The following is a 72089-nucleotide window of genomic DNA, read 5'->3' on the forward strand; positions in this document are numbered from 1 at the left end:
CTAATAGCGTTTCATATTCCGCCTGGTTGTTTGAAGCCGGGAACCCGAACTTGAGGGAGAGCTCAACTTGGGTTCCTTGGTTGCTTTCTATTATCACACCTGCGCCGCTTCCAGTCTTATTTGAAGAACCGTCCACATAGAGATTCCATTCTGTGGGAATTTCCAGGGCATCTGTGAATTCTGCGATGAAGTCGGCCAGGTATTGTGATTTGATGGTCGTCCGAGCTTCATATTGGAGGTCGAACTCGGATAGCTCGACTGCCCATTGTAAAATTCTGCCTACCAGATCTGTTTTCTGCAATATTCCTTTTATGGGCTGGTTGGTTCGAACCCTAATGGTGTGAGCCTGGAAGTACGGGCGAAGTCGTCGAGACGTTAGAATGAGGGTGTAGGTAAACTTTTCTATTTTCCGGTAGTTCAACTCGGATCCCTGTAGCGCTTTACTAATGAAGTAGACGGGTTGTTGCCCACTTTTGTCTTCTCTGACTAGTGCTGAGGCTATTGCCTGGCTTCCTACTGCGAGATATAATATGAGCGGTTCTCCTTCTCGTGGTCGAGATAAGATAGGTGGCCGTCCTAAGAATTCATTGAAGTTTTGGAAGGCTTGTTCACATTCTGTTGTCCATTTGAACTGCTTTCCCTTCCTCAAAGTAGCATAAAAGGGGAGAGATCGTATCGCTGATCCTGCTAAGAACCTGGATAGGGCGGCCAATCTCCCGTTGAGTTGCTGTATTTCTTTGACACAGGTTGGGCTCTTCATGTTGAGTATGGCTTGACATTTATCCGAATTTGCGTCAATTCCTCTTTGCGTGAGCATGAAACCTAAGAATTTGCCTGCTTCTACTGCAAAGGTGCATTTCGCAGGATTGAGTCGCATGTCATGCTTCCTTATAGTGTCGAACACTTGAGCCAGGTCGGACAATAATGTCTCTTCGCTTTGTGTCTTTATTAACATGTCGTCTACATAGACTTCCATGATTTTTCTGATGTGATCTGAGAAGACTTTATTCATTAGCCTTTGATAAGTAGCTCCCGCATTCTTGAGACCGAAAGGCATCACAATGTAGCAGTAATTCACTTTCGGCGTTAAAAACGAAGTCTTTTCTTGATCTGGTGGATACATGGGGATTTGGTTGTATCCCGAGTATGCGTCTATAAACGAGAGGTATCTATATCCGAAGGAAGCGTCTACCAGAGCGTCGATACTTGGGAGTGGGTAAGGATCTTTTGGGCAGGCTTTGTTGAGATCGGTGTAATCGGTGCATATTTGCCACTTCCCACTTGATTTTCTCACCAAGACGACGTTGGCTAGCCATAATGGGTACTTGACTTCTCTTATGAATCCTGCCTCCAGTAATGCTTGTACCTGTTCTTCCACAGCTTGGGATCGCTCTGGCCCATGTTTTCTTCGTCTCTGCTGTACCGGCCGAGATCCTGGATAGACTGCCAACTTGTGGCACATTAGTTTGGGGTCTATGCCTGGCATGTCTGCGGCTTTCCATGCGAAGAGATTGACATTGTCTCGTAAGAATTGTACCAATAATTCTTTTGAGTCTCCTTTCAGGATCGTGCTGATATTCGTTGTTTTGTCTGAGGTGTCTCCGATCTGAACCTTCTCTATCTCACCTTCTGGCTGCGGACGGAGTTTTTCTCGTCTCTGAACTCCGCCAAGCTCAATTGCATGAAACTCTTCTCCTCTGTCTCTTAGGTTTAGACTTTCGTTATGACAGCGACGTGCTATCTTTTGATCTGCTTTTATTGTGGCTATCCCCTCTGTAGTTGGGAATTTCATGCATAGATGTGGAGTCGAGACTATTGCGCCGAGTTGATTTAGTGTTGTCCGACCTATTAGAGCATTGTAGGCTGAACTCACGTCGACCACAATGTAGTCTATTTTGGGTGTCCTGGATTGGTTCTCCTTTCCGAAGGTTGTATGTAGTGATATGTATCCCAGTGGTTGTACTGGGTATCTCCGAGTCCGAACAGATTGTTCGGGTATGCCTTAAGCTCTTTGTCTTCTAGGCCGAGCTTGTCGAAGGCAGCTTTGAATAAGATATCGGCGGAGCTCCCTTGGTCTATTAATGTGCGGTGCAGATTGGCGTTTGCCAGTATGATGGTGATGACCATGGGGTCGTCGTGTCCCGAGATGATACCGGATGCGTCCTCTTTAGTGAATGTGATTGCAGGGATGTCGGGTGCTTCCTCCTTTCCCTCGACATGATATACTTCTTTGAGATATCTTTTGCGAGATGATTTGGAGATTCCTCCCCCTGCAAATCCACCGTGTATCATGTGGACGTGTCTTTCTGGTGTACGAGGCGATCGCGCGGTTCATCCGATATCTTCGTCCCTTCGTCTCTTTCTTTGATCATCATCTCGGGTGGCCAGAAACCGATCTAGTTTTCCTTCCCTCACCAATTTTTCTATGATATTCTTTAAATCGAAGCACTCATTGGTCGAGTGCCCTCGCACTCGATGACATTCACAATACTCATTCCGGTTTCCTCCCCCTCTTTTGCCTTTGAGTGGCCGAGCTGGGGGTATTCTCTCCGTATGGCAGACTTCTTTGTATACGTCGACTAAGGATACCCTGATAGGGGGTGTAATTGTGGTATTTTTTGATTTTCTCCCCTTGTCAATCTTCTTTCCTTTTGGACTCCTTATCTTTATCTCGGTTGGGGACCCCGCATTTGGAGGTTTCTCCCAACCGAGCATTTTCTTCCATGTTGATGTATTTTTCTGCTCGCTCCTGTACTTCATCTAAGGAGGTAGGGTACTTCTTTGATATAGATTAGCTAAAAGGTCCTTCTCGTAGGCCGTTAATGAGTCCCATGATGGCGGCCTCTGTTGGCAAGCTTTGTATGTCCATGCATGTTTTGTTGAATCTTTCCATGTAGTTGCGGAGGCTCTCCCGATCGCCTTGCTTGATCCCCAGTAAACTGGGGGCGTGTTTGGCCTTATCTTTTTGGATAGAGAATATGGCTAGGAATTTTTTGGCCAGGTCGTCAAAGTTTGAGATGGACTTTGGAGGTAAGTTGTCGAACCATCTGATTGCTGTCTTCGTGAGAGTTGTTGGAAAAGCTTTGCAGCGAACGGCATCTGAGGCGTCGGTGAGGTACATTCTGCTTCTGAAATTGCTGAGATGATGGTTGGGATCTGTGGTACCATCATACAAAATCATATCTGGGAGTTTGAAATCTTTTGGAATTTTGGTTTTCATGATTTTCCTGGTGAATGGATCTTGTTCTTTGCGTGAATTTTCCTCAGGAGTGGCCAGAGGAGCTTTTGCTTTGAGATCGGCTTCTAATTGCAATAGTTTGTCTTCCAGTTCTCGACGTCGTCGTACCCCTCTTTGAAGATCCTTCCCAACCTCTCGTTGTTGTTTGGTTTCTTTTTCAAGTTGCTTTAAGCGATCTTGAAGTGCTTCTATTACCCTGGGATTTGATGAGTTTTTGTCCCCGTTGGATTCCGGAGTATCCTTTAGCGTAGTGTCCGCGTTCTTGTGCGGCGTTCTGTTTTCTAGATCTGAATCGTGGTCATTGTCATGGCCGTCCGCCATGGTGTTGGCATGACTTCCAGGTTCCCCGGCAACGGCGCCAATGTTCCGAGGGTTACCTGAAACTGTAGGTCGATCTCTGATGAGATCTTCAGTACTAGTCGGAGATGACGTGTCCGGCTGGCTGGTGGCAGCCGGAGCTGTTGTGTCCGACTTGTTGGACGGGCTACACTTCTGATCCTTGGTCACCGGAGGGTGGGGGGTACCTGCAAGAGACTCCGATGCTTAAGTTAGCATGGGTATTAAATAGGTTTTATGTAGAAACAGAGTATGAGTTATACCTGGGTGCTCCAGTGTATTTATAGTAGATGGGGCTTACCTTTCTGATAAGATAAGTTAGTTATCTTATCTTATCTTTATCTTATTATGGGTGAAGTCAGCTTATCATCAAGGGAATCGCCTTTATCTCTATAGGCTTGGATGGCCTTTGGATTTGGGTCGTGTTCCTCTATTTGGGCCCTCTATTGGGCTCTCTTGTCGGTTTGGCCGATCTCTTTGAGAAGAGGTCGGCTAGTCGGACCTGAAGAGGTCGGTCGCCATGTCGCTAAACATCCCGGGTCGGAAAGCTTGACCCAGGGTATGAACAACTTGGAAGGCATAACATAAAAACATAGAAATTAATAAGAGATAATAAAACCTAAGCAACCAATTGCATGGAATCAATAACAACAAATGAGAAAAGAAGTAATAAACATGAAATACCTCAATTTGCATTAAATAGAAAATCAAATCTAACATGAGAATTCATAAACTAAAGTGGCAACATAAAGTAATCAACAAGGGGAATAAATAAACTAGAAAGCTAGAACAAATAAGAGCATAAGAAAAATTAATTAAATAAAGATAGAAATCTGAAATTGAGAATAGCTAAACCTATGAATCCTAAAACCTAGAGAGAGGAGAGAGCCTCTCCCTCTAGAAAACTACATCTAAAACCTAAAATTATGTGAATCAAAGTTGTATGAATGAATGTATGATTCCCCCACTCTACAGCCTCTAATATGTGTTTTTCGGGCTTGAAACTGGGCCAAAAACAGCCCAGAAATCGCCCCCAGTGATTTCTGATACGTCCAGTACGTGGCTCTGTCACGCGTACGCGTGATGCATGCGTGCGCGTCGCTTAACTGCATGGCAACCATGGTAAATTGTATATCATTTTGAAGCCCCGGATGTAAGCTTTTCAACACAATTGGAACCGCCTCATTTGGACCTCTGTAGCTCAAGTTATGATCGATTTATTACGAAGAGATTAGGCTTGACAGCTCAGCAATTCCTTCAATTTCTTGTATTCCTTCCACTTTTGCATGCTTCCTTTCCATCCTCTAAGCCATTCCTGCCCTATAAACCTTGAAATCACTTAACACACATATCACGGCATCGAATGGTAATAAGAGAGGATTAAAATTAGTAAATTTAGGGCCAAAGAAGCATGTTTTCAATCAAAGCATAGAATTAGGAAAGAAAATGTAAAACATGTGAATTATATGAATAAGTGTGAGTTTAGTGGATAAAATCCACTCAATTTAGCACAAGATAAACCATAAAATAGTGGTTTCTCAATCTCCCCACACTTAAACATTAGCATGTTCTCATGCTAAGCTCAAGAGAAGCTATAAAGGAGTGAAGAGGAATGGTAGAAAGTATGAAATGCAACCTATCTATATGAATGCAACTAAATGCAAAATGCTTTTACCTACTTGGTTAAAAGTAAACAAATCTTTTAAGAAAAAATATGAACTGGATTTCACTAATTCAAATTATAAAAATGAAGTACAAATAGACTTGCAAGAAGAAGATAGCTCATGAAAGCCGGGAACAAAGAATCGAGCATCGAACCCTCACCGGAAGTGTATACACTCTAATTACTCAAGTGTTTAAGGTTTGATTCTCTCAATTCTCTACTAACCTTACTTTCTAAGACTTGCTCTTCTTCTACCAATCAACAAAAATTTAATGCACAAATACACAAATCAAGAGGTCTTTTAAGGGTTGTAATGGGGTCAAGGTCAAGGTAGAATTGTATTTGGTCAAGTGGACTAAAATCTGAATCCTTAATTAACTTAAACTTTCCACCTAACTTAGGACAATCCATGTAATCAAAATGCCAAACCTAACTATCCATTAACCATGTTTTCCACATATTCATGCATCCTAATTCGAGTACAGTACATATGCATTGCTATCACCATTTACTTTGGGGCATTTTGTCCCCTTTTATTATTTGCACTTTTTCTTTTCTTTTTTTTCTCCTTTATTTTTTTTCTTTTTCTTTTTATATATTTTTTTTCTTCTATTTTTCTCAATGCATATGATTAAATTATTGAATGCATGAACATGTCCTAAACATTTCTCTCACATTTTCATAAAGATATATAATACCCAATTCTTAAACCAAATGTTTCCAAACCCAACTTTCCCACACTTAAATCATGAACACTCTCACTAGTCTAAGCTAACCAAGGAATCAAATTAAGGACATTATTATTTTTCGCTTAGAGTTAATGATGTGCTAAAGTGAAGAATAAATGGGGTTAAAAGGCTCAACATTGGTTTACAAAGGATACTGAAAAGGTTAAGACCATATGGGTATGTAAGCTCAGTGAAACAAGGCCTCAATCATACAAGTTCATGCATACATCAAACAATGGAAATATAGAATTAAGCAAAACAAAGATCACAATTTTAAAAAGAACAACAAACACCAAAAATAAAAATATTGATTGATAAAATGCAACCAATCAAATAGGCTCAAAATCTCATAGGTTTTGTGTGTTCGAGCTCTAAACCATGTTCTAAAATAAATTTCTTCAAGCAAGTTTAACAAAAAGTTTGATTCAAATTTGTGAAATGCTCGAAAATAGTGTCTTGAAAAAGAATTTATCACTTCAACCAAGTAGTACCTAAAATATGCATAAAATCTAACAAACATGCAATCAAACATGCAAATGCAACAACTAACTAATTAACCACTGGTGTTGAAAATAAAGTAACTAACCCGTGGAAGTCGGTATCGACCTCCCCACACTTAAAGATTGCACCGTCCTCGGTGCATGCAAAGAGGTGCAAGTGGATGGGTTGCTATAACTGATGCTTTTTCTCAAAAGATTGTGCACAAGAACTCGTTTGTCGTTCCATTTAGAAGTGTTCCGTTTTCCTTCTTGGTGGCCATCCTGAAAGAAGAGGAAAAAGGAAAAAGAATAACCCACGAACAAAGATATGAAAAGAAATAAAATATATGTGGGCGATTTCCAAACAATAAGGTTCTCAACTACATGGTAGCTACAACATGCAAGTAAGGGAACAATGGAAGTACATGGCATGTCAACTAAATCGCAAACAAGTTAAGAAGCACCCAAAATAATGTAAGAAATATGCAACAGTTGAGTAAGAAAATTTTAACACCAGTGATAAAATAAGAAATTAGCAAAGAAGATAAAACCATGAACAAAATTAAAATGCAATGAAGAAAAGTATGCAAATGCAATATGTAAGAGAGAATGAAAGAGAACAAGGATGAGAAGGGAGGAGAAGAAAGTGAGAAAGGAAGAAGAAGGAAAGAGGAAAGAATAAGAAAGGAGAGAAGAAAGAAGTAAAATGGGAAACAGGTCGCGACGCATAAGCGTCGCCCACGCGTACGCGTGGGTGAGCAAAATCACAAATGACGCGTAAGCATCGGTCACGCGTATGCATGACCACTCGTCGTGCTAGACCCACGACTCCAACCTGATTCCCACCCAACTCTCTGTTCAATTATCAAATGACGCCGAATTTTCATTCCATGCATACGCGTCGCTGACGCCTATGCGTGGAGTGGCTTGTGCTCCAAGCATCCCTCCCGCACAGTTCCAGCGTAACTTTCTGTTCAATTCAATAGAGAGCGAAATTCACATCGACGCGTACGTGTGGGTCACGCGTATGTGTCACATCCCTCTTTTTTTTTTTAATGAATCAGAATGAAGGTAAACATGTAGAACTGGAAATGAATACTGATATTAATAAAATAAAACTAATGAACAGGAAAGATCATACCATGGTGGGTTGTCTTCCAGCTAGCACTTTTAGTTATTGTCCTTAAGTTGGACATTTAGTAAGCTCCTTGTCATGGTGGCCTGTGCTTGAACTCATCCAGGAATCTCCACCAATGTTTGCAATTTCAATAGCCTCCGGGATCCCAAACTAGGCGCATAAAGCCTTCAAGCAAGGTAAAGCAAGTGACAAAGCCCCAAGAGTGTTGATTGCTAGAATAAATTCCGGGGTCCCAAACCTTGCTTTTGCACCCGTCTTCTTGTTGATCATCATTTTTCCACTTGGGTGGTGAGCAATTGGAATTCTCACTGAGACATCCAAATAAGCTCCTAGACCCATTCAATTGAGACTTTTACCAACCATTGCACTTAGACCTTGAACATCCAACCATAACGAACCTATGATTGTGACGCCAACCACTAACCATCTCCCTTTTACTCTTAAAACCACAAAGAGATCTGAGTTGTCCATCCGTCTCAAGTAAACCAAATTCAAGTGGAATGAGAAAGCTAAGGGATATGAATTTTACCCACTTGAATGTTGTAAAGGATGATGGTGACTTAGGAAGGGGGACCTCCCCACACTTTGACAAAGCAAGGTCCACTCCCTTGTGCTCTTCTTTAATGATCTCCACCTCTTGACCAGCTTTTTCAACATTAACCTCGTCTTCAAGTTCAATGGGAGAGGATTCAATTGTGGATAGAAATTCATTGATTCTTGAATCCATCTCTGGGTCAACCTTCTCCAAGTTTTCAACCATGACATGCCTTAGAGATTGTACACCCTCCTCAACATCAAATTCAAACGTCTTGGAAGGAGGCTCTATGACTTGAGTTTCCCATGGAGGTTCCGCATCTCCTAAGTCCTCAACCACTTCCTCTTCTTCAATAATTTCTGCTTTCTCCACTTGCTCTAGTACAAAATCTAACTCCTTCTTGATGTCTTCCGCTTCTTGACAACTTTCTTTAAGGGTCTCTGGTACCTCCACCTTTTGGGTCTCCTCTTGCTTCTTTTGAAGTATATATGCATGAATCCGATCCATTAAGTCCCTTAGGTGATCCCTTCTCTTTTGTTCCATGTTAATAGCATAATTGGGCTCATGTGGCTCTTGGATTGATGGATATGGATGTTCTTCCATAAAGGGTGGTGGTGTACTAGAGCTTGAGGGTTGAGTATTCGAGGTAAAGGATTGATCCATGCGGGATATAAAAGCTTGGATAGTAGAGGTTAGACCAGTGAAAGCAGAGGTAAGTGTGGTTTGAAGCTCTATTTGCCCTTGGCGAATAACATCAAGGGTGTTGTCATCCAGTGGAGGTTGGGGTGGATAGGAGGGCTCATTATTTTGGAAAAAGAGTTCATAATAGGAAGGTGGTTCTTCTTGGTAAGGGTATGGAGATGGTGAATATTGAGGTGGTGGTTTTGGGTATGGTTCATATGGTTCGTATGGTGGTTGGTGTGGTGGATAAGGGTTGGGGTCATATGGAAGTGTGGTGCACGAAATTGTGATGTCCAGGTTCAAACATTCCCTGGCAACGTGAGCAACTTGGTACGTGCAATCGTGATTACACTTTGATTTTGTAGAATTCATGGCTCTTTCTTTCCCTGGCAATGGCGCCAAGAACATGGAGCCAATACCATGGTTCACAACTTCGATACAACTAACCAGCAAGTGCACTGGGTCGTCCAAGTAATACCTTACGTGAGTAAGGGTCGAATCCCACGGAGATTGTTGGTATGAAGCAAGCTATGGTCACCTTGCAAATCTTAGTTAGGCGGATATAAAATAATCATGGAGTTTTCGAATAATGAATAATAGAATAGGGATAGAGATACTTATGTAAATCATTGGTAGAAATTTCAGATAAGCGAATGGAGATCCTTTTCGTTCCTCTGAACCTCTGCTTTCCTGCTATCTTCATCCAATCAGTCTCACTCCTTTCCATGGCTGGCTTTATGTGATACATCATCACTGTCAATGGCTACTTTCGGTCATCTCTCGGGAAAATGATCCAATGCCCTGTCACGGCACGGCTAATCGTCTAGAGTCATCACCCTTGCCAATGGCTTCATCTTATCCTCTCAGTGAATAATATGCTCACGCACCCTGTCACGGCACGGCTATTCATCTGTCGGTTCTCGATCATGCTGGAATAGGATTTACTATCCTTTTGCGTCTGTCACTAACACCCTGCAATCGCGAGTTAGGAGCTCGTCACAGTCATTCAATCATTGAATCCTACTCGGAATACCACAGACAAGGTTTAGACTTTCCGGATTCTCTTGAATGCCGCCATCATTCTAGCTTACACCACGAAGATTCCGGTTAAGAGATCTAAGAGATATTCATTCTAGCTTATTTCATGTAGAACGGAAGTGTTTGTCAGGCACGTGTTCATAGGGGAGATGGTGATGAGCGTCACACATAATCATCACCTTCATCACATTCTTGGGTGCAAATGGATATCTTAGAAGCGAAATAAGATGAATTGAATAGAAAACAGTAGTACTTTGCATTAATCTTTGAGGAACAGCAGAGCTCCACACCTTAATCTATGGAGTGTAGAAACTCTACCGTTGAAAATACATAAGTGAAAGGTCCAGGCATGGCCGAGATGGCCAGCCCCCTAAAATGTGATCAATAGTCTCCTAAGATGATCAATGGATTAAAACTGAGACCAAAGATTTTTAATACAATAGTAAAAGGTCCTATTTATAATAAACTAGTCACTAGGGTTTACATGAGTAAGTAATTGATGCATAAATCCACTTCCGGGGCCCACTTGGTGTGTGCTTGGGCTGAGCCTGAGTGTTGCACGTGTAGAGGTCCTTCTTGGAGTTGAACGCCAGCTTTTGTGCCAGTTTGGGCGTTCAACTCTGGTTTTGGCTCCTTTTCTGGCGCTGGACGCCAGATTTGGGTAGAAAGCTGGCGTTGAATTCCAGTTTACGTCATCTATTCTTGGCCAAAGTATGGACTATTATATATTGCTGGAAAGCCCTGGATGTCTACTTTCCAACGCAATTGGAAGCGCGCCATTTCGAGTTCTGTAGCTCCAGAAAATCCACTTTGAGTGCAGGGAGGTCAGAATCCAACAGCATCAGCAGTCCTTCTTCAACCTCTGAATTAGATTTTTGCTCAAGTCCCTCAATTTCAGCCAGAAAATACCTGAAATCACAGAAAAACACACAAACTCATAGTAAAATCCAGAAATATGAATTTAACATAAAAACTAATGAAAACATCCCTAAAAGTAACTAGATCCTACTAAAAACATACTAAAAACAACGTCAAAAAGCGTATAAATTATCCGCTCATCAAAGTGAATGATTGTAGGGGGCTTGTGAGTATTGTGGTTCAGAGTTATGTTGATGAGGGGTTCATAAGCATATGGTGGTGGTTGTTGACATGTACAATAAGGACTACCACATCCACTAGATTGATATGGTGGGGCTTGTTGAATTGGTAACTACAAAGAGGTCCACCATATCCATTGTCTTGATACGCATCTCGGAATGGCTCTTGCTCATAGTACGTTGGTGGAGGTTGATTGTCACAAAAAGATCCACCATAACCATGGTCTTGGGATGCATCGTAGAATGGTACATTGGAGGAGGATGTTGCCGAAAGGGTTGATCAAATCCTTATGGCTCCTCCCATCTTTGATTGTTCCAACCTTGATGCATGCTCCCATTATGGCTTCCATTCCCTACAACATAATTTGAACTAAACTCGTAGCCAAAGGGGGTGAGAATTCATAGCAACAAATAAAAATAAAAACTAATAAAAATAAATGAAAATAAACTCCTAAAACTAGAAACACTAACAAAGAAACGAAAAAGCAAAATTATTCACAATATTCACAATAACCAATAATAAGGCACACGTTTGCAAGTCCCCAGCAATGACGCCATTTTGACGAACGGATTTTTGACGGTCTAGAATTTCACAAATGAAACCTCGTTGCAAGTATAGTTTTTAAACTAACAAAGAATCCTTTCATACAAAAATTTGGTTGTCACAAGTAACAAACCCCTATAAAAATAATAACCGAAGTATTCAAACCTCGGGTCGTCTCTCAAGGAATTGCAGGGAAGTGTACTTATAATTGGTTATGAGATTGTATCTTTTTGGGATTTTGAATAAGAAACAAGAAAAGTAAATTGCAAGAATTGAACTAATAACTAATAAAGCTCTTGGCAAGGTATGAGAATTAGAAGTCCTATCCTAGCTATCCTTATCAATTGTGACATCAATTGTCCATTGCTCCTACTTAGTTAACCTCTAACTATGAAGGAAAGTCAAGTGGATGAATCAATTTGATTTCTCAAGTCCTAGTCAACTCCTAAGGAAATACTAGCTTTAGAGGGATCCAAATCAACTAGCAACTTTCAATTATCAATCAACAAAGGAGTTTGATAACTCAAGAGTCTCCAATTACTCAACCATAGCCAAGAGGAGAAAAGTCTACTCTAGAACCCAACCAAGCATTTTGTCAAACACTTGGAAGGCATAACATAAAAACATAGAAATTAATAAGAGATAATAAAATCTAAGCAACCAATTGCAAGGAATCAATAACAACAAATGAGAAAAGAAGTAATAAACATGAAATACCTCAATTTGCATTAAATAGAAAATCAAATCTAACATGAGAATTCATAAACTAAAGTGGCAACATAAAGTAATCAACAAGGGGAATAAATAAACTAGAAAGCTAGAACAAATAAGAGCATAAGAAAAACTAATTAGACAAAGATAGAAATCTGAAATTGAGAATAGCTAAACCTATGAATCCTAAAACCTAGAGAGAGAAGAGAGCCTCTCCCTCTAGAAAACTACATCTAAAACCTAAAATTATGTGAATCAAAGTTGTATGAATGAATGTATGATTCCTCCACTCTGTAGCCTCTAATATGTGTTTTTCGGGCTTGAAACTGGGTCAAAAACAGCCCATAAATTGCCCATAGTGATTTCTGATACGTCCAGCACGTGGCTCTGTCACGCGTATGCGTCGTCCACGCGTACGTATTGCTTAACTGCATGGAAACTATGACAAATTGCATATCATTCTGAAGCTCCAGGTGTTAGCTTTCCAACGCAACTGGAACCGCCTCATTTGGACCTCTGTAGCTCATGTTATGATCGATTTAGTACGAAGAGGTCAGGCTTGACAGCTCAGCAATTCTTTCAATTTCTTGTATTTCTTCCACTTTTGCATGCTTCCTTTCCATCCTCTAACCCATTCCTGATCTATAAACCTTGAAATCACTTAACACACATATCACGGCATCGAATGGTAATAAGAGAGGATTAAAATTAGTAAATTTAGGGCCAAAGAAGCATGTTTTCAATCAAAGCACAGAATTAGGAAGGAAAATGTAAAACATACGAATTATATGAATAAGTGTGAGTTTAGTGGATAAAATCCACTCAATTTAGCACAAGATAAATCATAAAATAGTGGTTTATCATGCTTCTTTACAAAATCCTTAATTCTCTTATCCTCCAAATACTCTAGCTATTAAAACCAAAAATAATATCAATCACTCAGCAATTATCTCATATTGCAAGCTCAAATTAAATAACTTTCAATTATTTTTTTTAAATAGTATAAAAATTTTTCTAAAGTATAAAAACTAAGCATGCATAATAATTTAAATTGATGTATATATCTTACTGTGTTTCTAAATAAAGTAATACATAAATAAACATGTTCTTCGCCTGGTCTCCCTTGCGGAAGAGAGGGCATTTGGTTCCTCTTCCGAGTTGCTCCCCACTAGTATCATTGGCCATAGTGAATGACCATCCGCCTACATTACCAAATGTACTGCTCATCATCGTTATACTTGGTTGCCACTATCATCTTCTTGGCAACCAATCAGTACGTAGAATAGAACCCAATCATATCGATGTCAGCACCGGCTTGCAGCGTCTCCATGAATTTCTTCATCCCAGACCTCACAATTGTTTCCAAATTATTCACCAGATCTACGTGCACAGAGAAATAAATCATTCATGAGGAGAAAGTTTCTTTGAGTTTTTTTTTTTTTTTTTGTGAAAAACATTGTTGATGGTAGGGGACATTCAAAAGATGAACTGGAGAAGAGAAGACTGAGAACAAAAGAGAAAGTTAATGAAAATTGCGGGGCGAAAAAATAAATCCGGGGACCAATTTGAGCCAAATTCAACTTTTGTCCACATTAGTATACAGCTGGAATGCTAAGCTGGTATTAACAGTGCATATCAGCTCTGTTAAGTTGGCAGTTCACTCAAGGGCAAACGTGGATTTACGTTTCTCAATTTAAAGGTTGTAATTGGTCATTATAAAATCAGAGATTTAATTGATACACGATTTGAATTTTGGGGATCAAATTGGGCATTTACTCGTGTTTCTAATCATTCTTTAAAAGGAATCCACCGAGGCAACGTGATGTCTCTTTATGTATTTCCCTTATTGTTCTTAGTACCTCACCAATATTTCAAATATAACAATTTGGGGTTGTCTCCCTTTATTACAATGTTGACTTATAGGTCGAAAAATTATTTAAACTCAATCTGTCTTATTGAAAAAATTTTTAGATCAAGTTTGAGGACTGTGATCCGTCCGTTATAGCTCGGTAGCAAACCCCTATAAATAAGCATACTAGTAAACAACAAATTTAATTATAAGTAAAGTGACAATTATATCCTAAGGATTTCGATCTCGGACTAATTATCCCTTAAAAAAAATAAAAAGTACCAATCAGGTACTCAATGATATTTTGTTAATAAATATGAATAAGAAATACTAGAGGAGAGAGTCATGAGATGGCATATATATTAGAGAGGCTAAAGAATAAAAGAATATATACCAATCTTATATCAATTACTATTATATACACACATATGATACATATACGTAGTTGATATATATTATTTATTCAATTTTTCTTAAAAAAAATTGAAAAACATAATATTTTCATGTATTATATATAATATTTTAAATAAATTATATTTTGACAAATATTAAATAAAAAATTATATTATATAATAATATTTTTAACAAAAATAGTTAGTTAATAAGTATTAAATATAATAATCTAATTATTTATCAAGTAATATAAAATAAAATATGATTATTTTATATTTTTATGTTGTAGTTTAAAATATTATTTTAATATAATTTTTTAATATTATAAAATAATTTCCATAATAAGTAATTGTACATAATAATTTTTTATGTTTTATATTTTTAATTACGTAAGCTTGATTAGTTTAGGTCTTACTAATATAAGTAAATATATAATGTGATGATAGTAGGCATGTATTTAAAATTATATTATTTATTCAATTTTTTTAAATTAAAATAATAAAAAAGTTAATATTTTCATGTATTATATATAATATTTTAAATAAATTATATTTTTGAATATTTTGATGAAAAATTATATTATATAATAATTTAATTTTTACCAAATGTAGGAAGACTGGAATCTGCGACCTCTTAAATAAGTACGAGGAGACTATGCCATTTGAGTTATAACTCATTGGCATATTACATAATAATATATTTAACAAAATTAGTTAGTTAATAAATTTTAAATATAATAATTTAATTATTTGTGAAGTAGTATAAAATAAAATTTTATTTATTTTATATTTTTATGTTACCGTTTAAAATTTTATTTTAATATAATTTTTTAATATTATAAAAATTTCTTGCATAATAAATAATCATATTAAATAAAGAATACTCATATTTTTATATTTATAAGTTTTTTATTTAATTATTTAAGAATAAAAGATTCTGTTGACATTTAAAGTATTGTGTATTAAAATATTGCCATTTAAAGCATTTATTTATATACTAGGATATTTGATATTTATTAGAGTCCATCAATACTCTTTTTTCATATTAACCTTTGATTTTCATCTAATAAAATCTAATATTATAGTCTATATAAATGTGGCGCAAACCAAGTTGGATTGGTCTAGTGGTTAGCTCACTAGTCCGCTTAAGCAAGTGTTGGGGGTTTGGCCAGCGGCAAACTCTTAAATGAAGCTAGTACCGCGACGGATTAGTCCTTGACCATCCAATAGACACATAATTATTGTGCTCATTTTAGATATACCGTGATGAGTCATAAGCCCTCCACTATGAAATCAAAGTGCTATCTTTTGCTTCTGATTTTCCTCTTCATCATTCATCACCTCCTCTTCACTCTCTCCTTTCTGATTTTTCTTAAGCCTCCGTAAACTTCAAGTAGTTGTCCTTGAACCTCTCTAACATTTCCTCATTCAAACCTCTCCGACCAACCTCAACATTCAGTGAGGCTCTTTTCTCTCCTTGCACAGCGTCCACAATCCTGCCCTCGAAATATGTATTAGTGAAACCCTAAAACCACAATCAAACCATGAAAGTAAGAAACCATTACAATCGATCAATTAATGACAAGATAAGAATAATGATAGGGTTAACCTTTTCAGAATAATACTAAACTTGAATCATGCATCAACCAACATTGAAAAACTCTATTTAATATTATCATATGATTAAGAGAAATTAAACCTTCAAAATTAGGCTAGCATCTCATTAGTTACTTATGATTTATGGCATGGCACTAATACTGATAATATTTCTATAATTTTGAATAACTCTACATCAAAACAAAATCAGATTGAACATCTTCTGCTTAATCATTCGTGGATCATTCCACTAATTAAATTGAGAATTGTTGAGTCGTCCTTTTTCCTCATTATAATAATTGAGCAATGAAGAAATCCAATATTTTTCATTTGCTATACAATAAGTTATTAAAATGGTAATATTCTAATAGATACTACTGTAATGTAATTATTTATCGCAAAAACATTTATTAAAAAATACAAAATGGATTTATCATTTATTCCTAAACAATTACTTAGGCAAAAAAATTTTAAATCTAAGACGTGGACATAAGTATACCTGCAATCCTATTTTGTGCTAAAAATATATTTTGATTTAGGTTTAATTATTCTGTTAGTCTTTATAATTTTATCAATTTATAATTTTTATTTTTTTCTTTTAGTTAGATCTTTACATTATTTTTAATTTTATAATTAGGTCTTTATTAGTATAAAAAATATTTGAGTTGATAGAATATTTTTTCACAAATTAAAAATATTTAATTTATAATTAATAACTTAATTAAATTTTTTACTATATTTTTTTAAAAAATATTTTATTAATTTTAACGTTTTTACATTAAAAGACTAAGGGCACATTTGGAGAGGTTCATAAATAACTTTTTTTAAATTTTAACTTATGAAAAGGTGTAGTATTAATGTCGGGTACAATTTTCAAAACAAAATTACAACTTTTTAAAAAGCTATTTTGGTACTTAAGGAGAAGTTAAAAAAAATAACTTCTCTCATAATAAAAAGTTTTTTATCACTTTTTTCTTAAAATAAATACTTTTAGAACTAAAAAACCAAACACAAAATAACTTACTTATAAGCTACTCTTAATATAAGCATTTATTGTTTAAGTTATTTTTTCAAAAGTAATTTAATTAAGTTATTTACTTCATCTATTCATTTTATTATATCCTAGTTTGTCTAAATATTTTAAAATAGGATAGATCGTCAATTTATCAAATACTTCTGTTACAAACTATTTTATGTGATACAAAAATTATAATTATTGTTTATTTTAAAAGATCATAACTAATTTCTATTTTTCAACCATAAGATATATGAAGTGGGGGTGCAGAGAAATAAAGAAGAGAGAGAGTGCTGAAATTTCACATGGGTGATCTGTATTATTAATCCAAATTTACATATATGGCTCCTTGCTAAAGGTTAAGGGAGAAAATTGCAAGGAGAAATAGGTGAACACATACGAAATCCACATGCATGCCAGAAAAGGAAAGTGTATGTACAAATGCAATATAATGTTAGAGAGAAAAAGCAGAGAAGGGAAAAGGCAAAGGGCATCCCAGAAAGGGAAACCAAAGCAGTTTTTAATCTGTCTGAGACTCTGAGTGAATGATGAAAGCGATCTAACAATTGAGAGCACGATGTATGTGTGCATCATAATTATTGGAATTTCCCATATTATAATTTGTCACCAATGAATGACCCCTCAGTCCTCACTCCAGTCCAATTCTCAGTCGCTGTTGTTACCCATCCCATATATGTGAACATATTTCAAGGGATTATGTTGTGGTCGCAAGATATTAAATTCCAAATTCTAAAATTGGTGGCATGTATTAAAATAATTTTTAAGATAGATTTTATATGTCATAATTGTATTTTAATATTGGCAAAAATGTATTGTGTTAGTTCCTAACTTGTTTTCGATAACGTCTTTTTTATTTAATTGTAATAATGTGATGATGGATTGATAAGTTATACATGACATGCTGTACATAAATGGTACTATATGATATGTCAATATTATTCATTCACGAATTATTTGATGTGTCATTATTATAGGTGCATTAAATTGATTATTGACATTAAACTAAGTTATTCATTTTAATTCCTAAAATGTTCAATATCTTTTGAATGTACTGATTTTTTCTCTTTTTTTTCTCTATAATGTTATTTTAATATAAATGGATTAAGAGTTAAATTAGTCTCTAAAAGATTATTCATTCTTTAAATTTGTCTTTAAAAAATTTTATCAATTAAATTGGCTCTTCAAAAATTATAATTTAATCATTTTTGTCTTACAGTCATTTAATTATTTTTCTCGTAAATGATTGATGATATAGAACATTAAGTCACAACATACATGACACCTAGCATATCTAATTAGACGCTGAATAAATATATTTATGAAAATTTATCAATTTAGTATCGTTAGGTTATAATAGGATTAAGGTTTATATAATTGAAAAAATGGACTACATTGATAGATTTTCATAAACATATTTGTTCAGCGTTCAATTAGATATGATAGGTGTCATATATGCTATCAGTTAATGTTTATATAATCAATCATTGATGGAAATTATTAATTGAGAGAAGGAAAAAAATGATTAATTTATAATTTTTGAAGGACTAATTTGATTAATAAAATTTTTCAAGAACGAATTTAGAAAAAGACCCATTTTTTCAAGAACTAATTTAACCATTAACCCAAATATAAATACCTTTATAAATAATTTTAAATTTTAAATTTTAATTTTTAACAAATCATTTTTTTATCAACTTAATATTGATAAGTTTTGTTATATATAATTATTTATGTTATTTTAACAAAAGAATTACATAATTGATGTAAAAACATATTTTTATTTTAGTCCGAAAAACACGTATTTTATAATAACCAAAAATTTATTTAAACCTTATCTTAATTTTTTATCTTAATAAATAATAATAAAACAACAAAACAATCATTTTTATTCTAATTTCAATAAAATTAGAAAAATTAGCTACAAGTATAATGTATAATGTATAATTATATACAAAGACATAAAACCATTATACTTTTTTAAATAAGTTCTTTAAAAACTAATTCAGTTGGCTAATTTTCTTGAAATTAGCTAATTTTATGAAATGCACATTTTTTTTTACTGAGGTAACATATAATTTATCAATAGCATATAATTCTTTTATTAAAATAACAAACTTAATATTACAAAATTTATCAATATTAACTTATTAAGTTATTGCAAAAAGAAATATATGATTAAATTTGAAAACTTTTAGCATTTTTTAAAATACTTTTATTTAAATAATATTATAAAAAACTAGAAGAAAATTAGTATTTTAAAAGATATTAAAAATTTTGAATTTTATTATTAAAAAAGAGTGGTACAAAGACTAATTTTATTTATGGCATTTAATTTTAGGAATTAAGATGAGACATTTAGTGCTAAATTAAGAACTAATTTTGTACGCCTATAATGATGACATCTGAGATGGCAGGTGAACAAATCATGTTGCACACCTGACACCATAATGATGTGGTCAAATAATAATGTTACACGTGGCACTACCTCTCAATAGGTCGCATGTCACTAATTGATCCATCATAAAATCATTACATATGATTAAATTATGATGTGACACATATCATTAAGAGTTTGTATCATCAAATCATATCAATAAACTATTAACAAAAGATCGATCAAGAACTAACATAATGCATTTTTGTTAACTTCAAATATATAATTGGTAAAATTAGGATCTTCAATATTATTTTAATTCGCAACCAATCTCAGATACAGCTTTTAGGTTCATCTCAAGCGAGATCCAAGAAAATGTCAATATGCACCAAAGCTTTCCGTGCAGCTCGACAAATCCATAGCTAAATATCCTTTTTCTTAGGGTCTAAAACCCATTGAATCATTCAACCCTGGAAACAATATAGTGAATGTCACATTTTGAATGTTTGGTTTCAAAACATTTGTGTCTAAATAAAAAATTATAACTATTATAAGGGTTACCTGAAACGGTAATTTGGGCTGACCGTGAGGTCCAGACTCCTTCTAAAGCAGCATCCGACATATGTTGGTGTCGAGGAGCCATCGTCCTAATTCCTCGTGAGGAGGTGGGGGTGGTACCTGCAAGAGACTCCGATGCTTAAGTTATCAAGGACCTTGAACATATTTTTAGTAGATTGGGACTTGAATATACCTGAAAGATGTCAGTATATTTATAGTAGAATAGATAACCACCTTTTGGAGTAGTTCCACCTTCGTTGGTGGATAACCGTTTTCTTTATCTTAGGAATTTGTTGAGATCTACCTTCTAGATGAGGTAGAGATAGTAGAAGATATCCAGGGAGATAGTTACTTATTCATATAAGTAGGGCTGGACCTCCTTGTCGTACCCGACTTCTTATGAGGTCGGGTAAGTAGCAGAGGCCACCCTTTTTTGGGTGGGCCTTTATCCTTATCAGGCCTAGCTTTATGTTTTTGGGTCAGGGTATGCAAAAGTTCTCCTGCTTAAGTCCGGACTTTTAAAAGGTCAGGCTCGAGCATTTGTGGGTTCAATTTTCTTTGTCGAGTATGCAGCCTTCGAGAAGTCGGGTACTCGACGTCTTTCAAAATTTTTGAAACATTGTATTGTTTAATAACACAACATGGGTTACGCTATATTTTTCTTGAGATTCGTGCGCGTCATTAAAGAGGGGTGCGAGATGTCTTTTTTGTCCCTTTGTGTCTTATAAATACTTTATTTCTTCCCCTTTCTTCCTTTTTCCACTTTCATCATCCGTTTACTTCTTCGTCTTTTCCTTCTTCCATTCTTCGTTTGTGTAACTATTTCTTCTTTTAAGATTTCTTTATCTTGAAGTTCTTGAAGGTCTTGCTCGTGCTCTAGGAGAGGACCATTCGTGTTTCTACAGTTTGACGTGCCCTTCTATTTTTGCGTTTCTTCAAGGTTGGTGCTCTTATCTATTTTTTTTTTCTTTTTCTATATTCTGGTATGTGTGAATGAATGGTAGTTGTAAAATGTTGCTTGTGATTGTTACTCTGACTCTAGGATTTTGTATTATTGAGAATCTGTTTGAAAAAAATTGAAAAGATTTTTATTGTTGCTGTTACTGCTGCTGTGGTCCTGATCGTGGGGTTCTATATTTTTCCCAAATGATGCCATTTTTATATATAAGATGGCTTCATTTTCATGTGTAAGAGGCATCACATGGCTGTTTTTGTGTTCTAGGACGGTTTCGCAAGGTTGACCCGACCTCTTTTGGATTTTGTGAATGCCTGTGCTACTGTTGTTTACGTCTGGAAAGTTAGTGTGAATCTGTGATGTTGACCCGACCTTCTAATTGGTTAGCTTGCTTTGCTCGATTTGAAGTGATTATTTTTTATTTTATTGTGTTGTAGGTATAGTTTGTATGTCTCGTTCAGTAGTTCACAGCATGTCAATTAAGGTTCCGTCCGACTTGAAATGGTAGATTTATCTATTCTTACCCATGCCCCTGTTATTGATAATGAATATGCCGAGGCCTTTCGTAGGCATCATAGGCTATGTTTAAGTCGAGAGGATGAGAGGAACTTTGAGATTATTGTTACCGACCCTAAGGAGAGAGTCTGCTTCCCATGACTTGATAGGTCGGAACGACATTTCATATACGTCTATGATGGTTTTTTCACAAAGTTAGGGGTTACCTTCCCTTTTTCTTGAGTTTGAGTCCAAGGTCCTTAGATTCTCAACATTTTTCCTACCCAACTGCATCCTAATTCTTGGGATTTCTTGAAAATATATCAACTTCTTTGTCGGGAGCCAGATCTCTAACCTCCTCTCAATGTCTTCTTTTGAAGTTTCGGGGAACCCTGGCTCGCATGATCTCTTCAACAAATGGATCTTCACCTCCAAGAGGGTTTTCCTCCCAATCTGTCTGATTACTCCGTCTTCGGAGGTCGGCTTCTAACCTCAAGAGCTTTTCTTCCAGCTCTTTTCATTGTCATACTTCTTTTGTAATTCCCGTTCTGCTTCTGGTTGTCACTCAGCCTCCAGCTCAAACTATTCTAATCGTTCGCGGTGGCCATGAACTAACCCTAATACTTCCGTCAGATGGGGCGGTTCTTCATCTTCAGGCGGGTGGACCTCCGAATGAATCCACCGCGGATGAGAGTTTCCTAATGTTCCTTCGCCGTAGAGGGCATTTGTTTTCTCTCAAGGTGGAGGTAATGCCAGCGTCAAGTCATCGTGGTGGGGCTCTGGCTCTGATTCATACACTGTATAACCGTTTTCATACTAATTGTCTGCCATATGTGGATGTAGATGTCCAAGTCCTCGGCAACGGCGCCAATATTTTGAGGGTTACCTGAAACAATAATTTGGGCCTGAACATGAGGTTTAGACTCCTTCTGAGGCGGCGTCTGACTTGTGCTGGTACCGAGGTGCCACCATCCTAGTTCTTCGTGAGGAGGTGGGGGGGTAGTACCTGCAAAAGTCTCTGATGCTTAAGTTAGCAAGGGCCTTGAATAGATTTTTAGTAGATTGGGACTTGAATATACTTGAGTTGTATCAGTGTATTTATAGTAGAATAGATAACCACCTTTTGGAATAGTTTTACCTTTGTTGGTGGATAATCATTTCCTTTATCTTGGAAATTTGTTGAGATCTACCTTTTAGATATGGTAGAGATAGTAAGAGATATCTAGGGAGGTAGTTACTTATTCAGATAAGTAGGGCTAGACCCCCTTGTTGAGATCTACCCTTAATCTCACTGTTACTAAATCCCTAAGTTGCCATTCTTTCTCTTCATCCTTCTTCCTCTCATCGATGATGTAAAGATTATTGGTTTGGTTGTAGAAGAAGTGATCCCAAAAAAGATCAAATTGGAGCAATTCGCAATCACAAACAAACTTTATTTTTGGATCAGAATGAAGAATTAAGGTACGACCTGAAAACTTCTCAAAGGGAACCCTCACATTATCGCATACCTCCCTCTTGCCATGTACCACTTCCACATCCGACCTTGCAATAACATGGCTATAAAAAACAACAACATACAGACTTATATAATGAACAAAGTTGAAAAACTTATTCCAAGTGATAAAGAATTGATTCCAAAGATAAAGAATCTATTCTCAGATGAACAATTCAAATTATTTATATGATGACTTCTAATGAAGAATTTTTTTATGAAGAATCAATTCTCTCTTTAGCAAAAAGTCTGCAATGGCTAGTTTTATCAAATTGGTTTTCTCCCACCTATCTTACAATGTTTCTAAGATTTGGCATGTCTATAAATAAACTAAATTCATTGAAATTATTTTCAGTAATAAAGCATAATCAAACCTCATTCTATGTTTTCTTGTGATTATATAATAATTTTCACACATTTCAAAAAGATTCTTACAAAATTTGAGAGACATACAAGTTTTGTTCATAGAGATATATTTTTATTCATCTACTATTTCAATAGAGCTATCATTTACTATTTCTCATATCTTGTAGGAGATCAGCTTTGTAGCTTTTCTTGGCTATGAGAATTAAAGTATGACTCTTTAAGTGGTGAAACTTTTTACAAACAAAATTCAAAGATGATACTATGAGGTATCAAAAGTGCACAGGTTATATTTAAAGTTGGGATTGCTTGAAATTCATAGAGTCAGTGTTGCTAAGAGCAATGATACTTGAAATACAAACAGTGAACAATTTTGGGAGGTATATCAAAAGTGGTTAACATTTTAACAGTTTAACAACCACTTTCATTAAGCTTCATTGGTAGTGGATTAATCTTTGGCACAGCTGTCGGAGGACTAGATGTAGGTATAGAGATGTAACCGAACCAGAATAAAATCCATGTTTGTAATCTCTTTATACTTATTTCTCATATATTTGTTTTTATGTTTTAAAGTGACTGGAACATACAACTCCTTATAAGTACTTGGAGTTCAATTGCAAGCTCTTTAAAAGTAATAGTACGAATCTAATAATACAATTATTTCATAGACGCCTCTATTTGTAAGAATTTTATCATTGGTTTCTATATACTCAATTCAACCCCTTCTTAAGTATCTTGTGCTTATTGACTAACACAAACAAAATTTTCAAAAACCAAATCCAACCTCTTTTAAAACAATAGAATTGTAAACTCTAATAAATTCACAACATTATCAATAACTTGTCCACATTATACCCTCAACCTAATTCCATAAAAATGAGTCACGAATAATTGATTTTAAAAAGAAATATATAACAAGGAACCTTATATCTCAAACCTACTACATTACAAGCTTTTTCCTATTCTGTCATTACCTCAAACAATTTTTCTATAGTCCCAGTTTCTTTCTTTCCTATAATGATAATCGTCATTGCCTTTAATTTTCAATGTATGATCTATGAATGCGCACTTCCTTCACTACACGACCCCTGGATGCACTACCCCTCCTCCAACCATGACCCATTGATTCGAGATCTCCTTTAGAGCATGACCCATGAAAGGCCACCCTCATACATCTCCTTCCCTTGCCTCAGAGTGGTATTCTCTAAATGGGAAATTAAAGGTAGCAAAGATGTAGCATGAGAAAATGAGTTGAATCATAATAAAGCATTTTTTTTTCATGAAGTGAACTATGAATGCTTATCAAGTCTTTGGACTTATCTACAATGAGATATGTTATAATATAGTTCAAGATATCATTTTTGCTAGTTGATTTAAAACAACTTTCAAGGTTTAGAATAAAACGTTTGTTATTAGCTTAGATAGAGTTGTTTTAAATAATAAACTTAAATATTCTCAACAAAGCTTCTAAAACACTTTAAATTTATGAGATAAATTCGAAGATCTTTGGAAGACTCCAGATGATGATATACAAGATTTTGAATCATCTAATAGAACTTAAGATAAAAACAGAGATGAACCTCTTAAATTAAGTAAGTAATATCCATGAAATTCAAAGAATTAAGAATTCAGATGATGTACACAGTGATATATAATAGTTTGGATAAAATACCCGCGTCCAGGCCTAAAAAAAACTTGAGAGTGCTATTATTAAAATAAATATACAAAGGATATTATTTTTTCAAGTAGTCTCAGGTCTATGAAGTAACTCAGATTGGATACCTCACCAACTTAAGAACTTTAGATATTCTCCTAACTTTCGCATGCAAGACTCAGCCTCACTCCTCACCAATTTAAGAACCCTATATATTATTGCCTCAAGCCCTATCAACCTAAGAAGTGACTTAAATTCGATATGCCACTAATCTAAAATACTTAAATATTCTCCTAACATTGTCGGAGAAGACCCAAATTAGATTGCAGCCTAACCTAAGAATATTAGATATTCTTGTCTCAAGTTTTCTCAGGGCAAGCGAGTCTAGTCTCAGAGTGGATGCCTCATCAATCTAAGAACTTTATATATTTTCTAAGCTTCTTAGGAAAGACTATGATTAGACCACAACCTAACCTAAAAACGTTAGATATTATTTCCTTAAGTTTTTTTAGGAGTAGATATCACTATTGGATCAAGTTCTAATGAAATCTTTTAAATACAAAGACTCAAAAGGTTATATAGGGAGTTTAAAAATGCTCAAACTTAATAACTTAAATTGAGAACTCATCTTGGTTTTGAGATAGTTCAAAGATGTTATTTAAGAAACCAAACATATCTTAGATATACAAAAGAACTATTGGGCATAAGAACACACATAATATGTAAGAGTACTGAAAAATTTTCATACTCAACAATTTTATATCAAGGATCCTATTCTGCTTCTAAGATATAGCCTAGTGATGCTTACTAATTGATATAAGGCTTCCCATAATACATGAATATAATTTAAATTCAGATGTACAATAAAATATGGATTATAAAATATGTTCTCTTGTTCTCCATAAGTGAGTAACTTATGAGGTGAAGATGTGGAGGAGAGATTCTGATAGCAAATATTTCAATATATTAGATCTTCTCAAATCTTTATCTTTTTTAGGAGGTTCTATGGTTTTGTTTAAATAGTTTTGGAGTTACAAAAGACTCATTGGAAACCCTTTCTAGTCACTATCCTCATATTCTTTAAGTGTTAATGAAGGAGAATATACTTTTTGTTTTTGTCGGTGACTTTTGCCATATATGGAAGCTTGATGTGAGAATTATTGTTAATCTAAAATTTTACAAAAATATGGAATCTCGTTGCAAGTATAGTCTAGACCAACAATTAACTCTCAATCAAAGTTTAATTCAAGAATTGTCACAATTAACACAAAATAACCAGGAGTTCTAAATCCTGGGTCGTTCTCCCTAGGAATTGCAAGAAAATGTTCAATTATTGGCTATGAGGGATTGGGGATTGTGATAGCAAGATGCAAGAAAATTAAAAGGCAAGAAATTAAACAAGCATACAAGGAATTAAATGGAAAGCAATTAAAGCAATGAAAATAGAAATTAAATGGCAAAAAGAACACTTGGCAAGGATTGGGAATTAAGGATTTCTATCCTAGTCATGGACCAAAAATATGGTAATTGCATAGAATTAATCCCAATTAGTCTATGCTAACATCGAGTATAAGTCAAAAGGACATAATTGATCTCAATCCATAAGTCCTAGTCAACTCACTAATTAACTTAGTGAAAGACTAGCGTCAATGGAAACCAAACCAACTAACAATCCTAACACAATAAGGAATGGACATCCATAACTCAAGTTCACCTAATTACCCAATTCCAAGTTAAGAATGTGAAAAACTATACAAAAGCTAAAAGAGATATTTTATCAAACACCTAGCATGCATAAAAGGAAAAATATCATAAATTGCAATAAAAATAAAATCTATACTACCAATTGCAATAAAATGATAATAACAACTCAAATAGCATCAAAGAAACATAAAACATTAAAATTGCATTAATAAAACCAAAATTGACAAGAGTATTCATAAACTAAAAATGAAAAAATTGAGAAAATGACAAAAGAAATTAAGAAGATCAAGACAAAAAAGCATAGAAACATAAATGAAACTACATTAAAACAAGAATTAAAATCTAAAATTAAAAAGAAACTAAGACAAAAATTCTAAATTCTAGAGAGAAGGGGGAGCTTCTCTCTCTAGAAAAACTAAGCTAAAACATGTAAAAACCTAAACCTAATTGCTCCCCCCTTCATCCCTCTTCAATTTGGCTTGAAATAGTTTCAGAAATGAGTTGGATTGGGCTCTGGAAGCCCAAAAATCACTGCCAGTGAGTTGCAATTAATGAGGTCACGTGCCAAGACTTGTGCGTACGCACAGAAGTGTGCTTACGCACACTTGCTGATTTTCTTCTTGTGCTTACGCACAAGTGTGTGTGTACGCACACCCAAACACCATTTCCACTACAAATATATGCATATCATTTTGAAACCCCGGATGTTAGCTTTCTAATGCCACTGGAATCGCCTCATTTGGACCTATGTAACTCAAGTTATGATCAATTTAATGCGAAGAGGTCATGATTGACAACTTTGCAAATCCTTCATTTCTTGAATTCTTTCACTTTGCATGCTTTCCTTCCACTTTTTCAAGTCATTATTGCCTTGAGAAACTTTAAATCACTCAAACAAACATATCAAGGCATCGAATGGGAGAAAAGTGAATTAAAATTGGCAATTTTAAGCATAAAAAACATATTTTCACACTAAGCACAATTAAGAAAGAATTCACAAAGCATGCTATTTCAATGAATAAAGACAAGAAAAGTCAATAAAATCTACCTAATTAAAGCAAATAAATACCATGAAATATGGATTCATCAAAGCTTCACAGAGTACTTATTGCTTCCCTAAATGATTTGGCTTGTTACTTCACATTTAAAGCTTTATATATATATATATATATATATATATATATATATATATATATATATATATATATGGCGCTTTTAACAATTTTGTATTTGAAAATTGAACAATGTGCTTTTGAAGAGTGATGTGTTGCTTTTGAGGTAGCTTACCTATTTTTAAAGTAGTATTGTTTATTCAGCTTAGCTTTTAAGGTTATAGTCTTTATTATTTGAATTTTTCCAAATTCAAAAGACATCTAATTTGTTTATATTACTTGAGAAAAAAGTTACTTAATATATTTTTTACTCTTGGGGTCGGAATGAACTTAAACATTCTTTGAGTTCCAGTGCTTACTGCAGCCAAAGTCTCCTCAAATGGTCCTCCACTAACTCTTGCAGTTGGTTGTTGTGGTGTTGGAACATGTTATTATTTGCCAACAGCCTTCCTCCTAATTGGTTGCATTGGTCTCAAGGTACTGTTGGCTGGCCTTGCTGAAACTTGGGCTGGAGGTTTGAATAGTACTTGACCTTACCTTGCAGAGACTGTAGAAACAGGTACAAATGGGACTTTTGGAGTAGATTGTTGGGTCACATTTGGAGTTGTGCTAGCCTGTAAATGAATATGCAATTGCTTGAGATGTACAGTTGGTAAGGTCAAGATAAGTTCTACAAAATTTCTCAAATAAATATGAATTTTCATAATTTGCCTCAATAGAATGCTGGCCAGCGGGGTTCTGATCAGAATGGTTCTGCTTAGTTTATACAGCTACATTTTGCTCTTCACCCTAAAACACCATGTTATGTTAATGCCATAAATGAAATGTGACACTAAAGTCCTCAAATAAAGTAAAAAAATACAACTTGGTCCTTTAAAAATGTGAAAATAGACAACTAAATCCTTTAATTTGTTATCGGGAGGACAGAAACATCCTTCAAGTTGTGAAGTACCTCTGCCTGGGGGGCTGATTGTGGCAGTGGTAGAACCAAAAGTCAAAGGCTTTTATTGTATTCTTCTTTGGTTTCTTCGTCTTTAGTTTTCAATTTGGATTCGATGGCAAACCCTTGCATATCTTATAGTTGTGTCCCCTCTGACCACACTTGCTACATGTCACATAGAAACTCCTCTTCAAATTTTTACCTTCAATTACAGCTTCTACTGGGTCTTTCTGCCTATTATGGACCTTTGGACAACTAATTAGCCTCTTAATGGTTGGTGGGTGCATGCCTAGTTTGATCAGTCCTTATCCATAACTCTTCACTGGTTACTGGCTGGATGAAGTGTTCATAAGTCTTCTTCAGAGATTTCATACATAACCATGGATGCACATAATCTTCAAGGTTATCATATCTTTTTTTAATTGCAGCTACGACATGAGTGCACGACATTCCTTTTTCATGAAAACCCCAACAACAAAGTAAAAATAATTCAAGTAAGGATAACACCAAATACAATGTCAAGTAATGATAATACCAACAAAAAAGCAAAGACAAATTCAACTAAGGATAATACCAAAATACAATTTCCATTAATGATAACACCAATAACAAAGAAAATATAAATCCACACTGACCGGTTAGTTGCCACCTGTTACAAGTGCATGTATGCTTGATCAGATCCACATCAAATTTAGAGTCTTTGTAGGTGACCTCAAAATGCTTGCACTTGTTATCACTAATTCACTCTACAGTCCATTTGTTGCTTGGTATGACAAGCCGCTTCAACCTCTTTTCTTGAATTGGTGAAAGCTATCCATAATGACACTCTATTAGTCTCTTGTGTTGAACCATACGCCTCATGAGATAATATTGCAATTCCTCGCACATTATGAGTATAGGCTTGCACCTGTACTTAACAATTTTCGCATTGAAAGACTTGCACATGTTGTTAGTTAGGTTGTCAACTTTCATACCACAGCTGAAGTAGGCTCTCACCCATATTGCAGGATTAAATTTCATCAGGTATGAGTAGGCATCCTTATTAACTTCTTTCAGCTTATCCATGGTTGCCTTAAACTCAGGGATAGTACACCTTGCATAATTCCACACAATTTTTCTAATGTATAAGTTCTTGAATCAGTTGATAAAATTCTTCCACATGTGCATGACACAATTTCAAACTGGTGCATTCGGCATTATGTCTTTCAATGCGGGCAATAGACCCTAACAAATCATTCATTTGATTAATTGAATCAGAAAGTGGCATGATCAAATTTCATGAATTAAATGAAATTAACTACAAAAATTGAGGTACAAACCTTTCGTTGGTCAGACATAAATTTTCAATCATGATGTTGCACATCTCCAATATCCTCTTGTAGAATGGTAAGAACCACTTTCATGACTCCTTCGATTCAGATCTTGCAACCGCAAAGACAATCACATAAAACTAGTTGTTAGCATCTTGTGCCACAGCAGACAGTAATTGGCCCCCATGATAAGGTTAGAGAAATGCTCCATCCAAATGAATTAAGGGTCTTCATCCACTCTTAAATCCAAGCTTGGAGGCATCGAAACATATATACATTTTGTCAAAGGTAGGGGTGACTGTGGCATGGGAATAACATCTAGCAAGGTAGTAGACCTTGGATTGCTTCTATGTATCTCCATCAAGTAGTCTCTCAACTTCACATATTGTTCTACCTCATTGTCCATAATTCTATCTTTTTCTTCCCTTACAGCTCTATAAACCATCTTAGGGTGTACAATAAGATCAAAATCTTCTCTTTAAAAATCAATAGCTTCATGTGTGGCCATGTGGGGATGGTTGGTCATCCTTTTCTCCACCTTCTTGTTGATCCAGTGTTGGTTAGCTGCATTACTTCATAGGTCTTTTGAATATGTATGCTCATTCCTATATGTTTTCACCTGAAAGCACTACAGCTGTTTATTGTATGAGAGATGGGCACTCCAAGGACAATCTTCACCCTTGTAGCCAACTCTAATTCTTTCTTTGTCATTTTTTATCCAGACCAACTCCCTCTCCTCAGCAATAAACAAATCCTTCACAGCCTCTTGAACCTCTCAATTGTAGCAAATTTTGTGTTAAACTCAAATCTCCCTTCTCTGAAGTCATACTATTCATTAAACTCATGCCAATGTTGTTTGTTCCCTTCATCTTCCGATGAGACAGGGGTATGCAGATCCTCAAATTCATACTCATACACAATGTCCTCATCTTCTGTGTCTATATCACTGACATACTCTGCAATTAGTGGCCTCGTGTTGGGCTCCCTGGCAAGCCTAACTCTATTGGGCTATCTTGTAGGCTCACTTGTGTTGGGTTATTTAGCAGGCCCATTCATCTTTGATAAACCTTTTTCAGTTGAGCCCACCCTTCTTGCTTTAAACCTCTCCCTTTTAGACACATGTGTGGCTTTTTTTTTTTTTTTTTTTTTTGCTTTTCCTGGGGTTCAATGTGTTTCTTCGACAATGGAGACACTTGTTTTCTCTTCCCTTTGGCAGCTCTAATACTAATGCTCCTATTATCGATCATCTTCACCACTCTCACTCCCGCTTTCATAACTGGGAAGTGGTGGTTTATACAGCTTATCTTTCGCACTGTCATCACTATCATGATCAATAGATGAGTCATCTAACATCTCCAACTCATTTGGATCCACTTCTTCCTCAACCTCATCATATTTCTCACAAGCACCATCTGCAATCTTAGGATCATCAACAGTGATAAAACAAAATTGTAAAACTCATCAGTGTCTTTGTTCTTCAACTTAGCCTATCGCATTTGGTTGATCCCCGCATCCCCCCTTAGTACATGCAGCCCTGACTCTATATCCTTGCTTTTCGGATCATACCAGTAATCCTCCTTATATGATTGATATCCCAGTCCTTTGCACAGCGTGATTAAATATCCAAAATTGACAAAATTCAAGTCCATGGGTAAAAACTTCTCAACTTGACCATGAAGATAGATTAACTCACCGGTAGATGTCCTTGAAAAGTAGTTCCCATGATGAAACACAGGAACACAAAATACATTATCCATCTACAACATTTTTCAATATACAACACAACACAAAACCATACATTATTAACAATGATCCAAAACCTCACTAAATATTATCCTAAACCTCACTAACCCCACACAATTAATTAGCCACTATCCTCACTTACAGTCCCGATAAATCTTATCTTAGGAGTTAGGACATGTATAACAAATAAAAGGCAGAAGTACAAGTTTCAATAACAATGTACTTACTACTCTCCATGGCGGACGCAGCTACAACAACGAAACTTCACTGGAACTGCTTCACAAAACACCAATGGCGATATGACGAAGATGAAGCGTTCTATTTTTTGGAAGAAAACATCAGTGCTAGGAATTTCTGTAATTGTCTATGACTGATATGGGCATTCTTGGCATATCTAATATGAAGCGTTGAACAATGTTTTTTTGAAATGTCGTCATTTTAGTGCATAAAGACTAATATGTCCAATAACTTTCTATAACAGACCACGTCAGTCTCGTTAATAACATCTTGGTGACACGTACACACATTCTACACAAATGCCACCTAATCTGAATCCGTAACGTTTGGCCAAGCAGATTGAACGGAAAAATCCATATGTCGGACATTTTAAATGGTTAGAGATTGTTTTGTATTTTTTAATTCTGAGAAAATAAAATGTCTACAAATAAAAAGTTCAGAGACCTATTTATTCTTTTCCCTAAAATATATTTATGAGGAGCACTCATGTGCTATAAGGCTAAAAATTTTTATTATGGAAGAGAAATGTGTGCAATTCAATTCTATTGGTAGTGCATGTGTTTTTATTTTGGTATGGAAATCAGTAATTGGTAGGTTCCATTATTTTATAAGTTGATTTTTTAAATTTTTTTAATATCAAATCAGAAGATCCGATTTGTTTATTGTGATTTTTGTTTTTTAAAATTTCATCAATTGGAGGGTTCGATTTTCGTTTCTAACAAATTAAATATTCCAATTTTTATTCCCAAAAAAAATCAGAGAATCCAATTTTCACATTTTAAATAAAAAAATTTTACATTTAAAAATAACACCTTTATAATCCATAATTCTACAAAACATCATCTCCACCCACCAAATATAAAAAATAATTTGCGGTGCTATAACCCTTGCAATAAATTAAGACCATTATTTAATTTACAATTTGCAGCCTACTTTTCTTCGCCTAAAAATATCTAGTATGACGCTCGTGATGATGAAAGCTTGCATGCTATTTTATTTACTATTGAACCAAGTGCAACATCCAAAAAAACACACATGCCATTATATGATTATTTAAATTGATGTTTATGTTATCAAAGTGTATTATCATTATCATTGCAGCGAACAAGATAACAAAGTTTATCAACAAAATAATGAATCTGATTCATTAACGAGTCAGACGCTGTTCCCTGCTAAACTCACAAGTCTAGAATCATTGAACCCAACCTAACCAATCCATTAGCTAATTACTCCCTCCAACAAAGAAGTACATAATCACACATTATATATGAATATATTATATATAATAAACAATTCAGTCATGCAATTTGAAAATAAATAAGTACATAACAAAAATCTTTATTTAAGAAACTTTATAATAAAATCTATCATATTTCATGTTTTGAAAAAAAAGATAAATAGATAAAGTTTCTGTTATAATAAAAGAAATCATTGAATAAATAGTTAGCGTTGTGACTCAAAATAAACCTATATTTTTTAGGAATTTTTTTGAAATAAAATAAAAAAAATATTTTTTAAAAAAATACACATCTTTATCTTTTAGAATTTAAAACTCTTTTTTTAAAGATTTTGAGAGAAGTTCGTCCAAACTCTCGGCAAACTTTAGTATTTTGGACGAAGTTCACTTAGCTTCGAGACGAATTTTATTTTTTAGACTGGGGTTCACTTCATTTTTCGATGAATTTTATCACATTCGTCCACCTAAAAAAATTAAACATATATTATAAATAATAAGATAATAATTTTTGTAAAATAAAAGCGTCATTTATTTTCATAAGATATCTATGAAAAAAAGTTTCTCACTTCTATGTGTATTATTGATCATTCCCATATACTATAAAATTTTTTACACCGTATTCTCAATTTTTTAATTTTCTATTATATTTATTCTTATTCTTTCATTTTACACTATATTTAAATATTTATTATATTACAAAATTATTAATAAGTATAATAAAATAGCTACTCACTAATATTGGTACATTAATATATTAATTAAATTTAAAATAAATAATATTTGTTAGATCATAAAGATATCAATGAGTATAGTAAAAAATATTAATAAATATTATTAATATTAATATTAATGAATAAGTATTTTATTGTACTCTGTTAATATTTTTTATAGTGTAATAAATATTTAAATATGGTATAAAATAAAAAAATAAGGATAAACATAATGAAAAAAGAATAAAAAATGGTTGAGAGTACGTGTAAAAAATTTTATAATATATATAAATAATCAACAATACACTTAAAAATGAGAAAATTTTATTATAGATATCCATAAAGATATAAGACACTTTTATTTAAAAAAAAGGTATTATTTTATTATTTATAACGTGTGTGTAATTATTTTTAGGCAGGAATATAGTAAAGTTTGCCGAAAGGTTAGTAAAGTTCGTCGACAGGGGCTAGGCGTCCAAGAAGTTGAAGTTGGCTGAAGACTTGAGCGAACTTCTCCCAAAATAAAATAAGAAAAAAGGACAAATAGGTCTCTGACTATTTGTCCCGCAGACATTTTCGTCTCTGACCATTGAAAAATACTTTTAAGTCCCTGACCTTCACAAAACTTGGACGGATCAGTCCTTAACGGAGACATTTGGACGGATCAGTCCCTGACGGAGGCATTTGGACGGAGGGACTAATCCGTCCAAGTTTTGTGAAGGTCAGGGACTTAAAAGTATTTTTCAATGGTCAGAGACGAAAATATCCGCGGGACAAAAAATCAGGGACCTATTTGTCCTTTTCTCATAAAAATAAAAATGGATTCTGAAAAATAAAGAAAAATTAATTTTTTTTGGAATTAAAAGTTCTTTTTATTTGATTTCAAAAAAAATTCCATATTTTTTAAAAGGTAATAATATTATTATAATTAACAATGGTACCCCAAAATATTAAAGGTGACTAAATTATATATTTTTTTAAATTTTAAATGTTTATAAAATACTAATATTTTAATAATTTTAAGTATGGATTTTATTTAATATATTTCCGAGATAATTTTACAGTTAATGCAAATTTTCGGTCGATTCTCCTCAACAAGAAGAAGTTGATTTGAGAGCTTGTCAGGCCACTCTTATAGGTTATAAGATGTTCGTCTCTCTTTTTTAAAACATGTATTTGCGATAAGAAGATCAAAGGTTGAGGAAAAGTCCAAAATAGTTTTACCCTCGGCATTGATCACCCCGAAATCATGGCCTCTGTGAATACTCCCATATCCAGTCACTTCTCTCCCAATGTAACACCCTACCATACAGAGACTTATGCTTAAGTCATAATTCAGAGATGGCAAGGTATTACGACCTCTAAAATAAAAATTTAGTACGTATAGTAGTATGAATGATTGATTATAACTAGAAGCCTTGTAGAAAAAAGGGGTAAACAAAAACCGCAACTTGAAAGCGCAACACTCCGATCACTAACACAACGAGCAAAGGATAAGCTAACGCAAGATCATATATATAAAGAGTATCAAAAACAGGAATATCAAGACTCAAAATCCGGCTGCGAAGGTAACCGGTTCGAGCATAGCAATATATACATATAATAAAATAAGGAAAACCCCAAGGAAAACCCAAAGGGACACAAATACCGAAAACCTAATCTCCAAAATCCCCTCTAGAAGGAGTCATCACAGTTTGTATTATTTAATGGAGATAAAAGTATCTAAACAAGATATATAAATCAAGATAGAGTCCCGAGAACAAGAATCTTCGCTAATCCAGAAGTCCCCAGCATGCCTCAACGAGAAGCCTCGCGTCCTGCATCTGAAAACCACAAAATCCGCATGGGTGAGAACCAGAGGTCCCCAGTACGGTAACAGCTTCCACATATATAATACATAATAATAGAGGAAAGCCGAAGGCAATCCTAGAACTTCCTCCAGAAAATATCAAAGCTTATAAACAAGCTAAACCGTAAGCGGCAACTAACTAAAGATCCTTCAGTCTAACTAATACTTCCCTTTCTACTTCCTTCAGACCTCCCAACAACCAGCAGGAGTATAATATAGCAAACACAGTTATATCAGACAAGAGATTTACAAATAGGAACAAATAAGGCATTTAGGCAATTAGCAAGTAATATGCAGTCAAATAGGCAATCTCAAACAATTCATGTAGTATGCTTATGATGCATGCCTGTCCCTAGTGGCTGATGATATCATCTGTCGGTTATAGAGCCAACCCGACAAGTCCTGGTAGCTAGCCATTGGACTGTCCCTCTGTCGTGCATCCCCAACTCGAGTTATACTCATCATAAACTTGATCATAATCATGATCCATATCCATCACCCTCACTGGTGAATATTTATCCATCACCATCACTGGTGAATATTTATGGGGGCGAGCTCATCCGGGCCTTTCACAGTGCCCGGCCACACTTACGACATAGGGTCAAAAGAGCTTCGAGTCTCAACCTGGAGCACATGGTGGCTAGCCATTGCTACTACCCAGGGAAACCCTCATCTCCAATGGTGGAAGTGCAAACCTTCACAATTCAATCAACATCATATATGCATTTATACTTGGCCATAAACATGGCTCCGCCGTAACACGGCAATAATCTAGCCATCCGGCTCACGGTTAAATCCATAACCAGCCAATTCATTAACAATTACGGCCCTTCGGCCCATGGCACAACAAGCACTTCCACCGCCATTCTCCGCATCTCACATAATCATCTTTGATCCTCAATGATCATTCATTTTTCCCTTGCTTCACTCGCAAGTTACCACATTCACTAGCCCTTTTTCTCATGCTAGGCATATCATAATGATTTAAGACATAAGTGGTGAGATCGGAGGCTTAGAAGTATGAAATTTGGCTTTTAAAACTCAAAAATCAACTTTGGGATGAAAACAGGTCCACGCGTACGCGCACGCGTGGATGGCGCTTTCTCGAAGAACGGCGCGTACGCACCAAGTGCGCCTACGCGCGAGGGGTCATTCTGCTAAAAATTTTCTAAGTTAAAAGCTGCAGAATTTACAGATTCAAACCCCAATCTTCCGACGGACATAACTTCCTCATTTTAAACCGTTTTTCACCCGTTCTTCGAACGGCATGGACATCCCGGATCCAATTTCATTTCTAAACAGATTTGGCACAAATCAGAGATCCGTAGTCCAAGTTATGTCCCGTCAAAGTATGCCCAAAAACCATGTTTTCATACAAAACCACAAGGTGCCATTTTCAAAACAAGCCACTTTCAACTCTTTTCAAAATCAATCAAACATGCCAATTTCAACCCTTCTCTTTGAAATCATTCAAAATGTACCAAAATCAACAACAAGCCATCCTCAACTCACACATTGACACTTTACCAAGGTTTCCAAAACCACATCCAACCATTTTAACACTTCTCAATCAAATGGCTAAAGGACAACACAATATCATGTCATACATCCTTCCTCATCCCAATTTCCAATAATACCATTTCCAATTAACCATCATTATACATAATCAACATCATACTCACCATCAACATGGTACCACCCATCAATTCAACCTCAATCATCCATCAAGCATGTATCACAACATGCATTTCTCATATTTCACACAATCAAGGCATCAATATTCATAATCACATATATGAACACATCATATATTTCAACCATTCAACAACACCAACAATTCAATGCCTATCTTAGGGCCTCTAGCCTAAGTATTTCCTACCACATTACATATTAGATACGGGAAACTAAAACCATACCTTAGCCGATTCCCCAAGCTCAACCGGAGCACTTCCAAATCACTTGTCCACAAGCTCTCAAGGTATCAACACCTCCAAGAACAGATTTTATCACACAAAACCCTCTTTCAAGCTTTCCAAAATCACCAATCAAGCTCCAATGTTCACATATACACAACCTAAGCCACAATCATCATACCCATACACAACATCTCAATACCCAAACATCATAGAACAACAAATTATACTAGGGTTGAGAATCTTACCACACCCAAGGTCCAAGGAGACAAGATTAACCTTCTCCTTCAAGAGAGTTGGGTCCTATAACATCAAAGAACCCAAAATCTCAACATTTTTGCTCATGAAACTCGAAATCAAGGGCTGGAATTTCGAACAGTAAAAAGTGGCTTACCTCAAGATTGATTGTATGGGTTTTGTAGAGCTCTCCGCGGTGAACGCGTGGCCGCAAACGGAGCGGCAATCGGAGCTCTAGATCAAAAGTTATGGTGGTTTGAAGATCAAGTGAGAGAAGGAAGTTGAGAGAGTGTTCTTCCCCCTTCCATCTCAATTTTCAGCGTGTTTTGGTGTTGTGTGAGGAGAGAGAGTGCTGAAAACTAGGGTTTTGGTTTAGTTATGTTGGGCCAAGGGCCCACTTTGGGTCCGGTTGGTCCGGTTTGGCCCGTTCGGTCCAATCTTGGTCCGATTTCTATAAAATTGGTACCGAAATTCTCGTCTCAATTTCCTCTATCACATTTAGCCATAAAAATAACATTTTTGGCTTTCTAGAATAAATTCTCATTTATGGGTTAATTAACCATTAATTAACCGGGTCTTACATTCTACCCACCTAATTGGGAATTTTGCCCACAAAATTCAAATTCAATTACCTGAGAATAAGTGCGGATAATCCGTTCGTATCTCTGACTCAAGTTCCCAAGTGTGTTCTTCAACACCGCCTCGACTCCAAGCCACTTTGACTAATGAAACCTCTTTTCCACGCAATCGTTTGATACTAGTATCGTCAATTCTAACTGGAGCCACTGGAAGCGTCAAATCTTCTCTTAACTGAACTGATTCAGGTTCTAACACATGGCTAGCATCAGGAGTGTACTTCCGAAGCTGTGACACGTGAAACACATCGTGCAGGTTCGAAAGATGAGGTGGTAGAGCCACCCGATACGCCATCGGCCCAATCCTCTCCAGGATCTGAAATGGACCAATGTATCGAGGATTCAACTTCTTTGCTTTAATCGCTCTACCTACTCCTGTGGTCGGAGTAACCTTCAGGAAAACATGATCTCCTTCCTCAAATTCCAAGGGCTTCCGCCTCTGATCGGCGTAACTCTTTTGGCGACTCTGCGCCGTAAGCATCCTGTCTCGGATTTTCTTGACTTGTTCAGTGGTTTCAGCTATCATTTCTGGCCCCAACAAGCCTTTCTCTCCAGCTTCATACCAACATAGTGGAGATTGACATTTCCTCCCATACAATGCCTCATACGGAGCCATTCCGATGCTCGCATGGTAACTATTATTGTATGCAAACTCCACTAACGGCATATACCGATCCCAACTCGTCGGTTGGTCCAAAACACAAGCTCTCAACATATCCTCTAGTGTTTGGATCGTCCTCTCAGATTGACCATCTGTTTGAGGATGGTAAGCTGTACTCAAGCTTAATCGGGTTCCAAAAGCTTTCTGAAATGCACCCCAGAACCTCGAAGTGAAACGAGGATCTCTATCAGAGATTATAGTAGCAGGTACACCATGGAGTCTCACAATCTCCTTTATGTATAACCGAGCTAGCTCCTCAAGGGTGTAAGTCATCCGAATGGGCAAAAAGTGAGCTGACTTCGTCAGTCGGTCCACAATCACCCAGATAGCATCAAAACCAGTCCTAGTCCTTGGCAATCCCGACACAAAGTCCATTGCAATACTTTCCCACTTCCATTGCGGAACCTCTAAAGGTTGCAACATCCCGGAAGGTCTTTGATGTTCAATCTTTACCTTTTGACAAGTTAAGCACTTTGAAACATATTCCGCCACATCATTCTTCATACCCGGCCACCAAAACATCACCTTTAAATCATGGTACATCTTAGTACTTCCCAGGTGAATGGAGAATCCACTTTTGTGTGCCTCCCTTAAGATATCTTGTCTCAAAGTACCAACATCCGGCACAATGATCCTACCCTTGAATCTCCATAACCCATCTTTTTCTTCCGACACTCTCCACTGTTTTCCTTGCTCGATAGCCGGTAACACCTTCCATAATGCTTCATCATTTTCATGAGCCTTTAGGAGTTCGGACTTAAAGTCACTTGAGATTTCTAATCGGCTCAAACACAAGTTTCCAGATACTTCTCGAGCACCAATTTTTAGACTCTCGAATCCCTTGAGCAACTTCTCCTCTTGAAGCATCATCCAAGACGCATATAACGACTTCCGACTTAACGCATCCGCCACTATATTCGCTTTTCCCGGATGGTAATTCAACTCAAAGTCGTAGTCCTTCAATAATTCCATCCACCTCCTTTGCCTCATATTAAGCTCTTTCTGATCAAAGAGGTATTTCAAACTCTTGTGATCGGAAAAGACTTGGAACTTAACCCCATAGAGATAATGCCTCCACACCTTCAAGGCAATACGACCGCAGCGAGTTCCAGATCGTGCGTAGGGTAACTAACTTCATGAGGTCTCAACTGTCGTGAGGCATACGCCACCACATTATGATGCTGCATCAGCACGCACCCTAGACCCTTCAACGATGCATCACAGTACACCTCAAAAGGCTCGTTCGGCTCAGGTAACACTAACACAGGTGCAGTGGTCAACTTTTTCTTCAATGCCTGAAAGCTCTCCTCGCACTCAGGAGTCCAAACAAACAGAGTGTCTTTGCGAGTTAACTTTGTCAACGGCAAAGCTAATTGCGAAAAGCCTTTGATGAACCTTCGGTAATAGCCAGCTAAACCCAGAAAACTCCTTATCTCAGTTACTGTGGTTGGTTGCTTCCATTCCATCACAGCCTCCACCTTAGTTGGATCTACGGCTATTCCCCTCTTACTCACCACGTGACCCAAAAACTTTACCTCATCCTTCCAAAACTCACACTTAGACAATTTCGCATAGAGTTTCTTCTCCTTTAAAATTTGCAACACGGTCCGCAAGTGTTCCGCATGCTCTTCTTCGGTCTTGGAGTAAATTAGTATGTCGTCAATGAAGACAACAACGAATTTATCCAGAAACGGATGGAACACTCTATTCATGTAATCCATAAACACTGCAGGAGCGTTCATCAACCCAAAAGACATTACAGTATACTCGTAATGACCATAACGAGTCCTGAAAGCAGTCTTAGGGATATCCTCACCCCTCACCCTTATCTGGTGATAACCGGATCGCAAATCGATCTTGGAGAAAACCCCAGCTCCTTGTAATTGATCCATGAGATCATCAATCCTCGGCAATGGGTATTTATTCTTTATGGTGACCTTGTTCAGCTGCCTGTAATCCACACAGAGCCGCATACTTCCATCTTTCTTCTTTACCAGTAATACTGGAGCACCCCACGGGGAAACACTTGGTCGGATAAAGTTCTTACCCAACAATTCCTCTAACTGAGACTTTAGCTCGGCCATCTCTAACGGTGACATCCTATAAGGAGCACTTGAGATTGGTCCCGCCCCAGGCACCAACTCAATAGCAAACTCGACCTCTCGGTTAGGTGGAAATTCCTCAATATCATCGGGAAACACTTCCGGAAACTCACACACTACCAGAATCTGATCCAACTTTTGATCATCACCCGAAACACCAGCGGTTAACAACAGGATACCCTGACATTCGATTCCAAAACAGTTCACCATCATCGAATTCAAGTAATAATTATTCACCACGACCGGCCCTTCTGTATCTTCCGGCATAAAGTACACTGACTTTGTAGAACAATCAAGTAGGACATGGTTCTCAGATAACCAGTCCAATCCCAAGATAAGATCAAGACCGATCATCGGTAAGCAGATTAAATTATGGACAAAATCACGCTGCTTGAACCTGAACGAAACTTTCGGGCATCCTAGCCTAGTTACCATGGCTTCATGGGTAGCATTATGTACCTTTAGGTCATAACCTAAGGTTACGATCTTCAATCCTAACTCATGGGCTTTCTCAAATGCAATAAATGAATGCGATGCTCCCGAATCAAATAAAGCATTTAAGGTTTGACCAGCCATTTCACAGTTACCTCGAATGAGTGTCTCAGATCCTTCTGCACCCACAGCTGAGGTGGTGAACACCCGACCAGTCTGTTGTGCTTTCCCAGCACCTTGCTTTTGCTTCTCTGGACAACTTGCGGCTTTATGCCCCGCCTTTCCACAATTGTAGCACAAACCCCATCCGGCCTTGCATGGTACTCCCGGATGGTGACTCCCACACCTAGTACAAGCTTGATCATTCTGAGGCTGCTTCCCAAACCTTTTCCCTTGGGAGTAGTTGTTGTTGGGCCTCCTAAAAGAACCTCCCCTCTTGAAAGACAGACCTCTAGGTGCAAAGCTCTTCCCTCGGTTCTGTGGAAATGATCCTTTGTGACTTCCTTTCTCAGCGGCTGCCCTCTTCACACACTCTTCAGCAACCCTACACTTGTTCACCAATTCGGAGAAAGTCCTAATCTCCATTGGCCCCACCGAACCGAAAATATCACTCCGGAGTCCTCCCTCGTACTTAACACACTTCCATTCCTCATATTCCACCGGAGTCCCTTGACACATACGAGAGAATCTGAACAGCTCCTCAAACTTGTCAGTATACTCAGATACGGACATAGTACCCTGCTTCAGCTGCAACAATTCAAGCTCCTTGGCCGTCCTAGCAGAAGTCGGAAAGTACTTCTTATAGAACTCCTCTTGGAAGACATCCCAGGTGATATAATCATCACCCTGCTGCAGAAGACGACGGATACCTTGCCACCAATGCGACGCTTCACCTGTGAGCATATAGGTAGCGAACTCGACACGCTGTCCTTCAGGTACCACTTATGCTTGCAGTGCTCGCTCTATAGCCTGAAACCATGTATCGGCCTCAGTCGGGCTAGTAGTTCCCTTGAACTTAGGTGGATTAACCTTCAAAAAGTTCGCCAGTGTCATCGGGCCCTGAACTCCACCTCCGTCATTACCATGGTTGTTCATCTGTTGACCAAGAGCCTCAGCAGTGGCTTGCATAGCAGCAGCCATATTCTCCAACGCAGTCATAAAGTTCAACGGGTCATTAGGGTTAGTCTCCGGCGCACGAGCATTAGTACGACCTCTCCCACGGCCTCTACCGCGCCCACGAGGCGCCATCTGGTTCCTATACACACCAAACAATCGATATTAAGTTGATCAATCTCAATATCGGAAGTTTAGTACTTTAAAGTCCCAAATGCATGCTCATGAACGTTTATGCCAACTATATCAAGTAGATATACTAACAGCACATAACACACATACAGAGAATGCACAGAAGCATAGTCAGTCCATTCCTCAGGCTCTACAGGAACGAACTGCTCTGATACCATAATGTAACACCCTACCATACAGAGACTTATGCTTAAGTCATAATTCAGAGATGGCAAGGTATTACGACCTCTAAAATAAAAATTTAGTACGTATAGTAGTATGAATGATTGATTATAACTAGAAGCCTTGTAGAAAAAAGGGGTAAACAAAAACCGCAACTTGAAAGCGCAACACTCCGATCACTAACACAACGAGCAAAGGATAAGCTAACGCAAGATCATATATATAAAGAGTATCAAAAACAGGAATATCAAGACTCAAAATCCGGCTGCGAAGGTAACCGGTTCGAGCATAGCAATATATACATATAATAAAATAAGGAAAACCCCAAGGAAAACCCAAAGGGACACAAATACCGAAAACCTAATCTCCAAAATCCCCTCTAGAAGGAGTCATCACAGTTTGTATTATTTAATGGAGATAAAAGTATCTAAACAAGATATATAAATCAAGATAGAGTCCCGAGAACAAGAATCTTCGCTAATCCAGAAGTCCCCAGCATGCCTCAACGAGAAGCCTCGCGTCCTGCATCTGAAAACCACAAAATCCGCATGGGTGAGAACCAGAGGTCCCCAGTACGGTAACAGCTTCCACATATATAATACATAATAATAGAGGAAAGCCGAAGGCAATCCTAGAACTTCCTCCAGAAAATATCAAAGCTTATAAACAAGCTAAACCGTAAGCGGCAACTAACTAAAGATCCTTCAGTCTAACTAATACTTCCCTTTCTACTTCCTTCAGACCTCCCAACAACCAGCAGGAGTATAATATAGCAAACACAGTTATATCAGACAAGAGATTTACAAATAGGAACAAATAAGGCATTTAGGCAATTAGCAAGTAATATGCAGTCAAATAGGCAATCTCAAACAATTCATGTAGTATGCTTATGATGCATGCCTGTCCCTAGTGGCTGATGATATCATCTGTCGGTTATAGAGCCAACCCGACAAGTCCTGGTAGCTAGCCATTGGACTGTCCCTCTGTCGTGCATCCCCAACTCGAGTTATACTCATCATAAACTTGATCATAATCATGATCCATATCCATCACCCTCACTGGTGAATATTTATCCATCACCATCACTGGTGAATATTTATGGGGGCGAGCTCATCCGGGCCTTTCACAGTGCCCGGCCACACTTACGACATAGGGTCAAAAGAGCTTCGAGTCTCAACCTGGAGCACATGGTGGCTAGCCATTGCTACTACCCAGGGAAACCCTCATCTCCAATGGTGGAAGTGCAAACCTTCACAATTCAATCAACATCATATATGCATTTATACTTGGCCATAAACATGGCTCCGCCGTAACACGGCAATAATCTAGCCATCCGGCTCACGGTTAAATCCATAACCAGCCAATTCATTAACAATTACGGCCCTTCGGCCCATGGCACAACAAGCACTTCCACCGCCATTCTCCGCATCTCACATAATCATCTTTGATCCTCAATGATCATTCATTTTTCCCTTGCTTCACTCGCAAGTTACCACATTCACTAGCCCTTTTTCTCATGCTAGGCATATCATAATGATTTAAGACATAAGTGGTGAGATCGGAGGCTTAGAAGTATGAAATTTGGCTTTTAAAACTCAAAAATCAACTTTGGGATGAAAACAGGTCCACGCGTACGCGCACGCGTGGATGGCGCTTTCTCGAAGAACGGCGCGTACGCACCAAGTGCGCCTACGCGCGAGGGGTCATTCTGCTAAAAATTTTCTAAGTTAAAAGCTGCAGAATTTACAGATTCAAACCCCAATCTTCCGACGGACATAACTTCCTCATTTTAAACCGTTTTTCACCCGTTCTTCGAACGGCATGGACATCCCGGATCCAATTTCATTTCTAAACAGATTTGGCACAAATCAGAGATCCGTAGTCCAAGTTATGTCCCGTCAAAGTATGCCCAAAAACCATGTTTTCATACAAAACCACAAGGTGCCATTTTCAAAACAAGCCACTTTCAACTCTTTTCAAAATCAATCAAACATGCCAATTTCAACCCTTCTCTTTGAAATCATTCAAAATGTACCAAAATCAAAAACAAGCCATCCTCAACTCACACATTGACACTTTACCAAGGTTTCCAAAACCACATCCAACCATTTTAACACTTCTCAATCAAATGGCTAAAGGACAACACAATATCATGTCATACATCCTTCCTCATCCCAATTTCCAATAATACCATTTCCAATTAACCATCATTATACATAATCAACATCATACTCACCATCAACATGGTACCACCCATCAATTCAACCTCAATCATCCATCAAGCATGTATCACAACATGCATTTCTCATATTTCACACAATCAAGGCATCAATATTCATAATCACATATATGAACACATCATATATTTCAACCATTCAACAACACCAACAATTCAATGCCTATCTTAGGGCCTCTAGCCTAAGTATTTCCTACCACATTACATATTAGATACGGGAAACTAAAACCATACCTTAGCCGATTCCCCAAGCTCAACCGGAGCACTTCCAAATCACTTGTCCACAAGCTCTCAAGGTATCAACACCTCCAAGAACAGATTTTATCACACAAAACCCTCTTTCAAGCTTTCCAAAATCACCAATCAAGCTCCAATGTTCACATATACACAACCTAAGCCACAATCATCATACCCATACACAACATCTCAATACCCAAACATCATAGAACAACAAATTATACTAGGGTTGAGAATCTTACCACACCCAAGGTCCAAGGAGACAAGATTAACCTTCTCCTTCAAGAGAGTTGGGTCCTATAACATCAAAGAACCCAAAATCTCAACATTTTTGCTCATGAAACTCGAAATCAAGGGCTGGAATTTCGAACAGTAAAACGTGGCTTACCTCAAGATTGATTGTATGGGTTTTGTAGAGCTCTCCGCGGTGAACGCGTGGCCGCAAACGGAGCGGCAATCGGAGCTCTAGATCAAAAGTTATGGTGGTTTGAAGATCAAGTGAGAGAAGGAAGTTGAGAGAGTGTTCTTCCCCCTTCCATCTCAATTTTCAGCGTGTTTTGGTGTTGTGTGAGGAGAGAGAGTGCTGAAAACTAGGGTTTTGGTTTAGTTATGTTGGGCCAAGGGCCCACTTTGGGTCCGGTTGGTCCGGTTTGGCCCGTTCGGTCCAATCTTGGTCCGATTTCTATAAAATTGGTACCGAAATTCTCGTCTCAATTTCCTCTATCACATTTAGCCATAAAAATAACATTTTTGGCTTTCTAGAATAAATTCTCATTTATGGGTTAATTAACCATTAATTAACCGGGTCTTACACCCAACATGGCCATTTAAATCTCCTCCTAAGAAAATCTTATCTCCCAAAGGTCTTATGGAAGGTTTTAGAAAAGAGGAGAGTAATGATCGCATATATTCGGGCAATTAAAGACATGTATGATGGGGCACAACTAGTGTGAAGACTCAAGGTGGTGTGACAGAGGAATTTCCTATTGGTATATGAATTTCCTATTGGTATAGGATTACACCAGGGATCATCTTTAAGTCCATACCTTTTCACATTAGTCTTGAAAGTACTCACAGAGCACATCCAAGAGCCTGTGCCATGGTGCATGTTTTTTGCCGATGATATCGTCCTTATGGGAGAGTCAAGGGAAGACCTAAATAAAAAGTTGGAGTAATGGAAAGAAGCTCTAGAAGTGTATGGTCTGTGCATAAGCCGTAGCAAGACGAAATATATGGAATGTAAGTTCAGTCCGAGAAGGGAAAACCCTAATATAGAGGTGAAGATTGGAGAGAACATCCTACGAAAAGTTAAAAGTTTTAAGTATCTTGGGTGCATCATACAGGATAAAGGAGAGATTGAACATGATGTAAATCATAGGATCCAAGCAGGTTGGTCAAAATGGCGGAGTGCATCTGGTTTTATATGCGACAAAAAAGTGCCTTTAAAACTTAAAGGTAAATTCTATCGCACCGCTATAAGACCGGCTATGCTTTATGGTACGGAGTGTTGGGACGGCTAAAAGGGAGCACGAACATAAGCTGAGTGTGGCAGAGATGAAGATGTTGAGATGGATGAGTGGTCATACGTGATTGGATAAAATAAGGAATGAAGATATAAGGGAGAGAGTTGGAGTAGCACCCATTGTGGAAAAGATGGTTGAATCGCGTCTCAGGTGGTTTGGACATGTGAGAAGAAGACTGATAGAACATCCAGTCAGGAGGGTGGATGAGATGGAAGATGGACAAAGGGTGAAAGGCAGAGGAAGACCTAAGAAGACCATCTGTGAGGTGGTCAAACGAGATCTACATGTAAACGGCCTCTCTGTAGACATGATACATGACAGAGCACAATGGCGTCGTTTGATTCATGTAGCCGACCCCACTTAGTGGGACAAGGCTTTGTTGTTGTTGTTGTTGTTGTTGTTTGTATTATATATTATTTTTATAATTAAAATTAACTAAAATTATTGAAATATAGGTATTCCAAAAATATTTGGAATTCTTCTTATATTTTGAAGTATCTTCTTTTTATATTGTACCATGGATCATATGATAAGGGCTAATTTTACTAGAAAATAAACTATCAAAATTTTAGGTTAATTTTTTTAATATTAAATTATATTTAGTATAATGCATAATTATGATGCAGCTGTGTGTTTTAGGATGATATTGGAAGCTATTAGAAATCGCTCCCTGCGATTTGTAGACAGCAGCAAGAAGACAAAAAAAAAGGAGAAAAAAAGAAAATGGAGGGGAGACTAGAAGTATGGTGGGAGCGATTTGATGTATGGTGGGGATGATTTACGAGGGAGATAACAAAATTTGAGACGTATAGGGCTAAGACTCAATTTTTTTATCTCCCTCACAAATCGCCCCCACCACACACTAAATCGCCCCGATCATACTTCTAGTCGCCCCTTTCATTTTTTTTTCTTTTCTGCTATTTTTTTTGTCATTTTGCTATTGCTTACAAATCGCAAGGAACGATTACTGCTAGTCTCCAATATCACAATAAAATACATAACTGTATCATAATCACGCATTACACCAACTTACAGTTAAATATTTAAAAAAAAATCGAAGTTCCCCCTATTTTGCTTGAAATGGACCTAATTGTGACTTTCACACAAATCATATTGTGGATGCAGCTAAATAGTATTGCGAAAATAATTTGTGCTTCTCTTGTAGTTTTGATATTGATTAGACAAATTACAAATAGGGTTAAGTACTTTTTTTGTTTCTAAGGTCTTGAGTCCAAATCAAAATTGTCTCCAACTTTTTTTTCTTATTAAAATCATCCACAACCTTACAAAATATTATTAAATCGTCCTTTTGTTCATAAACGATATTTTTCAGATGATTTTGCCCTTAAACAAAAATTAAAAAACTCTTTCCTTCACCACTAACCCCCAACTCCCTTCATCATCATCATTGTGAGGAACTAGATGGGCCTACTTGCAAAAAAGATAAATGGTTCAATTGCATCAAACTCCCATTATTTATCATTAGATAACTACCATAATAATCTCTCACTTGATGATGGTGATTATAAATACTTGAAGAAGAAGAACAAGAACTAGAAGGAAACAAGAATCCATGGCCCCCGAAATTAAAATCTTTGGGAGTAGAGTTTTTGTTGTTGTTTTTGAAAAACAAACTCTGAAAGGGATTAGTAGTAGTAGTCTCCATTGGGAAAAGCCTCTGAGTAGTGTAACTACCTCCAAATTCTTGATTCTCATGATTTGTATTGTTTGATTTGAAGATTCACTTGGCTTTATTATTATTATTATTATTATTATTATTATTATTATTATTATTATTATTATTATTATTATTATTATTATCGGAAGGCATGGTGGTCATCAAGTCCTTCTCTTTGAGAAACCTGGAAGAAGAAGAGGAGTAAGCAGAAGAGTCCAATTTCCAGAACCTGGATTTTGTGGTAGTTGTCATCCAGAAAGAGGAAGGGTCATGGAGAAGAAGAGGGAATGGGGTTTACGGCAGTTCAAAGCAAGGTTGAGGGAAGTGAAGAGGGGGAAGCTTATCGATATTAAGTTTTGTAGTATCAAGAAGCCAATCGGTGACTTTGCTTGGTAGAGAGAGTCCCAACATGTCTTGCAAGTCATACAATTGAATGGTGGTAGGGACTGAAAGCCTGATCCGACTGTCACGAAGCCCTTTTTTGATGCAAACCTCGTTTTGCCTGTCTTTTCCCTCAAATGATGAGGGAGAGTAGGAGTCTGGGAGAAAGAGAGAAAGGAAGAGGTTCGGTGATGATGATGAAGGGGGTTGGGGGTTAGTGGTGAGGGGAAGGATTTTTTATTTTTGTTTAAGGGAAAAATCGTTCAAAAATATTGTTTATGGACACAAGATGATTTTATAACGTTTTGTAATGTTGAGGATGATTTTAATAAGAAAAAAAGGTCGGGGACGATTTTGATTTTGACCCAAGACCTTAAGGACGAAAAAAGTATTTAACCTTTACAAATATAATCCATTCAAGGTAAATATCATTCCTTAAATAGTATTCTATAGTATAATTATTACTATTAATAGTATAATTTATCTTTGCAATATGATTATTTAGAATATCATCAAACATTGGTGAACAATCTAATATCATTATTTGAATTAGAAATTGAAAAAGATACATGTCATATTCAAAGGTTTGTAGATGCCATAATCTTAAGTCCTATAGTTGCAACCTCATAATAACCACTCATATACATACCTTTTTATATCTTTAGATAACTTTTCATTAACAATTGAATGCAGTCGATGCTACCCAACATGTCAGGAAAGCCACGAGCCTCCACCATTTGTAGCAAGTGTTGTACATCATTTGAATTTAGTTTTCACAAGTATTCAGCCTCAAATACCAAAATCACATCTTCAATAAATTTTTTTAAGTATTCAATTATGATGCTTTCGTCTATGCATACATAATCATTAACAGCATCAGTTGCTACTTCATATGCTAATTTCTACATAATAGTGCATTTTTATAATGGTGACAAGTCTCTTTTCTCTGTAGCATAGACCTTCTGTTGTGATGGTAATCAGTGACTAAGAGAAGAGGGTTGAATCTTAGTCCCTTTTTCGTTGAGTAATACTTGATGCCTTATAGAATGCTCCAGGAAATTTTTCTGTGTTTTTTCTCATAACCAGACACGAGATATTTTCTTTTTGTCTCGTACCCAGTCAGGAGATATATTTCAATTATGTCTCCTTAGCAGCAGAAACTGAAATGGAGTAGAAGAGAAAGAGAGAATCACACCAAGAAGTATCCTGGTTCAGTTACTAAGTGCAATGCAGCCTACGTCCAGTCTCCATTACAACAATGATAAAATTTCACTATAATCAAACAGATTACAGACTCCAATTCTATCTCCAATCCTGAACTTGACTTGGTCACCTACCAAACTTTCAACTGCTAAGTGCTAACCCAACTTGCAAGGGGATTCCCACAGAATCATGATACACAACACATAGATGTATAAAGGACCTCTAAGACACCTATGGCTTTTTCTTTAATTTTGTACACTCTTCCTTTTTTCATTCACTGGCTTTTTCTTACAAACTTCACACTGTTTGTCTTTTTCACCATGAGACTCAGACAGACAAAACTAAAGAAAATACAAAATGAAACACATTGAAGGAGAAGATCTTCTATTAGCTTGGGTAGCTATGAGAACTCTGTGCTTACTCTCCTTGTCTCAACCCTTGGCCGTTCACCCTTATTATAGAAGGGGAAGCTTCCAAGGTTGAAATGGTTCAACTGAGCCAACTTCTTCTTCTTCAACACCAAAACCTGTTCGAACAGAGAGAAGAGAGAGGGAATCGAAAGCAAAAACCAACATGCAATTACCTCTCTCTCATCCTTTCTCATCAAGCTTCATCAATTTGAGCCTTCCATCTTGACTTGGTCCCCAAGAAGGATTTCTGACTCTTGATGAATGCTTGATCCTTGATAGCTCCATCTGTTCCATTTTTGCTTCCTCCTTCACATAGCTACAGTAGCTACCTTTTGTGATGGATGAACAAAAAGTAGAAAGAGCCATACCACAGGGATCTTCTTCTCTGACCGAATCGGATTGCTACCATTTTTAGTCATGGAGATCTTGAGGCTTCTTCACCACATATTGCCATTAGTGGTAAAGATCTCAGTCACACCATATTGTAGATCTTCCTTTTGCAAGGGCCATCATCACCTTGGCCGCTTGCTTCTTCCTAGCTTCTTTTTTCTTCTTCTGATTACTTGCTTCTACCATCTTCTTCTCTGACACTGAAATGACCAAAGTGAAGAGAGAGAAGAGAGAAAAGAGAGAAAAGCTTTCAATGGAAGTAAAGAAAAAAATTAAAAACAATTAAAACCCATTTCCTATTCCTATGCATAGTAACGTGTGTGGCAATAAAAGTAATCAAATTAATTTCAACTTTCTCTTTCCACTTACCAATGCAATTAAACCAATGTTAATTAAATTTGAATTCCATCAAAAAGGAGAGTGGTTAACTGAGGAAAGCATGCATCATTGCTTTCTTTCTTCTTCCAATTTTCGGACCAAACCTTATTGGTCTTGTAACAAAGATTAATTGGGCTTGCTCAATAATTTTCTGGCCCAACTAACATATGAATAATTTAGCTATATGTCATGTAGAATATTTGTGCAAGGCTGAATATATTTTCTTAACATATTTGGGCTTTAAGTTGCTTTATGCCCAATGACCAAGATCTGCACATAAAACAGAAATTATTAACTAAATAATTTGAAGCTTTAAAGACAAACTAATAATTTCTAATATTTTTAACAATGTTTAATCATCACAATGAACTTGAAGTTTTTCAAACTCAACATGTTGGAATTTGGAAATATGGATAGACATTTGAGAGTCATCTACTATCCGAATGAATACATGTCTTCTCATTCGAAACTTTCATAAAAAAATTTTAACATGATACACTGGCTCTTCTACAACATAATCTTTGAAAAAGTGATTATGTCATGTTTTTCGATCTCCATTGATCCACTTACAGCAGCTGAGGAAGGGATTTTTTTTATGTCTTCTTCTAATCATTGAACAAATATCCATTGATCCAATTATCCGTGAGTGTGTTATCTTAACTTCTTCTGCCCTACAAAACTTCATTAAGCATATCATCAAAATTCTTATTGTTATCAGAATTTCTAACTATTTGTTGAAATGAATTGTTTAGTAATCTTGTAGGGTGAAAAACCAAATGAATTATAAATGAATGATAATTAATATTTATAAATATCTCTATAACTAGTTACTTCCTAATGCCTACTTTTACAATGACTAGTTCATAACGGCTAGTTTTGAAATGACTAACTTATAATAGCTAATTTTTAATCGTTTGTTTATAACAATTAGAAAATAAGTAGTAGTGCAACAATTACTTTCATAAATGGTAGTTCATAATATTATTGATTCATTTGAATAAAACATAATATACCCCAAATAAAATAAAACAGAGTACATTGCAAATGAAAATACGTAATGAAAATTAAACAAATAATGCTAAAAATACTACTTAGCGGTAGGAATACAATCAATAATTAAGTAAACTGCTTTGCAATAATTTTCTCGTATGCAATCTTATGAAAAGCTCGTTATTTTTCACTCATTGTAAAGGTACCGACATTAAGTATTTATATATTCATTTTCCTTTTCCTTCCTTTGTCATCCTCTCTATTTCTCTTTTCTTTTTGCATTTATTTCTATTTTTTTAATGTACCTCTAAGTTTATAAATCTTGTTCTTTTATTGCCATTTGAATTTGTAACTCCTTTTTCTCGATTGGTATAATCTTTTCTTTATATTCTCTTTCCTCTTCTCTTTTCTTTTTCCTATCGAGTAACTCCTTTTTCCTAGCATTCATAATATGTTGCATGAAAGATAATTTTTTAACTACTCATGATTTCTTTTCATCAAAGTCTTCAAATATTTGTACTTTTTACTTATCATTTCTCTTGCTCTTCTTTGATTTTTGAGGACAAACGGGGGAGTTCACACCAATTTCTTCAGTCAACGGTATTTTTGAATTTGATGATGATAAGTATGATCTAGTTGCACTAACCTCGGTTCTCTTTAAACTTCCATTTTGTGTTGGTAGTTGATTTTTTCATTTTTATTTCAAACGAAACATATTCAAATGTCTCTCAAAAAAAATTTTGGCTATAATTTTTTGAATAGAGTTTATAGGGCAACTCTTTTATATTATCAAAGTTCGAACAACTCATGTTTTACGTAGTTCAATCGTAACAACTAGCAAATTATACAACTTTCTTGTTGATCTTATACCATAGTTTCTTAGAAGCAATTACGCCCCTCCCTTTCATGCCTGGGTTAAATTCTTCACAGTAGTCGTGGATCTAATTCTAAAATGTTTTATCCTTTTGGTTGGTACCGACTATAGGGTCAGTTAAAACATTCAACTATGCACTGATCAATATCACATTCTCTTCACATTGTCAGTATTGAATGCTATCTTGTCTACGATTTTCAATTTTATCATCATTGAGGTTGATAGCATCTATTCCACAAAGGTTAGAAAAATCTGAATATTGCAACTTTGGACTAGAGCGTATCAAACTTTGATTTGATGAATTAGAAGAGCCACCAACATTAACTGAGTCAGGCCTCGATGCACTGAATTGAGTTTCAAATGACAAGGATGTTGAGGCTATATTTTCGATTGAGGATTTAAATATGTTTGGGGATGGATATTGTGGTATTTTTGAATTTTGATTATGTGGTTAAAAAAAATAAGAAATTGATTATTATAAAGAACTTGAAAATTGAAATTATGAAGATTTTATGAATTTGGATTTTGAAATGTACTTAGTACTGTAAAGTTTTTATTTAAATTTTGAGAGTTTAAATGTGAGATTGTTGAGTATTTAGATTTTGAAAAAAATGGTAAGTTATTAAAAAAAAAGTGATTTATATTTTTTAAAAAAAATATATTAGTAGAAGTATAAATGGAAAAATTTGTAAAAGAAAATTAAAAAAAATGAAAGAAGTTATGATAATAAAAAGGGCAATCTATCTAATTAAATAAATTCGGTGAATTGTTTACTTGAATACACAAAAGAAAAACCTCTTACGTATATGTGCAATTTCAATTTTATGTAAACCGTGGGAGCTAACCACGATTTCTAGTTTGTATGTAATCCGTGGCTACCCACGGTTTATGAAGAGGAGGACTTGAACGAAAACTCCCATAAGTTCTCACGGTTTACATGCAAAGTAAAAATTATATGATCAAATTTTTTAAAAACCAAAATTTTTTATTTTTTATTCTTAAATTATATGATCAAAATTTTTTTATTTAAATTAAAAAAATAAAATAAAGTCCAGCTATATCTAGTAGAGAATAGATCTGTAAATTTATTATTTTTTTACTTTTTAAACTAAAAAAATAATTTTTTTTCTAATATTAAAAAAATAAAAATTCTAACAATATACAAAAAATAAAAAAATTTAAAAATTTAAAATTTTTAAATTAATTTATTCTTAATCTGTGAACAAGTGCAGCTAAAAAAATCAATTGTCCGGGTGTAGATCTATTATTTACTAGATATTGATGGACTAGATTTTATATTTTTAATTTAAAAAAAAATTTAAACATATAATTAAAAATTTAAAAATAAAAAATTTAGTTTTTTAACATTTTTAATTTTTTTAATAATAGTTTTTTATTTTATTATTCACCGGATAATACTACACCCAAACAGTTGACTTTTTTTTAGCTGCACCTGGTCAAAATTAAGAATAAATTGATTTAAAAAATTTAAAAATTTAAAATTTTCAATTTTTTATTTTTTGGATATTGTTAGAATTTTTTATTTTTTAATATTAGAAAAAAAAATTATTTTTTTAGTTTAAAAATAAAAAAAATAATAAATTTATAGATCTGTTGTTTACTAGATATTGGTGGACTTTATTTTATTTTTCTAATTTAAATAAAAAAATTTAATCATATAATTTAAAAATTCAAAAATAAGAAATTTAGTTTTTTAAAATTTTTTATTTTTTTAATAATATATTTTTTTTATTTTTTTATTCACCGGATAATGCTACACCCGGACAATTGATTTTTTTAGCTGCACTTGTTCACAAATTAAGAATAAATTAATTTAAAAATTTTAAATTTTTAAATTTTTTATTTTTTGTATATTGTTAGAATTTTTTATTTTTTTAATATTAAAAAAAATTACTTTTTTAGTTTAAAAATTAAAAAAATAATAAATTTACAGATCCGTTGTTTACTAGATATTGGTAGACTTTATTTTATTTTTTTAATTTAAATAAAAAAATTTGATCATATAATTTAAGAATAAAAAATAAAAAATTTTGGTTTTAAAAAAATTTGATCATATAATTTATACTTTGCATGTAAACCATGGGAACCTATGTGGGTTTACGTTCAAGTCCTCCTCTTTATAAACCGTGGGAAGCAACCACGGTTTATGCCTTAGCTTTTTCCTTCATAATCCGTGGTAGGTAGCCACGGATTATGCCCAACATTTTCCAACCATAAAACCTTGTAGCCTTCAACGGTTTACATACAAATTAGAAACCGTGGTTAGCTCCCACAGTTTACATAAAATTGAAATTGCACACGTACGTAAGAGATTTCTCTTTTATGTATTCAGGTAAACAATTTACAGAATTTATTTAATTAGGTAGATTGTCCTAATAAAAATGTGTAAATAGTATTTATAGAATCAATGAGTATAAAAACGACAACATTAAAATAGTAATATTTTAATATAATTATTGTAAAAAATATAAATATTTTTATTTTTTGATAATAATTTGTCAGATGAGGTGTTATGATTGGTTACTCTAAATCTCTCTAAGTTGATTTTTCTCTTCTCAATCTATATGTAGATACTCTTTTTAGGATTCATCCTGGAAGCTTCAAAAGTTATTTTTTTTGAGTTTTTTACTTATAAAAAATAGTAGTATTAATGTTTGGTATAATTTTTAAAATTAAATTGTAGTTTTTTAAGAAGCTATTTAAATATTTATGGAGAAGTTAAAAAAAATGACTTTTTTCATAATAAAAAAACTTTTTATCACATTTTTTTTTTAAAATAAACACTTTTAGAACTAAAAAATTAAACATAAAATAATTTATTTATAAATTACTTTTAATATAAGTATTTATTATTTAAACAATTTTTTTCAAAAAAAAATTAATTAAACTATTTATTCAACTAGGTCTAGTCTCTAACAATTGCTCCTCAGCTTTTGTAAGAAAAATCTAAAACAAGATCTTTGATTCTTTGCTATTAGAAAAAGAAAGTACATATATAAAAAAGAGAGTAGCAAATCTATCTTAAGACAAAAACATTGAACACAAAAGAACGAAAAAATAAGATATATTAATTAGGTACTTTTATAAAACTAAAAAAATTATTATAAGATATTTTATAATTATTTTTGACAAAGTTATCACTAACCTTCTCTTAATAAAGTGTTACCAAATCTTAAACCTACAATAATGAAACCGTTGAACCAACCAACACACCTATTGTTTGCTTTTTAATTAACATTGTTATAATATGTTACTTTTACTCGTAAAAGTTGAAAAACTGACAAGCTGTGGTTTTAAAATGGTATATAGTCCCTTCACCATTATACCCTTTTGGTCGCTTCCTTTTTTTTTCTTTTTATTTATTCTTTTTCGTCCTCTCTCACACTCTTTCTCACTCCATGCATCAGTGTCCTTTTGAGGCTTTAGACGAACAATGATAGGTCCCTCTCGTAATAATAGCTTTGTCTGACTGCTTTTGGCCGAGAGAACTGATTCAAAGGACGCCGTTGATGGAGACTATTCATCACCATCCCATGATATTTCCAAGACACCAATAAATAAATAAATATATAAAATACATTTTTTATTTTTCTCCCCTGCTGGCTTCAGCTTCACCCTTCTCGTAAAAAAAAAAAAATTGACCCATTATTTAATTTACCATTATGATATATAAACAACTAAATCAAATTACTATACAAGACAACTAAAAAAAAATAAAAAGAAAAGTGTGTAATCTCTATGTATATTATTTATATTGTCAATCATACAATTTTCTCGCTTTTATGTATTTATTTATTATCATTGAAGCAATCAAGCATTTTACCCTTATAAGGAGGGTGGGTATAGTAGCTAGCATCTTTTATTTCTCTTTGGCAAAGTTTCCAAGACCAATCACCCACGAAGCAAAGAGAAATAATATAAGAGGAACAAATTGACAACCATGTGAATATGTGATAGCAATATATCCCAAATTAAGAAACGAATAGGTGCTGTCATAAATACCATAACGCTGAAAAGCAATAAATCGGAATTATATATATATATAAGATCGGAAAATTTTAGTCAGTAGTAACCCAGAAAATATATATATATAATATAATATATATCTAGTTAAAGATTTTCGTCCGTTTGTTAGTTGACTGACCCAGACCCATTAGACCATTGCATTGAGTTCCTAATTTGGGTCACTTTTCCTTCTTGCATGTGTTATCCGCTTCTTTCACCTCAATAGTAAAAGCTTTTGTTCTTGTATATAGTAGTAGGGGTTCTGAGTCTGGGTTGGACATAACAATAGTGTTGCTTCCATCTTTACATGCCAAAATAAGAAAATTTTAAAGAAATGTAATGTTTGGATGACAAACCTTTCTAAACACACTATATCATCATCACCTTAGGACAAAATTGTAGGTCCCACAACAAGAAGTGCAAATTCACATTTCTTCTCCCAATTCTGGTGAGTGACATCAATGGTATGTTTGGAAAAATACTACGTCATCCGAACATAATTTTGTTACTAAGGGGGCAGAGTGAGCATGTATGTTATATAATCATTATTTTTAATCAGAAAATATAAAATGGGGAGGCAGGAAAATTTTTAATTTTTTTTTTTTGAGTAAATGTCATTTTCCACTTTGATGATTTGCTTCAAAGATAAGATGTCCTTTCACAATTCAAAAATTTCTAATTGATCCCCAACTATTTAACTAACGGGTCTAAGTGGCCTCTATAAACGAAAATCTACTAATAATGTATCAAAAGCTGCTTAGACCAGTTAATTAAATAGTCAGAAACTCATTAAAAACTTTGGAATTATAAAGAAACATTTTGTCTTTCTAACAAATAATCAAAATAAAAAATGACATTTACATTTTTTTCCCATATATGTAAAGAAGGGTAAGGGTAAGAGTGGAGTGAGTTAGGAGGGTCTCATAATTGTGTGGAAGCCATTTTTCTGCAGCCAACCTTGGTGATGAGAAGAGGGTCTACTAATCTGTGGTGGGAATCCTGATGATGCTGCAGCAGTGGCCAAATAATGGTGTGGAGGTCCTGGTTGCAACTGTTGTTGATGATGATCCGCCATTGATAATGAAAGATCATTCCCAATGCGACCTCCATTACTACTGCTGCTGGAGAACTGCACTTGGGTAAATAAATAAATAAATAATAGAATGACTCATTTTGTTACTCATTCTGAACTCGTTAGTCCTATTCACATGTGCAACAAGGTTTAAAAAAGTTTGTCAAATAAGTATATACATAAAGGGCAAAGAATCATCTTGCTTTCTGTGTATAAATCAATATATATCAAGAATCATGTGTTAGGCTATTATTTTTTCTTCATCTACTAAATGTTTTCTATACCAAACGATTTTTAATTGGTAAAATTTGTCAAAAAAAAAATGGTAATTAGTGTTAATAATTTGAAATTTTAGTTAAAAAGCTTTATAACTATAGAAAAATAGGAATAAAAATTAAGAAAACGTATAAAATCCACACACATATATATTAATCATCCTCATAATTGTTCCAAATTGTCTAAATAATACAACTGTGCATATGATTTTTTTTGTGTACAGAAAAGATCTGGCCTTATGTGTATATGATTAAAAACAATCATGGACAGCTAAATCATAAATGATAATTGTACCTTTTTTTTTAGTAGACATCAAGCTTATTCACTTCTCTTCACTAATAAATAGATTATTTTCACACCCGACCAATTAGCAAAAGAGGTGAATAGGCTCGATATAAAAAATAGCCATACTAAGAGTATATCAAAATAATTGAGTGTAAAATATATATTGAAATACAAATTATACATTAAAAATAGTTAAATTATACATGTATTTATATACAAATATATTATGGCTGATTTTTTGGCGTGAACATAATATTTTTTATAAAAAACATTGAAAATAAAAAGAGACATAACTTTAGAAAAATAATAAATCACAATTGTAATAAACATATATGAAATTTCAGGAATAATTGTATACTATATGTGTTGGTGATAATGGGTGGTTGTTCTTGATCTATGTCTCACCCATTTTGATGCATGATGAGCTAAAGGGAGATTTAATGGGAGAGGTACCCACATAAAAATTTGGTGGTTGAAGATGTGCAAAATTGTGAAGCATTTGAGGCTCCCCTGGGGACCTGTAGGGTCCATATCTTTGCGTTTCATTAGATGCTGAACAAGTAGTAGAATGGATGTGGGTTTGACTCAGCATCCTCAAGGCTTCACTCTCTCCGTGCAAATCCCTTCCTCCATGTGCTTCCATGTTTCTATTGCACGGTTTTGGTAGGATATTCACCAGCTAGATTAAAAATAAATTCAAAAACCAAATAAATTAGGAAATTCGACAAAGTAAATCAATTATGTGCGCTTTTAAATAATTGTTTATTCAGACAAAGTAGTACATGGAAAAATCTGTGTATTTTTGTTTTATAAATTGTGTTCCAATATATTGTTTTCTTTACTATACTACTTTGTCCAAAATCCAAATAGACAATTATTTGGAGCCGAGTAACAAGTAATTATTAACGAAAACCTTATAATTAATGAACCTTAGGCTTGCTTGCACCATTTCGCCAATTGGATTCAGATGGCATGAGCTGCTGGGGATGATCTTGAACATTTGTGGTGTGATTCCCCAATGCTCGACTATTGTTGCTAGATTTGAAACTTGAATTGCCCAAACTTAAATCTAGATTGTGATCTGCAGCATTACCTGTGGGTTCTACTGCCCAATAATATATTATTATTATTACTACATGTTAATGAAAATAATAAAAATATGAGTAAATAAATACCTAATACTATCTTTGACCTTTTTTTTTTTGTATAACTAGATCCACATTCTCATGTGAACATGATATTGTAAACTGAAAATGTCTTTATAAAAGTAGCGACCATATTTAAAATAACATACAGAAATACTGATGTGTCATTTTTTATGGTTGAAAACAAGATTCTAATTTTATTTTGATTAAAAAATCGAATTATGTATATATAAAATATTAGATAGAAATTATTATTACAGTCCACATACACTACTCACCGGAATTAAGCTCATTTTCATAGATGCTGGGATCAAAATTGGTGACGGCCTCTTTGCCGTTGCATTTTATTGCTGCTTTATCATAGGCCCTACAAAGAATGTGCAAGAAAAATTTAAAACCCTAGAAGATGGGCAATCTAGTAATTGAAATGTTAAAAAGTAAATAAGCAAATTGACAAGGCAACGAAAAGTAGATACCTTGCAGCTTCAATCTCGGTGTCAAACAAACCCAGATAGACGTACCTAGTGAAATCAAATTTATTAATAAGCTTAGACTCTATTTCATGACAAATATACATATATAATATAATAATTAAGAACTGCATGAAGAATCATATATACTTTTTCCCTAAAAATTGTCCCATTCGAGCTTCCCATCTTCCACATTTGTGCAAAGTTACACCTCTATATTTAGAGCTTCCTCTTGGAAACCCAGTGCTTTGTCGGCGAAGAACGTGCACAAACTCTTCCTTAGTCAGATTGCTCATCTGTTTAAAATACACACCGCATTTAAATCCAGATTAATGTAAAATTAAGAAAAGAAAAAATATTATTATAACGGTATATATATATAGAAGATAAGGTGTATGTAGTGCTTCTTATACCACCACAGTTGAAGATAAACGCCTTTTATTTATTTATTTATTTATTTATAGAATAATAATAAATAAACGAAAATATTCACAACTTGCCTGCTTCAAGTCTTCTTCGTAGTCTTCAATGTTAAAGTTGATGTCTGCCTCCACTCCTCGGAACTTAATCGCTGCTCTATCGTATGCACTGGCCATATAGAAATTAAAAAAGAAAAAAAAAAGGAAAATCCCTTGAGACTCAAAATTTCCCAGAAAGAAAGAAAGAAAAATAAAACGTTTATTATTTATTATTTATATATTATATATTTGATATTTGATTGGATTCTGTTGAAATTAAAGTTCTCACCGAGCAGCTGCATGTGCAGTGTCAAATCCACCTAGACAAATTTTACCCAGACAAAAACCATCTCGTCAGTCATCACAAGAGAAAATTTCCCCCACTACACACAAATAATAAAAACATGTATGTACACTCTTGTTTGTCTCTCTTCTTCTTCTACCAAATACACCCACAAAAGAAGAAAAAAAAAACGAAATTCCACACATGTTTTAGCCACTTATAACTATCCCCACACAAAATAATGCACATAATCATTAACATACATATAACAACTTACCCAGATACACTTGTTTTCCACAGTCCCTGCATCATCCAAGGACACAAAACGTAAATTAAAAAAATAAAATAAAACTTCAATTGCAATAAGTTTCCCTATAAGTGTTGAGCTCTTTCATTCTTTCAAAAAAAAAAAAAAACCTTGAATTCCAAGAATAAATGGACTAACCAAATATGAGACTCCCATCGACCGGTTCTTCTGTAAAAAGTGACTCCTCTGTACTGTGAGCTTCTTGACCGCGGTCCTCGGCGACTTTTTTTCATGGGTTGAGAAGCTTCCAGTGATGATTTTCCAGCACCAAGTGTTTCTGATTGGCAAAATTTCACGCCTACCCAGTGAGCACGAGGGAAAGTAGAGCCACCTCCGTCGCCGTCGCCGTCACCGTCACCGCCGCTTCCAGCCGGTGATGATGCGGCGGCCATATCAGCCTCCTCCATGGGGAAAAACTGCCGAGTCACTACCTGGCTGTGGTTCTCGCTATCCATGGAATCTTCATCTTCATCTTCTTCATCATCATCACCGTGGGTTACTGAGAACCCGAATATCTTGCTTCTTCTACTCTTCTTCATGTCCGTTGTTGCTCTTACGACGCTACCTTCTTCTTGTTGTTGTTCTTCTTCTTCTGATCCGTCTTCGATGACAACTGCGGAGGAGCTTGAATTGGAAACAGATCCAACTCTCTTTCCCTTATAATTATTGTTGTTGTTGTTGTTGTTATCGTCGTCTCCGTCTATGGAGTTCTTGAGAGAAGAGCAACCTTCTTCGGATTCCTCAACCTTTCTCCTCCGATCGGGTGAGTCATTGAGATCCCACATTCTTTTTTTCTCTCTGATCTCTTTCTCTCCCCTTCAGCTGCAGTTACAGTTATAGTTACAGGCCTTATTGAAAAGAGAAGAGAAAGAGAAGAGAAACCAGTAAGTAACACAGATTTTTTTTATTATTATTTCCCACTCTCACATCAGGAATAATAATTAAAAAAATAAACGCTCTCTCTCTCTCTCTCTTGGTTAATATTTTTTTTTTGAAAATAAAAAGTTAATTTGGGTTGGCCTGCAGTGCTGCAGAGGAAGGTTAAACTCTGTGTGAGTGTGTCTCGGGGTGCGTATTGTGCTTTTTCTCTCTTGATTGGAATAAAATAATATATATACAGAGAGAGATAGAGAGTATGTGAGAAGAAGAAAAAAGGAGGAGGAGGTTGTGGACGGAAAGGTTGAGTGTGTAGTAGGAAAAATTCACAGAAGAAAATCAAAACCTAGGACGAGTTAGAGAGAGAGAGAGAGAGGAGGGGTAGGTGTTGCAAAAATGTAGTAAAAGAGATGTTGAATGATGTTTGTATTCCACAAGTGCCCAATACAGCATAGACGAGGCCAGTTTGAGCAAGCTTAGCCGAAAGCATCTCACCCTTCTCCCTTAACACTCTTACATACACACGATGCCTTTCTTCTCACTCCTCACTCCTCTCTCCTCTCTCTAACCACTTCCTTCTCTTTTCAATACACACATAATTTCACTCTCTTCAATTCAATGTCCTTTTTCCTTAATTTAATTTTTATTTATGTATTTTAGTATTATACAGTTTTGAATAATTATTTATAAAAATAATACAATATTAATATATTAAAATTAAACTTTTTTTAAAGTATATTAGTGTGACTAATAATAATCTTTATTTAGATTTTATTTTTAAAATAAGAAACATAGATACAGTTAAGACTGGAATTATTTTGTTGTCCCACAAATAATTTTAAAGCTGAGTTAACTTTGTATTTGTAATAAAAAAAATATTAATTTTATATATTCTCATCTTAAATGTGAAGTGCATATGTTAGATTCACAATAATTATTGAATAAAGTGTAACTGAAAAAAAGTTAAACAAAACATCCTTAAATTAATCAGACAAAATTATGGATAAAAAATTACTTATATTATTAAATTGTAAAAATAAGTATTTTGATATTTTAATTTACTATTTTGAATTCAAGTTTTATGAACAACAAAATTTCTACCCGAATAAACTCCTTAATTTTTTTCATAAAACTCTAGTGGAGTTAAACCAAATTATTAAAGCCAAGAGGGAGATGCCAATGATTCAGTCATAACTAAAATCTATATTCTTATGTATTTATTTAAGTTGTGTTTACCTTGTTACCGAGATTGAGAGAGAATTAAATGAGTGGCGGAAATTGGGAAAGAAAGAACCATCTCTTTCTTAAACAACTTTCCCACGTTAACCAAATCGAAAAGCATCTGAGGGGGAGTGCGTCTCTCTCTCTCTCTCTCTCCAAAGCAAATTACCCAGTAATGGAAATAGACAGCGCAAGCAGTGCCAAAGATAGATAATTACCCAAAACTAGCTTTTGTTAGCTTGTAATCAATCGTTAATGATTTCTATGCAATAAATAATAAATAACTTAAACGCAAGTAATCACAAAGGTCCTCAACTCTCGTCGCATCCACGCCTCCAAGCATTTTTATCTTTTTAGGATCATGACTAAGTTTTACCCTGTGGGCGTACCCAAGTGGGAAAGTAATTTGGGGTGGCGGAGGAGGGTATTTTGGGGAATACAGATGAATGATTTGTAATTGTGAGTGTACTAGATAGAGAGCACAGTGGAAAATGGGAAAGGGAAATGGAAATGTGTTAAGAGTTTGGGGTAGGTTTTGGCATCAGAAAAGGAAATGGGAATAATAGTAGTAAAAGGAAACTCTTTCCAGAAAAGTCCAATCCAAGAGTACGGGAAGAGGGCCACCTTTGCCTCTTTCGTTCTCCAAGCGACCAATGGCCTTCCTACGCTGTACCTCGTATTTATGACCCTTTCTCATTACCTCACTCTCACCACCCTGCGCGTGTTTCCCAAAACTACTCTCTTTTTTTAAGATTTAACTAATTTGTATTTTAAGAGCACAATTTAAAAATGAATTATCGGTCAAAATCGTCTTTAAAAGTTATTAGATCTTCATTTTAGTCTCCAAGAGCTAAAATTAATCAAAAGAGTCTCCAAAAAATATCTGCGTTGGTGGAGTTTATCGTTCCGTCATCTCAGTTGATGAGGTGGCTAATGTTCGTTGAGTTAAAATGTTAACTTACAGCATGGCACACCCTAAAACGATATGGCTTCAATCCCCTCCCCCAAAACCATCAAACGATACTGTTTGAGGTCCAGAATGGGATATTCAAACGTTTCTCCACATCACTTTCTCTCATAACAACCCTCTTCATGTTTTACTCCAAAATCTCTCGTCTCCTCTGTACTCTGTGACGCTCTGCCCTAAGACACTTGCCTATGATCTGAACCTACCTGTTTATTTCATGACAAATTTTGCGAGGCGACATTTGCGAAGGAGTTCGCACTACTAGAGTGTAAAGTTGGAGGAGTTCGCTGATAAACCACTATTTTATGGTTTATCTTATGCTCAATTGAGTGGTTTATATCAATTCTTTACTCACTTATTCATGTAATTGCATGAGTTTATATTTTCCTTCTTGATTTTGTGCTATGATTGAAAACATACTTCTTTGGTCTTAAAATTACTAATTAGAATAAATGACCATTTTGTACCTATGAGAAATAAAAACGCTGACATTTGTACCCATGAAAGCTCGAAACTAATCTTATACCCATGATAGATGCTGTCCGTGTGACAAAAGTGCCCTGACTTGGATCTGAGCTTGGTTCGTGGGTTTCCAAACCTACGTGGCACTCCCACCCCTCCAAAGCCATGTCTGACGTGGATGTGAACGTTGATTATCAAAAGGGATAGGATGAACGCATGAAATCAAAACCCTAGGTAGCTTCCCCCCTCCCCAATACAAACCAGGATCTAAAGAATCGAAGCTTGTTGAATCTCATTGACTGTGAGGTGCACCCACGGTGATAAAGAATTAGGTCGTACCTCCCGCAATGTCTTTCCGCAGATTTACCCCTGCTCCAAGTGATGGTAGTGGTAGTTCTTCTTCAAGTTCGAAGAAGAAGAAGGTGAAGAAGCTGGACGGCAGATGCTTCTGTGGAAGAGAGTTTGCGTTGATGGAGTCTGGCACCGTTACGAACCCTAATCGATAGTTCATCAGATGTCCTCTATGGGCGGTAATGGGCAGACGCTGTTAGAGTTCAGGTGAGAAAGTTTTCTCTGTATTTAAGTTGACCAATCGGTGCATTTGTTTTATTTTGGCAGACAAGAGACTGCAAATACTTTGTATGGGTTGATGAAATCGAAGAAGGATGGGAGGGCATAGCAAGATGTTTGGCCAAAAGATAGTCAGGGAGTTCTTATCCAAGGTATGATGATGGGCTCACTGTCACTGAACCTGGGGAAAATCAGCAAGCATCATCAATCCTGGCGAGAAGGATGGACAAACTTAGAGTTTAAATTAGGGGTGAAATTAGGGGAATTAGAGTGTTACTTTTATGGATAGCGTTGGGTGTTGCATTTTATTTTTGTTCTTTGTGCTGTATTTCTTTATGAAAATGTAAAATTTGTATAGAGTTGGGGTCTTTGTAAATCATGAGAGAATGAATGTATTTCCTGATTTTGACATAGACACTTTGATGATGTTGTTGCTTTGTAAGTTCTATATGATAAATTTTATTGCTAGTCACTTGGATATATATGCACATGCAACTATATTTTCAACTTAAAGAATCATAATTAAGCTCCATCTGTGACATAGAGACCTAATGGTTGTGGTAATGAAGTATAAAACTAGGCATAGTAAGTGCTGTTCGATTAATGATAATCTTGTTCCAAAACAGAGTGAGTAACAATTATACATAAAAGGTGCAACTTGAAGCATAAGCTGAAAACCAGGAAAGCTAACTCAACAAGTGGACTGACCATGAATTAAACCAAAAAACATAGTTGATTACAGCAAAAGTAGCATTTCACAGTCAAAACAACCAAAATAGCAATGTTGCTTAGTCCAACATAGTGAAATAAACCAACCAGTGCCCTAAAATTAGTATATCAGTTATGGCAATTACATCAAAATAGCAAAAAAACATTCAAAACACCGTCTATGACATTGGTGTTGAGTTACTGCTCCGGCTCGAGATTCCATTTCTGGTTCCGCTTGATGTACCTCTCTTGCCTCGACCTCTTCCTTCACCCCTGCCTCTAATGGCTGTGCCTCTTGGTCTAGAAATACCGTCCACATCCATTGTCGGCATGAACTGCACGAACCTTGTGGTTGTCCCTGCACTAGTACCCTGCAGTAGATTTGGGTTTGTTTGAGAGTTGTGTGTGGAAGGGGTTGTAGTTGGATTCTTCGGAGATGGTGCTAATGCTTGTGGGGTATGTGCAGACGGAGGGGGGGTCGCTTGACGCTTCTCCTTTTATGATGTTTCTTGGCTGCTCTAGTGGTTGTTGTAGTCTGGGGTTGTGTGGCTGCTGGTTGTGGCATCAAAGGTGGAGGCTGGATTCCAATGAACAACCAGTGTAATAGTATGAGTCGTTAAACAAATGTAATTAAGGAAATGAATCAAGTAACGAACTAACCTGTGAAGTCTGGGCTGCTGTGGATCCGTTTCCCACCTCAGTTGTTGCTGCTTCAGCCTCGGCAGCTTCTAATGTCTCCTCATAGTACATTTCAACCAGCATATCTTCATCCTCATCACTTGCAGGGACTTGGGGTGCAGCACTCCCTTCACCCATTGCTTCCTTTCTCTTCTTATAGCTTCGCTTGTTATGACCAACCTACGTAAAATAGGAACTACTTAAATTGGTACACATGGAGTTAAATAGGTACACATGAAGTTAAACATCGAAGTATAATACACTTAACACACCTGGAGGCAGTATTTGCATACGATGGTGGCAATCCTCCTCTTAGTTCTGTGAGGATCACTCTTATCCTTAGGGGCATCATTTCTTTTGTCTCTTTTCATTGAAGGTCTTCCGATTAGCTTTTTGTACTGAGGTGGCAGAATTGGTAGGGTGTCAAGGTGTTTCCAGAACTCTTGGCTTGGAACTGGGTGCATTGAAGTCTGATATGCAGCATTATAAGCACCCATTGTGAGCCAGTTATGTGCATATTCTTCGGGTCTTCTATTCTGGCTAAAACAGCACATGCATGTCTACAAGGTAGCCCAGTCAATTGCTAGAGTCTACAACTACATGTACCTTTGCCCAAGTCCACATTGGCCTTCATGGGAAGACAATGGACTTCATAAACATTTCCCGTGTCATCTCTCCAGTTGGAAGAGGTCTCCATTTGTTGCTCTCTCTTTTCTCTCTTTCTAATCTGCTCTGTTGGGTTAGGGGTAACCTCCCACTGTACCCAACCAAAGCCTTTTTGTTCCTTGCCATGATCCGCATGACGTAGCACCTCACTTCTTCCAACATGGTTATAATAGGTTTCCCCCTCATCTTCTTGATCTTCGCATTAAACACCTCGCAGTTATTATTGGTGTAGTTGTCCATCTTAGGGTACTCACTAAAATGTGCTCTGCTCCACTGTTTCGGACTAATCTTGTCCAAGTATTCCCAAGCCCCTACGTTAATCTTTTTTAGCCTATCCATTGCAGCATTGAAGTCCTGTGTCGTTGTGGCCTTAGCACATGACCACATACACTTCTTCAGCTACAAGTCACTCCATTTCTTGCGAAAGTTTTGTCATATATGCATGGAACAAAACCTGTGGTTGGCGTTTGGGTATATTTCTTAGACTGCAAGAATTAACCCCTACAGATAACCATTAATATAAATAGCATCCAATAATCACACTTCAACAACTATCAATAACAAGCATGAAAACAATAATTCAATAACAATTCTTGTACAATAATTCAATTTTCAGCCTTCAATGACCATAAACAACATTTATCATAATTCAATAAATATACTACCAGACCCTAAACCACACTAATAATTCTTCTACAGTAAGCTTCTAATTCTAGTTCATTAGTCAAGCATAAAAACCTATACATTGCAGAATTAAAACACATAACAGAATTAAAACACAAATACCTTCTGCATGTCCGACATGAAGTTAAACCCGTTCACCTGAAAATCTACCACGTCATCCTGAAGGATATCTAAAAACCACTTCCAACTATCCTTGTTTTCTGATTCAACAATTGCATATGCAATGGGGTAAATGTGGTTATTTGCATCCTGCCCTATAGCTGTTAATAGCTGACCCCCATAATACCCTCTAAGAAATGTGCCATCCAACCCTATGAATAGTCTACAACCACCAACAAATCCCCTCTTGCATGCCTCAAAACATACATAGATCCTCAAAAAATGGGATTTGAATCAGGCATGAGATTTGTGTATATCCTAACTGTAGAGCCAGGATTAGTCTTCAGAATCTCATTAGCATAGTCGCGAAGAATTGCATACTATGCAATCTCAGATCCCTCAATCCTCTCCTTTGCCTTCTTCATAGATCTATAAATCTTTCTCTCGTTGATTAGTACATCATACTCAGCTCTGAAGAACTGGTCAGCCTCTCTCACACTCAAGTTTGGTTGAAGTCTTATTCTTTCTTCTAGCTCATCAATCACCCATTTACCATCTGCTGACTTGCAGTGATTGTCCCTACTACATGTGTGTTCGTTGACAAAGGTTTTAACCTGATAACTTGCTGGAAATGTTCTCTTGGCACAGTATATCTGCCAAGGACAATCTTCATCGTAGCATATAGCCTTTGACCTTGTAGAGTCACAGCGTGCAAAGAAAATTCTTCTTCCGATGTTTATATTAAATTTCTGGACTGCTTTCCTAAATTGATTTAGAGTCTCAAATTCCATTCCCACTTCCAACATCACCTGGCTAACAGGGGCATCGGCATTACTCTGAGGAAAGGCTGGGGTCTCGTCAGAATCTTCATCACTAGGTATGCTACGCAAGTCCTCTGATTCATAGCAATGATACCCAGCGTTGTCATCAGAAAAATCATCCTTATCAACTGGGACATAGAAGGTTGGAGGCTTGTCCGGATCAGGATTAGGGATGAATGACTACCCTGTAGGAAAGGGCCTCTTTGTTGATCTTCTCCTGTTCTTTTTTGGCCGACCCTCAGCCTCATCTGAAGGATTGGTTTCATTATTCTGGGGAGTCCTGTTAGAGTCAGAAGGTGGGGCAGGCTCAGGGATTTCTTGTGAAAGTGGATTTCTGTAAGGATGTGGGATGTATTGGGTGAGCTGCTCAGGTGCAATAGGATTAGAGACATTGGCCTGAGAGGGAATGAATTGGTCTGTCTCATCAGAGTGCCAAGGTTGCTGTGAAGCTTCAGATACATTGGCATCAAGGGGAGGGACTGGGTCTGTCCCATGAGTTTGGGATGGTTGCTGCTCTACCTCAAGAGGTGGCTGGGAAGGTTGGGACTGAGTTGATGGTGGTTCATCCAGCTGGACAGATGTTGGAGGAGGTTGGGAAATGTTGTTTGGTTCATGTGTTGCTACAGGAGCTGGGTTGTTCTCTTGATGGGCCTCTACCATGGGCTGGGGCTCAGCACTTTTTTGGGCCTACTTGTTAACTTGGACATTACCAACTATCTCAGCATCGTCATCATCTTCCACTACTGCTAATCTTCTTTTGGGAGTTTTCTTTGGAGTTGGTACCCTTTTAGCACAGACCTTTCTTCTCCCCTTTGATGGAGTCAATTCCTTATCCTCAACTACAACAGGCTGATCCATGGGATGCTCTGTATATACATTAACTCTGTTTCCGTTCTTCATGGCTGCCTCATACATCTTAACTACATCCATATCAATCCTTAGCAGCCTCAACCCATCATGCAGCTCCTTCCCAGGTTCTAGCCAGTAAAACTCAGAAATGGACGTATATCCAATGTCCTTCAGCAAGTCAGAGATGAAAAAACCATTGAGGGTATCAATGTTTACCCTCTCTATCTCCGTCACTTCTCCACCAATGTAGCTAACCTTACCAACTGGCTCTCTCTCAAACCTTCCTCTATGATGAATGGACAGAGTTATGTGGATGGTGTCCATCCTTGGAAGTAAAATTTAACAAACCAATAAACACACATTCTCTGTAACTGATACCAAAACACAAACCCTAAAAAAACTAATCTCTATATCAGTTCTGTAGGAAATACAGTAACTCATACGGTTTCATTAGGTAGCAACGTTTGTCTAACTACTTGCAATGACATATGAAATTATTCATTGGTGGGAAACGACATACTTGTGTAATTCTTCAAAGGGAGTGACCACCTCGATGTCGAATACGAAAGGAATGGTAAAAGCCTCTCCTCGCTACTCGATTTGGCATACTCTGGTCGTCTTCTCCGGCTTCGAATGGACCAACGGCAATGAGGAACCTCTGTTAGGGCACCACTGATTCTTGCGGGAACTGACGTTTCTTTTTCCACTCCCTTTTGATAATCAACATTCACATCCACGTCAGACATGGCTTTGGAGGGGTGGGAGTGCCACGTAGGTTCAGAAACCCACGAACCAAGCTCAGATCCAAGCCAGGGCACTTTTGTCACACGGACAACATCTATCATAGGTACAAGATTAGTTTCGAGCTTTCCTGGGTACAAATGTCAGCGTTTTCATCTCTCATGGATATAAATGGTCATTTATTCTTACTAATTAATAATCCTCTCTTATTACCATTTGATGCCATGATATGTGTGTTAAGTGTTTTCATAGATTATAGGGCAGGAATGGCTTAGAGGATGGAAAGGAAGCATGAAAAAGTCGAAGGAATACAAGAAGTTGAAGAAATTGCTAAGCTGTTCAGTCTAACCTCTTCGCACTCAAACGATCATAACTTGAGCTACAGATGTCCAAATGACACGGTTTCAGTTGCGTTGGAAAGCTAACGTCTGGATCTTCGCAACGATATATAATTTGCCATAGCTTTTTTGAAGCCAAGTGACACGTACGCGTGGATCACGCGGACGCATGACCTGGCAAAAATGCAATCCACGCTAACGCGTGGACGACGCTTCCGCGTGACTTTGAAGTGACCTGTACGTACCAGAAATTGCTGGGGGTGATTTCTGGGCTATTTTTAACCTAGTTTTTGGCGTAGAAAACACAGATTAGAGGCTATAAAGTGGGAGAATGCATCCATTCATCAATACAACATATACAACTTTCATATTCACAATTTTAGGTTTTAGATGTAGTTTTAGAGAGAGAAAGGCTCTCTCCTCTCTCTTAGGTTTTAGGATTAGGATTTCTCTTAGTTTATGGTTATTTCTCCAATTCCAGGTTTAATGTTCCTTTAATCTATGTTTCTCTTTTACTTTTAGTTACTCTAATGCTTTTACTTGTTA

General features: G+C 35.9%; 1 protein-coding gene and 2 pseudogenes across 2 annotated transcripts; all 3 read right to left on the bottom strand.

Moving 5' to 3' along the window:
• Positions 1–30846: 30846 nt before the first annotated feature.
• Positions 30847–31775, bottom strand: LOC148575895 (uncharacterized; annotated as a pseudogene).
• A 16867-nt stretch (positions 31776–48642) lies between these two features.
• On the bottom strand, positions 48643–50033 carry LOC148575896 (uncharacterized; annotated as a pseudogene).
• Positions 50034–57790: 7757 nt separating this feature from the next.
• On the bottom strand, positions 57791–63356 carry LOC107627003 (floral homeotic protein APETALA 2). 2 transcript variants are annotated; one of them, XM_088501223.1, is made up of 10 exons: positions 62002–63356; positions 61834–61859; positions 61563–61593; positions 61316–61403; positions 60966–61111; positions 60822–60866; positions 60624–60712; positions 60130–60302; positions 59658–59879; positions 57791–58696 (listed from the first exon to the last, which is right to left on the bottom strand). In XM_088501223.1, the coding sequence occupies exons 1-10, from the start codon at positions 62646–62648 to the stop codon at positions 58478–58480; spliced, it is 1686 nt and encodes a 561-aa protein (XP_088357349.1). In that variant the 5' UTR covers positions 62649–63356; the 3' UTR covers positions 57791–58477. The 2 variants fall into 2 exon arrangements, with proteins under 2 accessions (XP_088357349.1, XP_088357348.1); XM_088501222.1 differs by having other exon boundaries at positions 60130–60305; positions 62002–63336.
• Positions 63357–72089: the final 8733 nt, after the last annotated feature.

This window comes from Arachis ipaensis, chromosome B1 (assembly GCF_059453495.1).
Source record: "Arachis ipaensis isolate K30076 ecotype BB chromosome B1, ASM5945349v1, whole genome shotgun sequence".
Classification (NCBI taxonomy): Eukaryota; Viridiplantae; Streptophyta; class Magnoliopsida; order Fabales; family Fabaceae; genus Arachis; species Arachis ipaensis.

Bases quoted from the DNA above. Each gene is read 5' to 3' on its own strand.
- LOC107627003 (XM_088501222.1), bottom strand. From the start codon at position 62,648: ATGTGGGATCTCAATGACTCACCCGATCGGAGGAGAAAGGTTGAGGAA. The intron at 61,594-61,833 runs GTAAGTTGTTAT...AAATTTGTCTAG, and splicing joins TGGAAAACAAGTGTATCTGG to GTGGATTTGACACTGCACAT. The intron at 60,306-60,623 runs GTGAGTAGTGTA...ATTATTGGGCAG, and splicing joins TGAAAATGAGCTTAATTCCG to TAGAACCCACAGGTAATGCT.